Source organism: Sander lucioperca, chromosome 16, assembly GCF_008315115.2.
Source record: "Sander lucioperca isolate FBNREF2018 chromosome 16, SLUC_FBN_1.2, whole genome shotgun sequence".
NCBI classification, from domain to species: Eukaryota; Metazoa; Chordata; class Actinopteri; order Perciformes; family Percidae; genus Sander; species Sander lucioperca.
In genome coordinates, this window is record NC_050188.1 from 16,989,479 (window position 1) to 17,061,567 (window position 72,089).

Consider the following 72,089-nt stretch of genomic DNA (forward strand, 5'->3'; position numbering starts at 1 on the left):
CCCTAGGTTCATTTTGCGCCAGAATTGTCCTTTAAGAGAAAACATAAAATAACGGTTCTCTCTATCACACTATCACACATGTTGCGTGCCAATACAAATCTTCTTTTGTGTGATGAGCCTAAAATAAAATTCTACAAATAATATTGACCTAATAATAGAGAAAAACAACAAAAATATCTTTACCAAACACCCGCTGTGCTTTCTTATTCACAGTTTTCGTTAGTTTGAACACACACACACACACACACAAACACACACACACTCACACTCACCAGGCCTTGAGCTCCGAGCTTGGTTTGTAATGTTCCAAGTGTGAGATAGGGTTAAACTATTTCATTGCACTAATTGGCCAGTGTCATTTCTGACGTTTGGATAAACAGCGGAAAAGAGAGAAAGCTGAGACAAATGATGGCTAATTAAACGTGTGTGTGTGTGTGTGTGTGTGTGTGTGTGTGTGTGTGTGTGTGTCTGTGTGTGTGTGTGTGTGTGTGTGTGTGTGTGTGTGTGTGTGTGTGTGTGCGTGTGCGTGCACGCAGAAAGAGAGAGAGAGTTTTGACAGAAACCATCTGACAAAAAAAATGACAAAACGAAACACCCAGCTTGACAAAAGCAACAACTACTTCTTGCGATGGAAACTTAACATGAAGAGAAAACTACTTTCTGCTTTCTTTGAAATCCTCAACTTCTCTCTAATTGGGTTTCCTTCAGTGCTGACTGGGAGGGAAAGGGAAACAATGATTGGACACATTTAGCTTGGAGTATTTTGGCAGGAGCAAGCTATTTTAGACTTGAACTAGATATGTTTTATCCGGATAAGAAGTTTTCTTTCTTTTTTTCAATTTCCTATATTGAATGAGAATTTTCATTAAATAGCAGTCAAAGGTGTATATGTAAATCTTTCTCTAGTTTTCCCTGGCCCTCACGGCTTCTAGTGATCTGATAAAACAAAACTCTGATAAAAAAGCATCTTAAAGGAACAAGAAAAAGGAAGATAGAGAGAAAGTATGGGGAAGCGAACTCTTAAAATGAGCTGAGGCATGTCTGAACTCCGACCCACAGGGGACATTTGTTTTCAGAGGTAGCGTGTTGGCCCACCACATCATCCCCAGGGAGATATCTTCCTCACCATTTCTCTGCTACTTCACCTCGTGTTACAGCCTCTCTCCCTCTGTCTGACTGACTCACACATGTGGACGCACACACACAAACATACACACATGCTCACATACAATCCCTCAAACCCTCGCCCAACCCCCCAACTCGCCTTTCTCGCATTTGACCACTTGTCAAGGGATGTTTATGGGCCATTGTTTGCAGTGCTGATGATCATTGTCACTGGTTGATTCCATTACCCATAGTCCTCTGATGGATGGGGCCTACCCTGACGTCCACTGATATGGGTGTCCTTGACCACTGGGGCAGACGCAATGAATGGAGGGGGGGTGGAGAGTCGGATCTTCTTCTTTTTTTATTCAGTAGAAACAATGTATCATACTGTTAAAAATATTTTAAGGTGCTCGATTTGCAAGTGGAATGAGGCAGAACGGTGGTAGACAATAGATTCTAAAATAGTTCCATAAAATGTTTAAGCATGCTCAGCACATTTCTGAAATGTTGGCAAAATAAAATATGAATGTGTTTCCAACAACAATGTGACAAGATTACATATTGGATTGATGATTTTTTTTTTTTTTTTTTTTTTTACATTATTATCAAAAAAGGAGGTTGGTTTTCAGTGTGGGCATTAGCTGTAAATTAAATGACAAAATACATTGTTTGTAACTATTCTTTAGAAAGACATTGTGGTTACGTATTCCCGATACAACCAAAGTTCTATTTATTCTTTAGTCTCAGTAACACTAAAGCAACGTCAAAGTAGCCTAAAAACCTGACCTCCCATTCAAACCACGGACCAATCACAACCGTTTATCTCACATGGGGCGGGTTGGTCTGGCTAGCTCTGAAAGGTGTATTTCAGAAAAAACAAAATCATGTTCCAGCATGGGAACTTTTCCACCTCGGCTGAGCATAAAAAACGTTTTTGCAATATTTTGGCCTTTTTTTTTTAAATTCTTGCATTTCCACTCATTGTTTTTTATGTGCAAAATGAAACTAAACAGGTGGATGGAAACATACCTAATGAGAGTGTTATCTACTGATTTAAGAAATCAATACATTTGTTTATACACAAATAAACCAATTACTGTTAATAACCAGACTGAGGTCGTAGTTTGTTAAGGCATGTGCAAAGCCCGCTTATCTAATAACACAAGTTTGTTAGTTGTTTGATAGTTAATGTCCAGAATGATGTGAGGTACAAGAATAATAGGAAAAAGATATAAAAGAAAATGCAGGGACTTTGTTTGTGAATTTAAAGAACTCCCTAATGCAATGTATTAAATGCAATGTTAGTTCTTCCTTCAAACACGCCACTTCAGACAAACCACTCTGTTGATTAAGAGTTTAAATGACAAGAGTAATTTAAAAAAAAAGATGTTTAATCATGTTCTGTTTATCGAGTTTTACATACTCTGTTTACGACCTCAATTCATATAATAAGAGTTAACATTGATTGTTGTAGTAATTTGTGTATCTGTCCTCTGGTCTTAATCACATTATTACAGTGCATGTAAACACACCGAGGGGTTGCCCGTGGTCCGGCCTCCTGCAGTGCTCAAGTGTCACAACATTATTTGAAAATTTCTTCACCATCTCATTGAATTAGTGCTCCACACTCACTTAAAACAGATGAGCTTGGAGTGAGGGAATCGTTCACAAGTCACACATCACAAGCAGACAACTGCAATTACTGATGGGAGAAGATGGGTTTGGATTTAACCAGGCTGAGGCCACGATGTAGTGTCAGTGAAGGATTGGCCGTGGTGTTTGGTGACGGGGGATGAAGCAGTGTTGATAGCTAAAACATTTACCGCGGCTCCAGCTATCGTAATTTTTCACAGGGCCGGGGCGTCATTGATCAGGATGATATCTGGCGGAGGGGAACGTGTAGTTAAAGGCACATGTTTAACAAGCTTCTCCCAAAATTTGTCACATAAAGACTTTCCATTATTATTCTGAACAAAGACAGAGTCGTTTTCTATCCCTCAGATCTGTCTTTTGTCAACCCATCCTCGCTGGACAGATTACTTTTCTTTAGGAAATAGCTTTGCTGGATCAGACAAAATATTGTTCTCAGATAGAAACAAGGCCACATGCTGCACTTTGAGGTAGAAATTAGCCCCATTTTGTTAAAGTGTCTTAATGATGGTTGAGTTAAAGCATTTCTATAACTATCGAATGGACTGTCTTGTCCTTATTCCTTTAAGACAATTCCAATGTGGAAAAAAAGCAGGAAAACCCAAGCCTCCAATAAAACTAACATTAATGGCACTGCAATATGCAAAGCTATGCTAATTTTATGCATACTGTCAACCTACATAGTGGCTGTTCTTCGGTCATTTCAAAAGATATGACTGCAATTAGACGACAGTTGATTGAAATCATTTGCTTTTTATGATTCTGGTACTTTTGAGAGCTGACAGGGTGTTGTACAATTCGCTGACAGTATATTTTCTCTGCATGCTGAGATTAACTGCTATTATTGACCCTGATGCAAACCAACGGGTAATACATTTCAAACAAACTGCTCACTATCTCAGTGATTTGCATGTGGTGTGTCATTTACCATATTCCCTGATTACCTAATGATTTATGCTTTAATATAATCCACATAAGGCCTTTCAAAGCAATATGTGTACCATACCTTTACAGTGACTTAACATGTTGGAGACAGAGAAAAATTGAAATGATAGTTTAAGGGCTGCGGGGAAAAGAGAAGTCTTATCAGTTAAGACTTTCTTTGTATGTAGGATTTTTTTCCCTTCTTTCCTTGGAAGGCAGGGGTGCAGCTGATGAATTCTTAAGCAGATCTGGCTGATAATTGTATTTCATAACTGTCATGCGGAGAGGGACTGTCCGCTGAGAAGCTATTTGTGTCACTGCATCTCTCTCCCTCTCTGTCTCTCCCTCCCTCTCTGCAGCCTCTTCAATAAAACTCAAATCACGACAGAGATTGTTAAGTCTACCTCCAAGATTATTAAATCCAAATGGAGAATTTACGGGTGACACTTCATAACAATTAATCTGAAATGCTTGATTAATAAAGTTGGCTCACCCCCCTTCCCCTCTTTCTCTCTCTCATTCTTTTCTGTCTTCACCCTCCCCATCACTAAAGTTAAAGAGGAGGAGGGGAACAGACGTACGGTTGGCAGGATGGTTGTCAGGGACGACATGAGTGTCATTCTTTTTGATTAATGGAGCATTGTGACCCCGCCCCTAACCCTCCTTCTTTCCCAGCATGCCCACTCTCACCTCTGCAAAGCCCCCCCCCAATAACAGGTAAAAATAGATGTGGGCCAAGTTATACTCTCCCACTTAAATTCAAGCTAGACATTACCTGATAGGGAAAAGTAAGAAGGGAAGAAATAAAGGACTAAAATTTAAAGAAATATAGAAAAAGTAAAGGGAGAAGTGGAAGAAAAATAGAAAGAAAGAATATTAAAAAAATTAGAGAAATGGAAAGACGTGAAAAGAACAAACCAAAGAAAGGAACAAGGAAGGCTAGAAAGGGAAAAAGAAAGAAAGAAGGGAAGCATAAAGACAGATTTTTGGAGAATGTCACCTACCTAACCTTGTCACCATGTTGAGTCAGCTGTGATTAATTAGTTGAGTGAGAGTGAGCAATTAGGTCAGGAGTTTGGTGTGTATGAGTACAAATGTGTGTATGCATATGTCAGTGTGTGTTCATGTACAACTTTATTTTTTATCAAGATCCTTTCATGACCAAAGTATGTAAGCAGTATGTACAACATATGATACAGTTTCTTTTTTTGCTTCCCCTTCCCTCTCCATGAGGACAAGAACAAGAAAAATCCAGTCTGACAAGAGTACAAACAACATTAAATAAATATTTCATAATTATAAATAATTAAGTTAGGTGATGGGTAAAACATGAAGAAGGAAGACAAAATGGCAAAATATAAATGCATAAATTAAATTAAAAGGCATGTTACAAGTACAGTTTATCGGCTTCCTTGTTTTCAAAAAAGCATTTTAGGATTGATTCCTTAATGGAATACTGAATCTTTTCTAACTAAATGTAATTCACGACATCCTTAACCCAATGCGTATGGTTGCAGTGGCTCTCTCCACTTCAGAGTGGATGTCCTACAGTAGCAAGCGGCAAACAGAACCATCACAATGGCATAAGGGCCACACCTGTGAACATACCATGGGGCGACCTCAAACAGTGCAGAGTGCTGATTGTTTTGATTGTTTTTGTAAAAGTGTTAAAGATGGATTTCCAAATGGCTGTTTTCCATCGGCCCCATGACAGTCCGCTGTCATCTCACACAATCCTGCTTTGCAGCAATGAAGCCGATGTACAATTTTGAACAGTTTGATATGCGAGTTGCATTTGAATTCCGTGTCAAATCTGAATTTACAACAAAATGCAAATGTGTAAAATGGTCATATATTCAGTTTTTGCTTCGTTTGCAATAAAGAAAACCGGGGTAAAAATAAGTGTTTTTATTAAAGGGCCCTGTGGTGTATCATCGCAGAAATGTGGCTCTAGATTCCTTTAAAAGAGTTTGAGGATAAGAAACCCTTAAACAAATCCTTGAACCAGTAAAGGCTTACAAAAGATCATATTTAACAATGATGGCTATATATTTTCCTTTTTGCAATTAAAGAGTCCCTCTGTGTAATTTAATGCTTCTTTTCAAGTGTCGGGTCCCCTGAGACTTGGCCTGTAGCTATGCCATCGCTCTTGGTGATTATCATTAATGAATGTCGGCTAGGACCATCCCTCAATGTGACTAGGGAGGAAACACAAGCCCTAATTAAAGGTTCCTATTCATAAATATATGCCTCAAACTGCACGGATCGACAGGCGCTGTGCACACAAGTCATTTTAATGTCGGAAAAAGCACCTTTTTAAGAGCGTTTTCTTCCTTAATGTACAGCACACCAGCAGCAATGACAGATTTCTGCAGCCAAAGCCCACAGCAAGAGATCTGTGCAATTTGAGATTCACATATTTAAATTTAGGAGTAAAGATGAAGATTAGGATGCACTAATTTGACATGTAAGAAGACTGAAAGCAAAATAGCTTGACTCCTTACTGTAGTCTTTACTGTATATTGGAACATTATGATACAGTTTTTGCATATAATCCTCAAGAGACTCTGGTGTGTTTTATCACAAAACGTTATAGGGAGCTCCTTGTGTTAAGAAGTTATGCACGAAAACGTATTCCTCTATCTAAGAAGTGGAAATATTTACATAATTAAAATGTTTAGCTGATTACAGGATGTCACTGAAAAAGAAAATAATCCTCATTGCTTGTGTTCTCTCATAAAAAGCTATTTAAATCATTTTATTTGCTCCAAATGCAGACTGACAACTGCTCTCATAAACGCTAGTGGTTGCATCGTCACATCAGTTTCTCAGACAAAGCTATTGGTAATTGTTACGTGAAGAAGATCATGTTAACATTGAGGATAATATTGAGTCTGTCTAAATGTATTTTTTTCATGGGGGCTCAAAGAGTCTTGTCGGAAAAAGGAGCCTGGTGAGATAAACATTTGGCTGCTTCTCTTTCCTCCTTAATGGCAGAAAAATGCTAATTGGAGTGCATGCGTCAAGGAAAACAAAAGGGAAAGGCAGAAGAGAGGGAAAGTGTGTGTGTGTGTGTGTGTGTGTGTGTGTGTAAGGCTGGTATTTTGAAACGTGAAATGTGTCACTTTATATGGCCGAGATAGGAAGGATTTTTTAGCAAGGTTGTTTCCAGGAAGCAGGAAATCTCAGATAAAGTTCTGCCTGTGGTGGTATGTAGCTCATGTTTAAAAGAAGAACCAAAACTGGGCTCTCTGACGCTCAGTATATATTCTGCTGAACAATTATTTCATAGTTCATGTAAACAATCTGAAGTTGCGTCTACTCCTTTCAGCTTTCTTGTTGCTATAAAATAACACCTTGAATCCCTGCGAGACTCGGATCCTTTAATAAACTTGCATCTGTCTTTTGTCTTCCAAACTGACAAAATCAGAAAAAAAAGCTCAGGTGGGGATTACAAACCTTTAATTGCATTGTCAAAACTACAGCAACATATCATTTTTTTAAGTCTACACATTAAACAAGTCATGGAAAAGTAAATCTCAATAAAATATCAAAACCTTTCTCTCTCTCTCTCTCTCTCTCTCTCTCTCTCTCTCTCTCCATACTCAAACTTGGCATTTTAATTATGCAGTCTTATCTGATAGATGTGGAGATATAGCTCATGTCAAAGTTAGAGCCTCTTCTTTATTAATTTTTTATTATATATTCTTATATTCAGCCTGTCAATGAGTGTCTGGAATCTGATAGGGCCCATCATTGATTGAAGATTACTCAAGATTATGAAGAGAGGCATTATCATAAACTGTAAGCCTTCGTCATTCCAAATGTTAACTTATTTGAATGACGCTAAGGGAAAAGATTACACTCTATTTCAGTCCACCAAGAATAAGTTTAGATGTCGGGCACTGTTGCAGATCTTGAGGCAACTAACATTAAAATATAAGAGAAGAGGTTCGTCAGAAAGCATTTCACAGAGAAGTTAAACACCACGTTAGACCCCTGACAGCAAATTTGTGGTGCATTACTCATAATCGCATGCCAGAATAGCCCAAACCTTTTGACATGAGAGGTTTATGGCTGCAAAATAGTCCGGGTGGTTAGCCACAGGCCAAAATCTGCAATACAACATTAATTATTTATGAATATTAAGAGGTAGGCATTACATTCTTGGTTTATATCATGATGATTTTTGTTGATATTTGCTAAATATATCCTTATGTTTTAACTGAAATGCATCAATTTTACCAAATTAAGCAAAGATTTAAAGGATAGCATATTTGTATAGTGATCTGTATACTTTCAGTACAAAAACGTTTCTATACTGCAAAGCAACCATTTCCACTAAAACTGGTTGCCAGCTTGTTTACTGGTGTCAAACAAGAATGCTAAATGAATTAAATCATGCTACAGTGTGTGGCTCTGACACACGTTTTATATCATTTTAGTGTGGAATTTCTCTGTGACAGTGATGATGATGATAAAACTATAGGAAGAAGGATAGAGATAGAATGTGAATATGATGAAGAATAGAGAAGACAAAGAGGAAGAAACAAGGAGAGAAGGTCATATTTACTGTGATTGTGTTTCCAGACATTTTTAAAGTTGCATATTTCTTTGTGTTGCATGATTTCAGCAAAATGTGAACACAAACCTCAAAGCATGGTTTTATTTTTTTTATTTTTTTTTATTTTAAACCTCTCATTAGATTTTACAAATAATTTGCAGAATTGATAGGTGGCATACAGAAAATGGTCCAAAGGAAAATAGCTAAGTTGGAATTGTAACCCTGGGAGTTCATGTGAAAAATGTGCATTACAGTTGACATTTATATTTGACACATACATATTAATGATGATGTTTCTCACTCACTATAAAACTTATTTGATCACATTTATATGAGTAAATGTATATTGATGGCATATCATTTAGAATAGTTTTGTTTTATTCCTATATGGGAACCACACAATGTTATTCAGTTAAAGAATTTACATGAAAAAAAGTATTTTTGTCAAGATTTGGTCATATGAGTTTAAACAAGGTCCCTCACCTCATTTGACAACCTGCAGATCTCTTTTGCAATATGATCATCCAGTAGATCTTATAAAGAGCTTCTCTTTGTTCATGATCACGTCAGACCTAGGAGAAAAAAAGACGAGACAAAAGAAAGTAGAGAATAATACATGTAAAATATGTGACAACTATATGGATGTTGTCACCCGCTCTGAGGGACTATCACCACACAGAAGAGAAGGAAACAGGATGATGTGTCATCACGCTGTCACTGTGCCACAGTATATTGAAGAGGAGCTTCATGTATACAAGTTGTGGGTGGTGGGGAAACAACCGTTTGTGCGCTTAGCTTTTGTCATACATGCACATGGACATGTGTGGTTGCATCACGGGTGGTGTGTAACTACTGTAGCAAGCAATTTGGATCATGATGTCCTGATTGTGTGTGGCTTTCTCTTTCGAAAAATACGTACATAATAAAAGTCACTGTATATTGAACACATTGGTCATAGGTTATAAAGAGAGTAGTGCAAATTCCCAAACAGTATATATATTTTATTTATCTGCTGTGAAGTTTAAATTTCTGTGACTTTCAGGGATGAGTATTTAGTAAATTCTTTTAAAATAAAACCCCAACTGATACACACAAATACACATCAAATGACATTTGTGGAAATAAAAATGTTGGGCTTTCACAGTAGTTGTATATGTGCCGTCTAAAGAGACGAGGGACAAAGAAGAAAAGAAAGAAACAAGCAAGATACTATGAAAGGAAGAGAAAGACACTGTGAAACAAATGTATACTACTACAGACAGAAAATTTGTTCGTAATAACATAAAACTTTGTCATTTTAACATGAAACATGAAAATGTTTAACTTGAACGTGCTCTCGTTCTGAATAAGTCCTGCTCATGCAGATATTTCAATGCACAGATGGTTACTACCCCTGCCTCTTGAACCACATGTCCCCCCCTGCTGGCCCAGGATCAGATCCTGCACAAGCTTCTCTGCTGTGATTCCTCTACTGTGACACTGCTCCCTAATGCAACCTTTAAAACAAGAAAGGATGCCCTACTCACTAAATTAACACCAACAAAGTAAAAATAACTACATTAATATGGTCTATAGTTTATATTGTATATTCTGACAGAAGCTTCATGTTGTTCTCAGTGTTTAGTCACTGACCTCAACATTTCCCAATACCTTTCTGAACATAGTCCTGCACTGCATAGTCACACTGCATGAGTTTGCCTCACAGAAAAGCAAAGCATTTTACTTTATATCCAACAACAGTATTTACAATTATTTTAAGGAAGCCAGCATAGGCTGCAAAATAAGGCATTAAAATGAAACCTTGCATGGGTTTCGTGTTTATATACGATCAGGTTTTCAATGTGATCAGTCTGAAAAAGTACATTTTAAATTAGTGTAAAGCATCTCCAGTACAATTACAATAATGTATTATCTGCAGCTCGTCTGTCTGTCTGTCTGTCGACCGGAATGGAAATAATAGTGACGTAAGTCGGCTCCATCAATCAGCGGGCAGCCCGCGTTGACAGACAGGGATAGACAGATGTTGGGGCGGTACTTGGTATTTCTTTTACCACATAATAGACGACCTCAGACATCCTCTCTGCGCAGTTGATCAGTTTTTGCAACCAGGCAGTGGCTCAAAAAGCGTAAAGACGCAGAAATGTTCACAAAACGGCTTCACTGCTGAGGAGACACCCGGCTGTTTGTTGCATGTATACTGAGAAAACGTGAGGGACGTTGGATGGGTGAAATTCAGAAACTCACCAGAATCAGTTAAACCAGAACGTGTTGCAGAAAGTTGTAATCCAGTTTTTTTGAAAATGATCCTGTCCAAACCTTCGGTCGTAGCCCGGACTGGAGCCGGTGTAACTGGGTGGATGATGTCCTATAAAGTCGTATGGCTGGCCGCAAACGGAAGAAGAGCGCATCCAGTCTAAACTGAGCCAGCTCTTATGCCATCCGAGTTATGCTGTGATTCTATCATTCAGTAATAAAAACAAACTTTAGACTTGTTTCTTTTCTATCTTCTTCACTATCCTCTCCAGTAGTAAACGGATAAATCATGCTGTCTCATTTGAGATAACATTAGCCAACTTGTGTGCCCTTTATAAACACTTTATGGTGGATAATAGTTAGGATGGAGTGTAGGCTATTAATGGAGCCTCTTGTGGATTCAGAGCCCCTCCCCTTAACCACAAGCCTCGCTAAAAAGGTGTAACGAATCGATCTGCAGCCTCCTTTGTCCCGCTAAAGAGGTCACCGAAAAGCTCCACATTTTAGCAAACTTTGAAGCACAGCTAAGAGCTGATCTGCACTGCACACTTAAACTGTCTGAGTGAAACTACGGATTTTCTTACTTTATGTGCCTGAGTGAATTGTGTTTTCACAGTTTAAACAGTTTTACATGAATTATTAGTGATTGGTGTTTCAGGGTATAATCCCAATAATCAGTCAGGCCTAATTTCGCTGTGCTTAGTTGTAGCAAAGATTATCCTCGTGTCCATCAACATAGTCTAAAAGGTTTATTGATGATTTTAGCGATTATATGTGGACATTTTATTTGTTTATTTGTATATATTTTTTGCAAATTAAAACGGCAGGATTTGTATTGCCGATGAAAAATATGATGCAGTCCTCACCTGATAGGCCTACTATATCTTAACTGACTGTGAAATAGCAGCAGTGACTAAACCAAATCTGATTTTGATTGTAGAAATTATTCTCTCTCACACACACAGGCTGCACGTCAACTTTTTGAGGCACCTCTCATTCATTTGTTTGAGTGCAAGTTTACAAATCGGCCACTTGCACGTTCACGAACAGGACGCGCTTCTCCTGTAGTAGCCTATATGTGCGGAAAGGCGTTGAAATGAAAGCCATCCCAGTGAACAATTAGAGCAGCAGATTGACAGGTGGGCTCTGACTGTCAGGGTGACGCTTGTGGAGGGGTGGAGTAAAGGAGAGGCCGGAAAGGCAGCTGGATGTGTCTGTCTATCAGTGGGAGCTGTCTGAACGCACCGCGCATCACCAATGTGCGCACATTGCACTGCGGAGAATATCCAGGGACGCTCGTTAGAATAAATAAAAACAAATAAAAAGCAGGAAACAATAACAACAGTATCTCACAGTCTGCGGCTCAGAGGGCGGGCCTGCTCGTTGTGTTTTGGGATGACTTTCTGAGAAATTCGTGAAGTGTCCGTGTTGACAATCGGACGGACAGCGTAGCCTATATGTGAGTATTTCCTTATCCAAGGGGTGTTTTCAGGGAGACGGGGTGTGAGCTGATTGCTGCGGGCTTTCTCCGCGCGCACACTTGACTGATTGACACACACCCAGCCCGGCTAACGTGTTACTCTTTCCTCTCTTTTTCCTGATTTCATCCCAAAGACTGTAGCGGAGATTGGAGCCCGGAGCTGGCACTTGGTCTGACGGAGGGAGCGAAACACTACAGCGCAGTTTGGACCCGTCTCTACCGCCGAGTGAGTTAAAACGCAAGACGAGGAGCTCCGTTTTCTTCACTTTTGCTCTGAATAGAGGTATGAAATATTCCATTGAGGGGTGTTGATGGAAACGCGGCGAAGAGCTCCCGTATATATCCCCACTCGATAGACTGAGATCCGCACGGAGCTTTCCGCCAGTTTTTCGCCGAGCCAGCCTGCGATGACTTTCTGTGATCGGCAGAAGTTAACGGACGAGCCCCCTTTTTGCTTTACATGATTTGTAATCTTCGTTTTCTCGCCGGACATATCGATTATAAAATGATCAGTAGAGATTAAACCTCCACTTCGGTAAAAAAAGAAAGAAAGAAAAAAAAAGAGACTGCTTCACCCTGCGAGGGATCTACACTTTAATTCTAACATCCCGCTGAAGAAGTGAGGAAACGCTTCTGGCTTTGATTTCCACCCTTGGTTTCCTCTCCAGCCTGTCAGCTATTTTGATCTCTGCATGAAAAGTCAAGCGGAAAGTCTTGCAGCAGCATGCCGAGGAGAAAGCAGCAAGCACCGCGGCGGTCAGCAGGTAAGCCCCGGCTCTTCAAACAAACACCCCCTGATCACAAGCACACGCACTTTATTCTTCCCACAGTTACGATAGCCAGCCAGGAATTAGACTCGGTGTGCAGACAAGTTTAAACAGCAGCGTATAGGCCATATGCAGGACACAGTACAAGGACAGCAGGACCTCTTATAGTAGTAGCCTATAGTCAGTAGGCTATGTGCATTCATTGTTGGGCAAAGCAGAATGTCATTATGCATAGTTTACCAACATCTAAACAGTATATAAGGCGTGTTTGACTGGCAACAGTATTGATTCATTTAGGCAGCCACGCTTCGATGCCAATTCTGCCTCTTGAGAAATGAATGCGCTCAGCTGCACTTCAGTTTCAACGCTTTAAAGCTGATCGTCCACTAGGTTGCCAGCATCCAAGTTCTCCAAACAAAGCTCGTCTTATCTCATTTTTACAGGCTAACGTGTTTGATGTGTTGATGCCAGTAAAAAAAGAAAGAAAGAAAAGAAAGCAAGCGAGAAAAAAAAAGAGAGAGAAAGAAAAGTGTATTTTCAGCGTTCCGCTCTGGGATTGCCATCCTTGATTTGATGCTTGATTGATCGCCTGTCATGCGACTGCCTTTGATCTATTCAGTCCTGATAAACATCAGTAAATCATTCACCATAGAGACACGCATGCGCCCCGGCAACTGGACTCCCTCAAAGGATAACTTTTTGCCCCCGCCGAGGAGCAAAGAAAAGACAAATTGAAAGAAAAGTTCTCAACCGGGATAAATGCTTTGCGATTAATACCCAAGGGGGAGGGAACAAGGGAGGACGGGTGCTGGGGCGTTGCGAGATCACAGAGAAGCATCTCATACAGAAATAGCCCCAAAACTGCAGCGTGAAGTGGGGAGGTTACCTCTAATGGTCACTTCACGCTCTTGACCTGACCTCTGTGTTCAAATCTTAGAAATAGGAAGTGTTGTAAATCTCTCATAAATGTTTATGAGGCAGGCTGCAACAACAACATTATATACATCTGTATATGCAATCACTATTTGGTACCAAAAACTTGCTTAAAATAAATGTAAATTTAAGTATTTAGGTGTGTTTTAGATGAGCATCTGCCATATTAAGTACCTAAAGAGGTAAAAGGTAAGCACACATTTTAATTTAACAGGCATTATTTTGTTATGTTTTCTTAGAAAAAGGGCGTAAGCTAAAGCAAATAATTACTAATTTTCATAGAAATGCTATGCCACTGTTTGGGCACCTACGTATTGCCGTTTGACAGTCATGCCTACATGTTGTCGTTAAGTTGACCAGACATGAACTGTTCTGAGAGAGAATCGCATGTTTGCCTGAATCCATTTGATGTCCCTGGGCGATGTGTGTGATTGACATGCATTTTCAAATGACGGGGAGAAAAGAGGAGCCTTTGAAGTAGTGCAGTAATGACCAAAGCCGAATAAAACAGCTGTAGAATGTTAAGCAGGCGGTGGAAATGTGAGGTTAAGCAGACTTAATCAAGGTTGTGACAGAAAGACTTTGAACTCAGTGGGGCTGTAATTTCTAATTGACGCCAGGCTTTAGTGATGGATAGAGAGAAATGTGTTTGAAGAACAAGCCTGAAAGTGAATAGTGTCGGTTTATACCTCCGCCACAAATAGTAGTGAAATCCCCAAAAGAGAGCATACAAAAAAGAAAGTGTTTCCTGTGTTCCAGCCTCTTCTGGTCACTCAGCCGAGCTCTGAAGTGGCCCCATTCTGGCTCAGCTTTTGAATATTGATTTAATTGTCTGTTTTGTGACAGACACATACATCACAGGCAGTAATGGTCAATCCCAGCTTGGCAGGCTTTGTCTCTGTTATTTCCAGTGCATGACATATGGTCAATCCAAAAACTTTAACACCTCTACTGAAGTGTGTGTGTGTGTGTGTGTGTGTGTGTGTGTGTGTGACTGCTTCTTCAGTGAATTGGTGTACACATCTTTAAACACAGGCTATTTTTTACGATACATTACCAGATATTTCCACAACCTGGATTTGTCACTTTGGCGTTGCACTAAGACAAAACAAAATGTTGCATATGCTCCTCAGAGAGAGGGAGAGAAAGAGGGAGGGAGGGAGGGAGGGAGAGAGAGAGAGGTTTGTAATGGCTCTTTGTATGCCATTTCAAATAGGCTCTGTTTCATCAGTCACAGTGAGGATTTCAAACCCTGTAATGGTGCTGTACCCTATCTAGTTTATGACCAGTGACAATACATCAGTGTTCTTTCATTTGGAACGACATTACTGCATCTGTTAGTTTTGGCAGTTGAGTTCAGTGCAGTGCAATTTGAGCAGCAGAGACTTTTGCTGCAGTCATTTGTCGTCATTTTCAGTTTTTTTTCTGTCTCCTCTCACTGAAGTGCTGTTGTGTTGTGAGTTCTCATAGGACCTTTAGGTAAACAATGTAGTGATATCATGTAAATATGATGAGAATTAAAATGTAGTAGTAGTGAAATTTAGAAAGACAAACAGTATTGGGGCTGCGAATCAGAGCGAGTTTTGTTTCTCTGTCTTGGATGAATTCTCATGTTGACCATTCCAGGATAAGACAGCAACAACAAAGTGTAAAGCTAAGGCTATTGTGCCAGTATTGCCTTTGATTATGTGCAATCAAAGTTAGCGCTGAAACGATAAATCGATCCACAGAAAATGAATCGGCAACCATTTTGTTTTTGATTGTTTACATCAATGATCACGTAAACAAAAAGCCAAACATTCTTTGCTTCTAGCTCCTCAGATGGGAGTTTTTGCTGCGTTTAATATCATCGTAAAATGTATATAATTGTTTTTTGGAATGTTGGTCGGACAAAACAAACCAGTTGAATACATTACCTTGGGATGTGGGAACTTTTAAGTGTAATTTGTCAGTATTTTCTAACGTTTTAGAGACTAATCGATCAATAACAAACAATCGTAACTGCAGTAATCAGCACCTATTTTTATTGCTGTTTAAAGAAAACCGTGCATGATATCTGACTGTTTGCATCAGTAGCATTAGCATATTTAAATATAACAACATAATGTACATATTACAGCTAGATAAGCAGTAATTAGTTTAGTTTGTATTGGATACAAGATATACAAAGAAGCCATAATTCTGTATATGCCATGATACTGAGGTCACAGTTTTGATTGCTGTTGGGAAATGAATGGTATTGCTGCACGTCTGCTCTCGCTTTAAGTTTGCCAGCCACAATATCTTATATCAAACACTGTCACTCTAAGTAATGAATCTGTCAACTAATCATTCAACACGTCAGTGTGATTACAGTGCGACACTGTGTTGAATTTATTCCTCAGAAGCTAAAAAGGTCTACCTGGAAGAAAATATCATTTTTTATTACCGATCCTGCACAACATTTAGTTTAACGGAGACACAGGAAGAGGCGGGGCAAACTGTTAGTGTCCAATCCACAGTGGGATGGACTGGGATACAGGTCCATAAATGTATGGGATTGATGTCTTTATACTCACTGTTCTTTGGTTGAATTAGGAAGGGAATCTGAAATCCACTCAGTTTCCTTTCACTCTTAGACGTGTCAGTTTGGAAATATTTGATCCTGTGCTGGATTCTTATCTCCACTGAGAGCAGAGAGAGCAGCTTTTACACTGACAGAATTAGTACGGGTCATGAAGGGAGAGAAAGTGACATGCTGTGATACTGTCAAACATGACCGTGTGAAAATGTGTTCCTTTATAGCCGAGGACCGTAATTAGTTTGCCTTTGTCTCCTCTTGATAGAAATGTTAGGCAACTGGCTAGGTTTCGGCCACTCACACACTGATGTCATTAATTAAAAAGTTTAGCACTCTAAACATAAATCATATATGATTCAGTGTCTCCAATAAACGGACTTCAGTGCTGCATTTTAATGATCTGTCTGTATAGCTTAGCTCAGCATGTGTTTAATTAAAGCGCTCTGCAACATTTGTCCATATTGTAGACACAATGACATACACACTGAACAGGATGCACAGACAGTAACTTGCCTTGTGAGCTTCTCCACTGATATCAGCGACTGCTTAAACAGATCCCCCCCTTTACTGCCACTATCACTACCTCAATGCAAAAGGAGTCTCTTAATTATGACTCGTGGGTGGGGGAGAAGTTGAGCTTCCCTTCTTCCCGACGGCATCGTTAGCCGCGGTCCCTAATTATCCAGGTAGCTGACGGTTCAGTGACAGGGGCCCGCCGATTAATGCTTACAAATTCGGCAAGGTGTCAAGTCTGCAAGCTGCCTTGATATAATCCACTGGGTGTTAGCCACTTCTCATACACACACCCCCAGTTGTTCCAGTGTACACTCAACAGCAGAGGTTGCTTGCAGTGTGACGTGACAAACCGAAATTTGTGACTTGTAAAGCCAAAACCGTGCTGGACACAAACCGCCCTATAACGAGTTTATAAATGGTTGTAGTCTCAAGTCTGGATGTACACTTATGCTTAGTACACTGTAAATAGTCAGTACAGTTTATGCAGTGCAGGTAGTTTAAAAAAGTTAAAAGAATAGCTGAACATATGTGGCTCCCATTGAATGTGAAAGATTTTCTTAATACTTTGCCTTTCCCTCTGATCTTTCTAGTAACAGCTTTTTGGTTTGTTTGACAGAACAGGAACAAAGTTCTAAGCCGAGCAGCATTAATATATTTTGTTGTTGTTGTTATTTTGCATTGTATTTCCTCTGCAGAAATTTTGCTCACGGCACCTGTCAACTAAGAAGCCATCGCCTTGGAACCTCGTGTTGGTTTTATCAGGATGTTTAGGATAAAGTATTTAATGACATTTGTCAGGAGTTGAAGCTGCACTGTGAAAACAACTTTTTTGAAGTGAAAAGTCTGTAGATGAGAACCGAGCACGTCGGTGTGTTTGTGTGTGTACGAGTCACTGAGCAAGACGAGCAGTTTGCACAAGCCTGCGTGTGTGTGTGTGTATGAATGTAGAAATATTCTGATCCTGTGATAAGGCAGTGTATGTAAAGTGTCATTATCAAGTGACATTGACTGAAGGAGTCAGTGGATATATTTGCTATCCCACACGCCGCTACACCCGCAGTTTCATTTGCATGTGGTGTCAGAGCCAGTAGGCCTTCAGGAAATCAAAGACGCACACTAATATGCACACTAGCACAACTACACTCTCTGTCCTCATCTTCGTAGAGGTTAAGTGACAAATGAAGATCGATGACTGCTCTTATGGAAAAGAGAGGGTCGGATTGAAAATATGTGGGAATTAGGCTCGCCAGCAGGGTGACGATGTAAAGGCATTCAGGGCTGCAGCCGCAATGGTAAAACTATCCCAGAGCTTAATGAGGTTCAGAGGAAGCAGGAAAACCTGGATTTTCACTCAAGCATGACACAAGGAGCTTTGACAAAGAAGTCAAGAAAACAAGGTCATTTTTTACAGGAATAAAACTCACTAGCATCCTCACTCTTAAACACATCCTGCATGTATTTATTGTCTGTGATTTTTAGTGCATCTGTTTTCCATTCGCAAAGATATCTTGGCTCTGAGTCAAAACAGCTGCACAACAAAAGCCACAATGTACAGTGGGGATGTAAAATAATAAGAACAGGAATAATAACAAGAATGAACTTATTCACATGACTTATCCTTGAGGGCTTTAGAGCTCCGGTTACTGGTTATTGTGAAGCACACACACACAAAGTTTTGCTACTGATTAAGTAAAATTGTCAGTTGGGTGAAAGGAGAAGAGGGTGAAATCACAGGCACAGTTTATAAAAATAAATTCTATTGATTGCTTCATACGTTTACATTAGCAGCAATCTTATTCACCCTTGTATCCAACACAAACATATGGATTTCACAAATCATATGCAACTGTGGGCCTTCATCCTGGCCATCATGATTCATGGATAGGGCTGCAACTAACAATTTATTGCATTATCAATTAATCTGCCAATTATTTTCTCGATTAATTGAATATCATTTTGTCCATAGAATGTCAGAAGGTAGTTAAATGCCTGTTAAAAATTTCACGAAGCCAGAGGTCTTGTTTTGTATATATATATTCAGTTTACCGTTATGTATGACAAAAAAAGGCATCACATCACATTTAAGAGACTGAAAACAACAAATATTTGGCATCTTTGCTTAAAAAAAATTACAAACGATTATGCGATCATCAAAATATTGACTAATCGCTGCAGCTCTATTTTGAACAGTTCTTTATGTTACACATGTGAAACAAGTAAGAGTTCAAGTTTTTAGACTCAACTTTAGGCAACTCAAAATATGCTTGAAGCTGCACACTTTGGAATAGTCTCACTATTTCTGTAAACTTTGGCAAAGCAGCAAAGGATTGTGGGCAATCAGACACCAAAAGTGGGCCAGCTGCGATTGCTTCTTCACTCAAACATTTATCTGACAGTTTCTCTGATAATTCAAGCTGTTTTAGAATCACACAAAAGAAACGTGTGGGAAAAGGAAAGAAATATGCAGAAAAGAAAGAGAAAAATGGGAAGTGATGATTTAAGGCAAGAAGACGGGAGGTCCAGGGTACACTTAGAGGTCAGTGTGTACTCAGGGGAGTCTCAAGTCTAGTGTGTGCGCTTTCTGTGTGTGTTCTGTTGTTTTCCCATATTTCCTTTGCAATACAGCAGTCTTGTATGTCTGTCATCTAAGTACTGTAATGTTACACCAGAGTATCTGTATGTATTGTGTGTCCTTGCATGATTGATGCTCTGTCGGACAGACAGATGCCGCTATTGGAGAGACAAAGTTAGCCAGTGTTGTCTGCTGTAATCTAATTTGTCCAAAGCCAAAAAGACTCAGCCCTGATTCGGATATTTGTTTTCAGCATTTTACTCGGGTGAGCTCAGAAATTACTCTGCATCCTTTTTTCTTTTCCTTTTTTTGTGCTACACTTGATGTATTATAAATTGCCACTGAAGCGGCGCCTGTTGCAGTAATCATGGTGATCATGCTAGAGATAAGACTGGAGATACATGGCCACCATAGCAGGTGCGGTGAAGTTTAAATTACTCTTGGTACTCGTTTTTGTTGAATCTTTTGCTCCCCCGTATTGCTGATACTTGAGTCAAAAGCTGAGACTGGAAAAGTGCCTTTGATTCACAAAGTAAACATTAAAAAACCATGTGTTAAGGTTAGTGAGTTGCCACCGGAGGCCCTGTGCGACCCAGCCCTGAAGTTATGCTGCTTCTGTTAACCAACCTTGAACATCTAGGTTGAAGCAGGGTGGGTAAGAGAGGGTGTGGGTGAGGGGAAGAAGACAACAGAGAGAAAGAAGGTCTCTGAAGAAAAGGTATTAAAAGTGACAGATGAACAGGACTTGGTTAGACGTTCTCCTGCAGCAGCTGTGACTGCTGCCATTGCTTTGACAGGTGTCAATTAAGAATTACTGTCGAGGCACTGTAGTCATTTTTTTCCTGCCCAGCTGTCTGTCTGTGTGACTTTTTGAGAAATAACACTTTACCCTTGTCACTGCTTTAGCGCTTAGCCACGGTCGCCCCAGAAAATGAGAGCATGGCGGGCACGCTAATCGATAACCATTGTATTAGCAATTATTTTGCCCATTGATTTACAGTGGGGCAGCAACTCCCACTTTGTTATTACGCGCTGATTATACACCTGTGCTATACTGCAGACATGCACGCGATACATACACTTGCTTTGCTGTTGCCAGGTAAATATATATTGTATCCTTAGAGCTAAGTACACAACAAAAAGAATCATACATTTCCTTCTTGATTGTCAAAGTTTAGTCCTTGAACTTTTATCTTTTAAGGACAGTTAAATTATGTTTTAAATTTACCAAGTCTGGTTACAGAAACCACTTTCACCACTAAATTGTCATATGACTGCTACAGTAATACACAATTTGTATTCAGTCGAGACCACCTAATTGTCACCTTGTGGGTTAAGGAGCCCCGGTGCCGCTGCAAAATATCCTCAGGACAGAACTTGTTTTTGTGGAACGTTGTGTGGAATGTTCAAAAGTTGTTTTAGCAGAAAACTCAGATTCGAAAGATAGTCTAGCTAGCTGTCTCAATTTTTAGGAGCAGTTAACTATAGTCCTCAGAAATCGACCGGAGTTTAAAATTCCAACACAAAGAAAACTTAAGGTAACGGACAACCAGCCGAAAAGAAGAACATACGGCAAAATTTCCGGCAGCAACGGAGCAATCCCTGAAGTGGAAGGTCATGGACATGGACTAATGCCCTTGAATAAAACAGCATGATGTTTAAGTTACGAATGCACCAATCTGTTCCATATTGGGGCCTATACTGACCTAAATAAGCAGATCAGTTATTTGCCAGGTGTGACAAATCCACATTAAAATACAGTTTCCTCATCAATAGTATCAAGAGAGAAGAAGTTGGACCCCTAGTAAACCTAGCATCCCTAGTTTCATCTCAACTTTTGATTTATTTACTTCAATTCTTTAACTTAAAGCTAATTAATTCTTACTGATTTCAAAAGGGGATGCTAACATGCTAACAATATCTACAATTTGCAGGGAGGCTTGAAACAATTGTAGAAACTGTATAGCGAACAGAAATATGAGTCATTTCAAGGCACTAACTACTGCAGTACTCTTTGGCTGAATATTGTATCTCAGCAGAAATTCCATTAAAGTTCACTTTTCAACAGGAAAGTGAAAACTTTGTAATAGAGTTGCATCAATTCTTCACGCCAAACTATAAAGAAACCCTAAAAAGGCTGGAGGCGTCCGAATAGAATTAGTGTATTTTCTTTTTGTTTTTCTGTGGTTGCCAATGCAAAGGCTGGATATGGGCTGGAATATTTATGCACATGATATCTGTGCACTGTTGGTGCTTTGAATATAACCCCCTGTAAACATCAGGAGAACATTAATCAAACATATGCAAACTAAGCAGCAGCTAGTGCTAAAGTTTCCCCTCATAGCTCTAAAGATGGTTGTACTACATGTATAGCGTGCTATCAAGAAGCAGTACTGTATATCATGAGAAAAAAAGGTACTTGTTTTTATCACATGGATAAAAGCTGGGTTCAGCATAATCCAAACAGCAGTCGGTGCAAGTGGAGGAAAGTCAGGGGGCGGAAATTTCTATTCCCAAATGGGTGTTTACTTAACTGATAAGGTGGGTTGAAAAGTAATGAATATCATTTTTTGGACACAAATTTACTGCAGATAAGCCATCTGGGAATGAATACAGTTAACAGTAGGGGTGTAACGGTACACAAAAATCATGGTTCGGTACGTCCCTCGGTTTTGAAGTCACGGTTTGGTTCATTTTTGGTACAGTAAGGGAAAAAAACAAATAAAGTAAAGAAGCAACACAATATGCTTGTTTTATGATTAACTTTTGTAAATAATCAGTTTACAGTTTTTTAAACTTACTTTTAAATGAATTGTAATAAATAAAATAGAGTAATAAATACAATACTGCTACAAACTACTACAAATAAGTTTTCCAATAAATAAAGATTTTAAACCTATATATATATATATATATATATATGTGTATGTGTATATTTATAAAGCAGTTTTTGCTTGTTCATAAAGAGCTGGTAAGACTTTAAGGCTGAAATGTGGGCGAGAAGGAATTTCATACCGGGCCTCAAACACCTTCACCGTGTCGTGTGTTTAAAACCTGTGTTTTCAACAACTCAATATGGTTGTAGATCTGCTGCTATAAAAACACCAATAGCATTTGTTAATGCTTTGGCCCGATCTGAATTACCAGCAAAAGTCTGTTTAAATGCTGAGGGGAGCTGCGTTTGCACTACAGTCATTTTTTTTCTTGTTGCAGCGATATTCACATTTGCAGGGTGCCGTTTCAAATGAGTTAGCAAGTTTGACGTGTTGCCAGCAACATTCCCGATCACTAATGAGCAATGTTGGCACATTACTTTCGTCTTATCCACTTGTTTTTGTCGTTTTTGTATTTCACCTGGAAACTGAAGTGTTCCCAAACAGGAGACCTCAATGACAACAGAGGGTCTTCAAGCTCTGGCTTCTCTACATTGGCCATGACGTTAGCTGGCTAGCGGGAGGCTTGGCCGGTATAAGCATACTGTGTGTAACATGGATGCATGGTGTGTAAGCACTCAAAGTGCAGGGCGGAGACTAAACAAACTTTTGGTCCGCCACTTAATATGTTTGTGTGGGAACTCGGAATTTAAGTATGTTCCACACACAAAACAAGCCTAATCATTTCTGTTAAAGATTGCATACTGTGTACCGTTCCGAAAATCCTGTACCGTTCCGAAAGTCCTGTACCGAAGCGGTCCGGTACAAGTACATGTACCATTACACTCCTAGTTAACAGATGACATTTTTCCTTGAGAGCAGACGCTGGGGAAGGTCTAGTGCCACTGCCATCCTCTCCTCACCTTTTTATCTAAATTATATCTCAGCCTGCTCCCTCCCTCCCTCCCTCCCTTCCTCTCTCTCTTTCTTTGTTTTTGGAATTACTGGCCCCCTCTTTCTCTCTCTCCCTGTAAGCCTTTTCTCATCTTCCTATCTGTCATCAATCTCTATCTTACTGACTCAATTCTCCTCTACACTGCTCATATTTTCTTTCATCTTCCTCCCTGTCTCTGGCCCTCATCTATCGCTCTCCCTTGCACCATGCTCAAGAGTCAGTGAACTGGTTACAAGAACCTGAACCCGACAGTGGAAAAGGAGAGCGTAATATACCCACTGGCCTTGTTCTCATATCTCAAGAACCTCTTTTTGCAATAGTCTGATTTCAGCGACATCCTGCAGTTGCACTTCTGAGTTGTAAAAATCTGAGAGGTCACAGGGCAGTTAAGTCTTGTCATCTTCTTTGAAGTCTAAACATATGACTGTCCCATATTTTACAAGAGACATTTCCATTCTCATAAGGCATGTTGCTCAGGAAAATAATCAAAGTGTATTTTGTTGCTATTCAGTTTTGTTTGACTTTTACATTTGAAAGAAAACCATTGACCACAATTTGCTCGGGGTTACACAAAGTAATCACTTAACAGTCGTCAGCTTGATGGACAGTTTAAAGGGAATATGTCTCTGGATCCCAGTCGATTCAATAACACCACATGCTACCCCCCAAAAAATTCCTCTCAAATCTTTCCTGAGCCGCCGTGTTGTCTCAGACAGTGACAATCACAGGGGGGGTGTAAGCTCAGCTCTGTCCCGCTAAGTCGTCTGTCTCAGAGAGAACAACAGGAGGCCTCTTGTACACCCAAACGTCTCCCCTGTTAGTGTGTCTCTCTCGTCCTTTAGTCCCTTGCACAGGAAACCAGCTCTGTCTGTCTAACTCGCTGTCCACTTGAGCATCTGTTTCTGATCACCTTTCTGACCCAACTGTCCTGTTTACTTGTCTGTCTCTGGTCCATCTGCCTCTCAATGGTACATAATGACAGGACTGCCCCTGCATCAAACTAACCACCCTGAAAACATTTAAATAATGTTTGTATGATAGTCTGTACAACATTGAACTTTGACGTTATTATAACAATGAATGATGTCTGGTGTAGTCAGTTGTGGAATTTAACTAAATACATTTACTCAAGTGCTTTATTTAAGTACAATTCGGATGTACATGAGTATTTTTACTTCATACTGTTACTTCACTACATTTTAGAATAAGGTATTGTAATTTTTACTCTACTACATTTATCTGACAGCTGGAGTTACAAGTTACTTAATTGGAGTCTTGTAGTCACTGTGAGGTTGCCAGGTAATCAGCCGAGACACTAGGAAGTTACTGTGCCAGGCCAAGAAATAGTTATAACATAACCCCCTATAAAACTACAAATTGTTGTTTTTACACGTCAGTTTTTATACGGATACAACAAACGAGATGTAACATGTTAATTATTGAGATTTAGAGGTGCTATTAGGTGGATTTTGTTACCATTGAACAGAGCCACCAGGCTAGCTGTTTCCAGACTTTATGCTAAGCTAAGCTAACCTGTTGCTGTCTCTCACTTCATATTTACTGTAGGCATTTTTGTACTTTTACTGAAGTTACTTTTTGAATGCAGTACTTTGACTACTGTATTGCAGTATTTTTTACAATATTGTATTACTACTTTTACTTAAGTAAATACTTGAAATTGTGAAGAATACACTGAACATTTTGTGCTTGTTTGTGTTTGCTCCCTACTGCAAAATATCGGCCATGAAAAGCATCTGGTTCCTGTCTAACTGGTCCATTTATGTCCATTATTTGCTTCTACCATACTTTATATTTTGGGTAACGCTTGATTGTTGTGAAGGTCTGTGTAATATATCTGTCATCTTCCAGAATACTTACAGTATATTTGGTATTTGTCTGGCCTCACATTCAAAGTCCAAGAATGGACACATTCCCAGTGTGTGTGCGTCATTTCTAGGTGTGAGTGTGACATACTTTTTGTTTTTTACATTTTCTCCATCTTCTCACAGTTTGTCACTTCATTCCTTCCCTGCCTTGCCTCATAGTTGGAGCCTCATACTTAAACTTCTCTGGTTTAACAATAACTGCTGTCAAATTTTAACAGAAAATGAGCCTAGATAAAGTTATGCCATACACATTGAACTGGAAGTTGGAAGTGATGACTCAGTAACAATATTTACATTTACGACATTGGACAGCAACCATCAGCTAGAAATATACTTTAAATTTACCAAAACTATACTGATAATGTACAATTTCATTTGACTTGATTGTGATTCAGTGTGCTACAATTTGATTTAAGGTTGTAATTTTAAGATTATTTTGATAATCAATTGATCTGCCAATTATTTTCTTAAATATTCAATTAATCGTTCGGTCTATAAAATTCTGAAAAAAAGTTGAAAAATTGCTATCACATCTTACTAAATCCCCAATGTGATGTCATCAAATTGCCTGTTTTGTCAGAATAACAGCCCAAAACCCAAATATAGTTTGCTCTCACAAAAGATTAAGAAAAGTTACAAATCCTCACAATGAAGAAGCAGGAACTTGGAAATGTTTGGCATTTTTTCTTCAAAACAATTAATATTACATTTGAGAGGCTTGATACATCATAATGCATTTTTTTATTCCATACATATGTAAAACATTAATTAAAACGGCATAAACATTAGTATCCATCAGGAAAACGTTCAGATGAATTCACTTTCACTATCATATATTAACACAGCAGAAGTATACAAATTCATAAGTTAAAGTTTAGGTTACATGTTAGTATGATTTCCATCCTCCTTCTACCCAACAAGAGAAAGAAACGTGTGCAACTTTGAACTTGCTTGAGGGGTCTCTGGCATCCTTCTGAAAAAAACCCAGCTCTGGACTTTGCTCTAATCTAAAAAACATAATAACGTATCAGTGTGAGAAGCAGGAGGTGCATTGTAGGCCTGGAAAGGTTGGATCGACTGTAAAATGACAACAACATAATTAACAACCACGTTGATTTATCAGGTTACTTTATTTCACAAGAAGAACTGGACAATATCCGTTACGTAAATACTTTTGTGTGCACAGGGTGAAGCTTTTGTCAGGAGGGAGAATGTGCATGTCAGGATTGGTTAATTAAACTTGGTCAAACTGAAAAAGATCAAGGAGCAGAATTGCTTGCGCTGATTAACATCAAGTTTATCAAGTTCAGTCAATTATCTCGTTACTCTCTCTCCTCCAGTAACTTCACCACGGTATATAACAGCCAGAGAGAGGCGAACATTAATTAGTTTTCAAACAGACTTTGTGCATTGATGCTGAATTGTATGATTGATAAAAAAGATAAAATCACTACATATCTAAGAATTGCTTTTTTTCTCACCCATTTTATAGCAATCTGCATTTAATATAAAAAGGATTGTGTTCGCTGTGAGTGACAAAGTATTCTGTAAGACTGCATTATTGTTCATCCAGGACACTTGCATCTAAAGTTATTTTAGAAAGATGTCTACTTTTGGAGCATCCCTGGTTGTTGGAGAAATCTCAAAACTTATCATCCTATTTCCAAAAAGACAACATATGACATTGTGCCGTGAGGTTCAATTATAAAAGTTCAGAACACCTAAGAGCTTAAAAAGTTGTGCTAAGCCATTAAAAGTGCTCTCCTTGGGACAGGAAATTAACACACACGACTGGACAGGCCTGTCGGAATAGAAGTTGGTTGAAAAAAGACGTTTTCACATATTCATAGGAAGCCTTAAAACTATTTTAAAACTACAGTCAGACATTTTTAGCCTTGCAGTGCCAGACAGTGGAGCTACTGTGGAAGCAGTGCTGATGGCACAATCCTGAGCGGGTGAAAATGTGTACCCCTCCTTTTGATATTTGGGATCTATTATGTATAGAGGAGCTGAGTGTCTACATGACCGGGGCCAGAGAGCTAGAAAGGACTGAGTGAGGCACTATTGTGTGTGTGTGTGTGTGTGTGTGTGTGTGTGTGTGTGTAAGTGTAAGGAGGGACATAAAGGGGTGAAAAAAAGGAGAGAAAAGAGTGACAGCAGACAAAAAAGAACCAGGGAAGAAAGAGGGGGGCAAGGGAGAGAGGGAGGTAGGGATGAGGGAGTGGAAAAAGAGGAGGCAAAGCAACAGAGGAGTGAAAGAGAAATGACTTGAGGGGTTGAGGGATGGAGAGAGAGGTGAATAAAGCGAGAGAGAAAAGTATCAAGGCAATGGAGAAGAAAAAAAGAGAGCGAGATAGTGAAAGCAGTTGGATAGTGGAGGAGAGAGAACGAGAGGGGGAGGATGTCACCCATGGCTGCCACTCATCACTCACAGCTTAATGATGCTGTTTTTTTTTTCTTTCTCCCGCTTCTTTTCTGTGGGAGAGGAGGGGGGAGGAAGCTCTGCCCAATCAAACAGGTTCATACAGAGTTCATAACCTCCAGGTGGGACTGTCCTCCACCAGGGAAATGTGTAGCTTTAAGGATCGTCTAAACCCATGGAGATAGTTTAGTGACGTCGTTTTGAGAAATTCTTACCAACAAATCTGGTGAGGTTTGGAATAGTTTTAGGATTAAGGGTAATCAAGTTGTGGCGAAGGTTTTTTTTTTTAATGTCTAACACTTCTGTAAACATGGTTAAGGTTTAGTTTTCTCTGCCTGTCAGCCTCTTTATGTTGGTTAAGGTGCAAACGCCTTGTCCAAAATTTGTGTTCATGTGTTTACATATGTGTATGTTGAAGCATGTGTGTTTACGTGTGTGTGTACGCACATTTGTTTTCAAGAAAACCACTCCGGCTGTCTGTTGCTTCCTTCTGGGATTGGCTTGATTCCTATTTGTGTGTGTGTGTGTGTGTGTGTGTGTGTGTTGTGTGTGTGTGTGTTGTGTGTGTTGTGTGTGCGCGCTCAGCTCCTCTTGTCCTCCTTACGGATTCTGGGAAGCATCAGCCGTTTAAAACTCAAACGGCAGGATTTTATCCCTTGCTCTCCTCCTCGCACCAAATTTGGGGAACAGCTGGGGCGGCCACGGCAATGATTTGTCTCCCTCTGCCCGTCTGCCTGACAGGTTGAGAGAGACACACATACACACACAGAGACACAGGCACATGTACACAGACACTCACTAATAGGCACATACACACAATTAAACATGCACTGTGTATCACAGACAGACAGGCACAAACACACAGACACATACCCCTTATAAGAGGCCATGTTCTCAGGGTGCTGCCAAAACACTCTGATTTCCTTTAGCCTGGGCGGCCATACATCAGCTCGGGGCCTCCCAGTCCGGATGGCAGGGGCTGACAGAATGACATGTGTCATTTATCAAACGAGGGGCGCCAGGCCTCAGGAAAAGAACAGACCGCCGCGTGACAAAGCCCCCCGAGAGCTCTCCTCCACTCGCAACGAGGGGAGTGTGTCATGGGATAGACACTGACAAATCTGCGGAGATAGAACACACATGGATACATGCTGACACCAACACACAAGCAGAGGAAACACACACTGAGAGGCATTTCCAGCACAGATACAAACCCAGTGATCACACTTTATATCCAAGCTACATTGTGGCTTTAAAAGCAGTTTTTTTTGCTTTTGTTTAAAGAAAGAAAAGTGTTGTTAAACACTCAACTAAAGCAAAAAAAAATATTTTCTGGATTTTAACGTGCTGGCACTGGACCTACAAACACACATACCCACACATACACCCACATATATGTTTCCCTTGCAGGCAGAGAAGCTGCATGCCAAAGCTTCTCCTGTTGCCAGCAGCAGGCCTGTCTGTGTGCCCGTCCTTCTTAATGAACGGTCACTGGCTGCCGAAAGGAACGCTCCATCTCTTTCCTTTTATATCCATGCCACCACATACTCACAATATCCCTCTTTTCTTCTTCATTATGTCTCCCTCCTCTTTATTCCTTCCCTTCCCTCTACCCTCTCTCTGTCGTGATCCCCCTCCACCCTCGTTTACTCTTTCCATAGCCTGTTCATTTGTCTTCATAAGCCTAATTTATTTTCTCTGTCAAATGCAAGCTGACAGCCATCAGTCTCTCACCCACATACACTGACGCACACACACCTGACCCCTTGACATGCAGACAAATACACTACCGTACGCACAAATGCACATAGCTGTTTTCTCGCTTTTTTATTCATTTACGCTGTCTCTATTACACACACACACAACCAATATTACCTCACACTGCTCTGAGGTCAGCTCTGCAGTCATATACCCTCTGTTTTACCCCTGTCCTCCACCCCCTCCAACCCCCAAAACCCTCCCATTAACATTACTGAAGATGGATGTGTCTTCATAGCCGAGATTGATTGCGGATATAGTGTGTGTGTGTGTGTGTGTGTGTGTGTGTGTGCGCATGCGTGCGTGCGTGTTAGAGGGCACTTTGGGAGGCAGCTTGGAGCTGAAATGTGAAGGAGGCAGGCTTTTCTCTCGTTTCCAGAACCTTCCAGCCGTTCGTTGTCTGTCCACAGTCTGATATTGTGCTCTGTTGAAGGATTGCTTCCTCTCTTCCTGCCTCTTTCTCTGACTGTGAAGCTGTTCGTAGCCATTGTACGCACACACACACACACACACAGGCATGCATAGTCGCACACAGACACAGGCTAAAATGGCTACTGATAGTAGTCCACTTTGAAAGCCCAGTACATAATTTACTGACTTTCTCCAGGGACCGTTTTTCAGCCCCTAATCCCTCCTCCCTCCTATCATTTCTTCTTTTGTCACTTTATTGCCATGGTCATCAGCAAAGGGAGAAAAAAAGCTCCACACATACACACTCCAAGCTGCTGTGTGGTACAGCGTATGCTTTTGTTATATCGTTTTGTTACGCCCCTATGCTATTCATCACGCTTTAAATCCTAAACTAGTGTTGAAATGAAATGGTAGAACTTTGTTTAATGGAGCGCCAGACTTCAGCACTAACTCGTCACTTGAGCAGGCAGAATGAAAAAAGAAAATGTGGCGATGCATAAAGGATAGCGTTTTTGATGGCGCACAATTACTGGAATTTCCCTGGTGACACATGCAGTTAAAAGCACTAAAATGTTTGGGGACATTTGGTTGTCCTGACCAGCCTCCTGCCCTGAGGGTTTGTGGTTCTTATTAATTTCCCTGAAGTGACTTTATAGTTTTTAAAGTTATGATTTCTTTGTCTCTCTGAGGTCATGTTCTCACAAAGTCCTCTGCATTCTTGTGTTAACGCTTGTGATGCATATCTGCTGTTTGTTTTGTTTTTGAATTTCTTACCTTGAAGTAGATATGGGTAGAGACGAGCTGAAGCAATATATTGATCCAGAAGGAGGGGGGGACCTGCTGAATAGTTTAAGTTCTGGCCACACTAGCTTTTAAAACTGCATACTTTTGTAAATTTATTGTGTCAACTTCAACTTGTGAACTTTGACATGTGAATTTGCACTGTTGACAAATATGAAATCGTACTGACCTTTGGGAGTCCAAAATGGAGGAAGATAACGTAGCTTATGTTGTTGTACTATCCACTTATAATTACCCTCCTGTTTCAGAATAAAAACTCCTCCACAAAAGAGGAATGGTTTATAGACAGTTGTGAGACATGAGGCAATGGTACAAACCCTTTTTGTTTTGAATGATCTGTGTGAACTTATTGTCTTGTTGGCGACGGAGCTAACAAGCTTGCTAGCAGAAAGTTAGTGACTGAGCTAATGAGCTTGCTAGCTGATAGTTAGCATGCTGCTCGCTATCTCAGTGAGCTTTTTGACTAGGCTACTCTTTTTTGAATGAAATTATGTTAAATCTTGAAAACTAAATGTCAGGGGGAGCAAACAACCTATTGTAAAGAGTAGAAAGAAGCCCTGAGAGCTCACGAAGAGTAGGAAGAGGAATGTCCAAAAAAGTCATAAAAAAACATATCCAGGCACTCAAGGTTGGTTACAAAAAATAAAAGGCCTTTAATTTATTTGGCAAGACATTGAAAAGTACAGCAACGCGAATTGGCTTGAGCCTTCCTCAGGGTGTGAGCTGAGAGCTATTGTGACCGACTAGCGCTAGTGTGTTTCCATCTACCTAGCTTGTAAGTTGTTAGCTCTCCAGCTACAGTCACCAACTAACTCTTCAAGTGTTTAGCTAGTCACCAGCCAAATATTTTGCAAAGACACATGGATGAGTTTCACTGTGCCATTTTCTGGTGTGAGTGGGTCTTTAGAGTAAAGGATCAGACTCGGGGAACTGTGTATGTATTTTTTTTCTCTCCCTCTGTCTCTTTTGCTTCTCTATGCTTTGTTCCTCAGCAGTGTACAAAGTGGATGGCCTCTGTGAATTGAGGGGAGGTCTGACAGCGTAGAGAAGGTTGATTGATGGCTTATTGTACAACTGGACTCGGCTAGACTGAACTGGTTAGGTTGTGACCCTATTTTGGTCCTGTGCCCTCTCATTTTCCACTTTTTTTACTCTCTCCTTTTCCCTGTATCTCACTGTCTATCTCTGTCACTATCTGACACTCAACCACACATACAGTGCATAAATATGCACCTATGTTCAAACAGTAAACACACTTCCTCTTTGTGCTTCTTCTCCTCCCCCCCCCACCACCACCACTTCTTTCGTGCACTAAACTCATCATTGTTGCCATCATTCATTCTTCGCTGTTTCCTTTCTTCCTTCCTCTGCCCACTTTGTTTTCTTTGTCCCTGCTCCTTCAGGACAGGTTTTGTCCCATGAGTCATTTTATCAGGCTTCATTTTACAGCCCCTATTCAGTCTAAAACACTGGCCTCTCTCAAGAAAAGCTCATAACGACCCTAATAGTCAAATCCAATTGCCAGCATAAGAATCTACCAACAACAACTGCAAGTCAACAAATTCATGAGAGACAAAGTTAACCTAACACCAGACACACTAGTTTAAATTGTGGTTCGGCCTGTTTTTCTCTTTTTTCCTACAATGATTTTCTGCTTCTATTCTCCACACAACCATAGTGATTTATGGTAATTATCCATCTTTGGGGTCATCCATCAACTGGTTGTTGCTAGGCGATGGGAGCAGCTGTTGTTTAGTCGGGGGAAGCTCCACTGTCAGGGGGAATGCAGGTGAATTCAAAAGACGGCATCTATGAAGAAATTATGAAACTGTGTTATTTTGTTAGCTTGTTAGTTTGTGATTCATTCTCTTCTGATTTAAACAGAACACCTTTCTGTCATGTAACGGCCACCCCTGATTGAACCAAAATAGAACAACTTAAATAACCTAAATGGTTAAAGATGTGTGTAGTCCCCCAAAGTGCAAAACTATAACATTACAACAATACAGATATTTAAATCTGAATTTTGATGAGGCTTACTTCTTATGGATGGTAAAGAAAGTGACAATATTTTCTTTAAAAATATCAAACAAATGGCATCTGTCTAATGCAGCCTACATTGAATCAGTGCTTGGCATTGGTTGTGTAATTCTCACTCACATCATCTTTAATTAGCATTAGTAATGCTTTATCTGTATTTTGCCTGAAAACAAACCAGATGGTTTGAAATATGTGTGCAGCACCAGAGCAATGTTCAATTGTTGGGTGTGGGGGGTTTTGGCTGAGAAAGCAGAGAGGGCAGGAATCTGCCGTGCCGATGATCTAATGGCTGTTGTTTCATCTCAGAGCAAGCAGGCACTGACAGTTCAGGGAAAAAGGTGATTTATAGACCACAGTCACTGTCATGGCGTGTCAAAACTGGCTCACTGGAGATCTGAACAAACAAGGGCAGAAAGAAAGAAAGAGAAAAAAGAAGAAGTGGAGAAATGTGCAAAGCAATTAAAGAAACTGGAAATCCTTTTCTTCAGAAGAAAATGGCTGCAGTTCTCCAGATTTGTTGATTTCTTTCATCACTGATCTATTCTTTGAGCAGCCATCATTTGGTCTTTCTCAGTCACACATATCCTACTAGTAGTGGCCATAATGAAGTTGAGCCAGAGGTAAAATGCATGCATGTCTATGTGACCCATTTAAAAAGGCTATTAGTATAATATGAGTTCAAGTAATTGCAAATTACTTGGAAAGATATGTGAAAGCCCTCAGAACTCTGTAGTAACAGAGAAGAAGAAAAGTCCAATTTAAAATGTTGTTTGCACATGTAGCTACCAGCATGAAGAGCAGACTGCGCTGGCTGTTTTGTTTTCCCCAACTGGAAGAGTCATAGAAGCTGAGAAGGTGGATTTGTATGACACACAAGCTATTAGAACCCCCAGAGCTATTGTGCCATATGGTGGAGTATTTTATGTGGGTTAGGAGAGGAGGGCAGTTAGGTAGGTTTTTACATGTCTGGTCAAGCAAGCTGCGGGTTAAATTATTGCTAATACATGGTATCCGTGGCAACCCTTATCTATATACTGTAGCTTTGTACTGAGTTGGGAGAGGGTGGCGATATTAAACACTCACTTGAATTTAGCCCTGCAAAGTTGCTTTCCTCAAATTGAGCAACAAACTGAATTCCAGTTACTAGAAAGACAAAAAGAAAATTTAACTAACTTTTCCAATAATTTGGATGACATGAAAATTATCAAATTATTGATTATTTATTGATATATGCTGGCAGAAATCTGATGTCTCTGATGAGCAGAATTGTATGAAAAGCTCTATTAGTTTGGTAGTTGACTGTTGGGTCTGTGCCAGTTTGCTTTAGTGTGTGTCGTCCACAGAGTAGTCCAAAGAGAGTGTCAGGTTCTATGAAACCACAGCCACGACTATCCCAGAGAGAGAAAAAAGAGCAAGAATGAATAGGACGGGGGAGAGCAGAGAGAGAGAGACAGAGATTGCCTGACATACTAAGCATTACCATAATTGGCTTTTCTACATGATAGGACAGAGGAAATAATAATGTCATTTTATTTACAGCCTTCTCTCTGCTGAAACACACACACACTCATGCACGCCGTACAGGTCAATGACACACACTGATCAGGCCTGTCCAAAGCCATCAGAGGTGAGTGGCAGGGAATGGAGGGGCCGGTGACAAAGCGAAACAGGAGAGAGAAATAAGACTGCTTCGCCAGAGCTCCCATTTTGAAGGGCCACTAAACGGTATGAGGGAGGCTCGCCTGCTGCCCCGCTCCGAATGCAGCGCTCAGCCACGCAGGGTAAATCAGCAGGGTGAAAGCTGGCGGAATTGGACATTAGCACTGCAAATGAGAGCCAGGATTGCCCTCTTCTCCGAGACAACATGAATAAATGAAGAAGGTTTAGAGCTGTGTGTGTGTGTGTGTGGGTGTGTGTGTGTGTGGGTGTGGGTGTGGGTGGGTGTCAGAAAGAGATAGGGGGTAAAAAACAAAATGTGATTGTGCCAGTGCCATGTCATACTCAAGTTATCTCACCTGGCCTGGTGTTTTCTCTTCTCTCAGTATGTCTGACATGGATTTGTATCTATAATAAAAACATATTTTAATATGTTGTGCTATTGGGCATTCAAAGTCATAATTAATGTAACTTTAAATTGAAAATGAATTTACAATTGTCTGTTATAATATTTCTTCCCACTGTTTGGCACAGTTGTAATGATTGTGTGTCCAGGCTAAGTTAGGGCTGGGCTTTGTTTGACATTTTAGATACTAGTCGTGATGAAATACCTGAATTTCTTTCAACAAACTTGACTTGCTAAATATCTTAACAAAAACAGCCATACACATACTTTACTTAAATACAGTTCGGTTTTAAATTGGCAAAATTATGATTTAAATCAGTAAATATCCAATTCGAGAATAAAAAAAAACAAGATTATGAATCTGCCCAGACATCCAATGCCAACATTTGGTACTTGGTGTTTGGTATTTGGTGCTATGGACACATTTCAGTTGGTAAGAACAAGTATTGAGGTTTGATATCAAGGCCTACATGTGTACATGTTTGCATGATCATTGCATGTGTGGTACATGAGTTTTGGTAGCAAGGAAATTGTTTTCTTAACTGTGTTCTCCGCTCAGTCAAATTTGCTCTTTCAAATGTTGATAAAAACGCAAGGTGTTTTGTGTGTGTGTGTGTGTGTGTGTGTGTGTGTGTGTGTGTGTGTGTGTGTGTGTGTGTGTGTGTGTGTGTGTGTGTGTGTGTGTGTGTGTGTGTGTGTGTACCTCGCACAGCTTCCTGCCTTGGGGGAGGGATGTAGTTTAGTGTGTGTTTGTGTGAGAGAGAGAGAGAGACCGGGGGGATGTCCTACTGTGGTGTCACCTGTCTCCAGCAGGAAATCCTGGACTCTGGGCACAACAATAGTGACAGGCTCCTCTCCAGACGCAGATGGCTTCGCTTTCCCCCCACCAGCCACATTGCATCCCCGCATGCACCTGACACACCGTGACACTTGACACACACAAGTGATCAGCCACACCTATCCTACACACACTTACAAGCGTGCACACACAGCAGAAATTTCACTACTTTCTCTCTCCTGATATTTCGTACATAGTTTGTTGGATGTTGTTTAACTTGTTTCCCTGTCACGTGAAATATGTGCACACACCACATACATAACACACACCTCTTGTTCGCTGGCCTAAACAGCGAACACATCTTTTCTTCTCTCTTTTGAAAACTTCCCCTCTTTTCCCTATCCTCTCTGACAGCACAAAGTGGGCTTACGTTTTTGACTGACAACCACAACAGACACCTTCCCCTACCCCCCGTTTTAATCCTATTCCTCTCTCCCTCCCTCCCTCCCTCTCCTCTTCCTCTTTTGTTCTGTGTGACGCTCGAAAGCCGCCATGTCAGCATCTTTTCCATCTCTGATTGCCTTATTAGCCGGCGGTGGCACCCGCAGCTTTTCTGACACAGATGGTGAAGAAGAAGCTTGAGCAGGGGGGTGAAAAAAAATGGCTGACTTGTGTTTGTTGTTGTTACTTTCCCCTCCCACCTCTTCTTGAGCTTGTTTGCGTGGACACTGACACCTTGGGCTGACACTGACACACTCCTGACACTGATGCCTGTCAAGGCAACATACGGAGGATGGCAGGGAAAGACTAAAATTTAGTGTCAGTGTTTCTGTATGTGAATGTGTGTTTGTACTGCTGTCAGGCTTCTCTCACTTTGTCAGCCAAGCTGCTTTGTCTTTAACTACTTTCACCACATTGACTTTGAATAGGTTCAGGTTGGCATTTATTTCAATACAGTGGGCTGCATCTTGATAGGGAGGACTAGACAGGTTGAAAGAAAGCTGTGCAGCTGCATTATAGCAACAGATTAAAATCTTCTAATTTAGTGACTAACTCAAGTAAATGATTTCTGTGTAGCCTGTGTATAATTACAAGCTTACAGTTAAGAGCAAAACTGGCACAGGAGTAGTTTAATTAAGAAGAGGAAGGTTGTACATTTGAGCATGTACATTCTCTCTCTCACACACACACACACACACACAAACACACACACACACACACACACACACACACACACACACACACACACACATACATACGAGGCTGAGAGTTGCAGCTGTTGGACCTCAAGCTTTTCCCAGGCAGCAGTAACTGGCACCTCACAAACATCAGGTATTACGTCCATTCCGATTATGGGATAGAGAGCTACGTGCTGTTTGAAGCTGACAGCACATCTGCCTCCTCACTGGAGACTGATTCTGGCACCTCAGACAAGCATCTTACGAGGAATGGATTGGGGGAGCTGCCTTAGCATATTTAACCCTCTATTTGTCCCTCTCCCTGCCTCTCTGTAATATTTCTCTCTTAATCTGGTTCATCTATTGTAGAGAATTATTCCTTTTAATTTATAATTTTTTTGATCTTGGTCATCTTGAGTTTAAAATGAATTGTAATGCAGATTTTTATCATTTTCTAAACAAGTTATTTGTAAAAATCATCAACAGTTACAGAGAGTGGGCAGCCATTTTCCATTGATACTCTAAATCTCTCTCTTTTTTCTTTTAAAATGGCACACTTGAAGCTGTGGGTACTCTGGGAGCATAGGCAGTAACAACACGGCTTGTCATGTCCACTGGCCGTTTCCTAGCATCACGCTGTGAGGACTTCCACAGCCGATGCCAAGTTGACTCCAGCCAACCATGGCTTGGCAAGGCTGATGCAGCTGGCATTTTCCTCCACTATCTCTTACTTGTGAATCCATAGTATGTGTGGCATGTTGGAAGAATAGAGCAAATCAATGTCAGGAAAAGATCTATGTTGGTTATACAGCAGCAAAATAGACAATGAAATACTCTCTGAGTGTATGGCTGTATGTAGACTGCTCTGGCATTTCAATTTGCTGATAAGGGAAAATGTTTTGTATTTGATGAATATACTGAAATGTTTGCACCTATGCAGTAAATTCATCTTATTAATACATTTTTAACACTCGGTATATGTTGTGAACGAAACATCAAAGTGAGTCTTTAACAGCGCAAAGTGAGGCATGTTTTCCTCTTTCCTGTTATTTTCTTTTTCAATGGTGAAGAGACAAAAATATCTTCATTTCTATTGGGATCTAACAGATCTCACCACATGATTAATAAGTATCATCTGCACTGAGGATTTGTTCTCTATATAATTTGAAATGTTGCTTGTTTTTAGTTTTTAAACTAAGTGGAAACATTTCTGTGTCTCATCTCTGCTCTCTACCCTTGCTGAGCTGTAGTGTTCAATAGCTTCATTAGGCAGCGCAGTGAAGAAGACTATCCATCATTGTCAAGATATGGATCTTTGCCACTTTATTATTGTAAACCTGTGTCCTCTGCTGGGACAATTGACAAAAATCTCTTTAGGATTATTACACATACCACCTTCATACAGTATGAGGGATAGATGCATAATTAATGTAATTCTAATGTATAAAACATATATTTATAAACAATATCTAATGTCAATTTCCTGCTCTTTTGTGTTTTCCAGCTTATGGACCTGAAGACGAATTTAAAGCGGATAAGATTGATGAAGAGGAACATCTGCAAGATGATGGCCTTTCCCTGGATGGTCAAGATGCAGACTATCTTTTCAATGATGACGAGGATGCAGGAGATCGTTACAGTTGCCAAAACTCTCCACTCAGCAATGGCACCAACCCAGACGCTGGGTACGCCTCTCCACTCAGCACCACCAGTGATCATCTGGCTGACCTTAAGACCATGTCCTCCTTTAATGATCAGGACAAGGTAGAGAAGAAGCTAGGGGAGAGCATGGAGTCCATCAATGGCCTCTCACTACAGGACAGTCTGGCAAAAATGAAATCTGTCTATGCAAACCTGATCTCGGATGCCTCCTGGTCCAGTATTGCTCTGGACATGCTTAAAAGTAAACAAAGTAAAAATTACGCAGCTAGCAACGACAATGGGAGCAATCACAAAGAGAGCAATGGGTTCCTTAACAGTCACAGCCCAGGCAACATCCATCTGAAGAGCAGATGTAGTACTAGCAATGCCTCAGCCACTACTAATATTACCATCAGCAGTACCACTACCAGAGCAGTGTCAAGCAACAGCAACAGTGGCACCAGTGTAAGCTCTGGAAGCACAGGAGGATTATCTTATGATTGGCACCAGGCAGCATTGGCCAAAACCCTACAGCATACCCCATACCAGCTCCTTCCTGAACCAAGCCTTTTCAGCACTGTGCAGCTTTACAGGCAAAACAATAAGCTCTATGGCCCTGTGTTTACTGGTGCCAGCAAGTTCAGGTGCAAGGACTGTAGTGGTGCATATGACACTTTGGTTGGCCTGACGGTGCACATGAACGAGACGGGCCACTACCGTGATGACAATAAAGATACTGAGGATGATCGAAGCAAGAGGTGGTCCAAGCCACGTAAGCGTTCTCTGCTTGAGATGGAAGGCAAAGAAGATGCCCAGAAAGTTCTTAAATGCATGTACTGTGGCCACTCTTTTGAATCCTTGCAAGACCTTAGTGTTCACATGATCAAAACTAAACACTATCAGAAAGTGCCTCTAAAAGAACCAATGCCAGCCCTTACCTCAAAGCTGGTACCCCCAACCAAAAAAAGAGCATTTCAAGACTTGATGTCCCCGAGCTCGCCAGAGTCCGTCTCATCTGGCATACTCCTGGGAGAGTCTCCCAAAGACCAAAAAGTGGCTAATCCTTATGTCACTCCAAACAATCGATACGGTTACCAAAATGGTGCCAGTTATACTTGGCAGTTTGAGGCACGCAAGGCGCAAATTCTCAAATGCATGGAATGTGGCAGTTCACATGACACCTTGCAACAACTGACAGCCCATATGATGGTCACAGGGCACTTTCTTAAAGTAACCAATTCAGCCTCTAAAAAGGGTAAGCAGTTAGTTTTTGATCCTGTCATTGAGGAGAAGTTTCAGTCAATTCCTCTGCCACCGACTACAACAAGACTACCAGTACCCAATGGGAAGTCACAGCCTGACTCCCCATTGCCGCCAACTAGCCCTGAGGAGAAAACCGAAGAAACAAATGATGAAGAGGCAGAAGAGGAAAAAATGGACGTGATGGAACCAGAGAAAAAAATAAAAGAGGAGAAAGAAGATCCTCCTGAAAAAGCTGATAAACCTAGAAAGGCCAGATCTTACCAATATCTAAGAGAAGAAGACTTGGAAGAGGCGCCTAAAGGTGGCTTGGACATCCTAAAATCTTTAGAGAATACAGTTTCAAGTGCAATCAGCAAGGCCCAAACAGGCACACCAACCTGGGGTGGATACCCCAGTATTCATGCCGCCTATCAGCTCCATGGATCCTTGAAGTCTACTTTACCGTCATGTGCACAAGTTCAACCTTTGTTCAGCAGCAACAGTTTAAAGTTACTGTCCTCTGATTTAGGCACTCTGATCCATTCACCAAATAGCCCCTCTCCACCTCCCAGTCACAAGAGCAATGTGCTGGCCATGGAGGAGCTAGTTGAGAAAGTGACAGGGAAAACTTCTGTAAAGAGTGAAAAAGAGGAAAAACCTGTACAGAGTAAGTGCAGGTCTGCAAAGTCTCCATTGCCAAATCCTAAGGACAAACATGCTTCACCCAATCCAGAAAACCGCTCAAAAGCAGTGACAAATACTGCAGTAAAGGACCAGAGTCGAGGCAAAGAAGGAGAGCAGACAGAGAGTAAAGGAGAGACACCAATAAAGAGTGAAGTTGATTCACCAAAAAAGCCTGTAAGCAACAGCTGCAATAACCTGAGCATCATCACTGATCACTCACCTGAACAACCACTTGTCAACCCTCTCAGTGCTTTGCAGTCTATCATGAACAACCACTTGGGGAAAGCTACAAAAGTGGCCACCCCCTTCGTAGACCCCTTTGCAATGCTTTATAAGATCAACAGCAACTCTGCTCAGACTAAGTCAGCAGAGCCTGTGAGTCAGTACTACGATGATGATGATCAGCCCATGGACTTGACAAAATCCAAAAACACCAATGGAAGTACACCTAAGGGTACTTCTATGCCAAACAACAATGGCAGCATAAACAACAGCAAACCAGCCTTCAAAGATTTCTCACAGTCTTCATCTCCGCCACTACGGGAGAATGCTTTGATGGATATTTCAGACATGGTAAAAAATCTGACGGGCCGTTTAACACCAAAGTCTACGACCCCTTCTTCCGTCTCTGAGAAATCAGACCTCGATGGCTGTACTTTTGAGGACAGCTCGGAGGAGCTGTCTCCCATCCAAAGACGGAAGGGCCGACAGTCGAACTGGAATCCACAGCACCTCCTAATTCTCCAGGCCCAGTTTGTCTCTAGTCTTAGGGAGACTCCTGAGGGAAAGTTTGTGATGAGTGACTTGGGACCCCAAGAACGAGTCCACATCTGTAAATTCACTGGTCTGTCCATGACTACTATCTCACATTGGCTGGCCAATGTTAAATACCAGTTAAAGCGGACAGGTGGCACAAAGTTCCTAAAAAATATTGACTCTGGCCAACCTCTGTTTTTGTGCAATGACTGTGCTTCCCAGTTCAGGACTCCTTCCTCGTACATTCACCATTTGGAGTCCCACCTTGGGTTTACCCTGAAGGACCTCTCAAAGCTTTCCATAGATTTAATAGAGCAGCAAGCAGTCAACAGAATAGAGGACAAGACTTTCAGTTCCTCTGGACTTACAGACGAAGACACTGGCTCGATATATCAGTGCAAACTGTGCAATCGGACATTTGTGAGCAAACATGCAGTCAAATTGCACCTTTGCAAAACACATGGAAAGTCGCCAGAGGACCATCTTATCTTTGTGAAAAAGTTGGAAAGGTTTGACAAACAATGAAGCTAAAGCTGAAAGCATGACAGATTACTGTTGCACTATAACTCTAAGCTACATTCATAGCTACAGTCATAACAGATAGTGCCACAACTGTATTGAGCATTGTTACGACAGATATTGTAATGAAAACATGGTAGCTTTAATACCACATTCTGTAATTATTCAGTTATCCATAAATGGCAGGACCTTGCACTGCAGAGGCTCAAAGCTACATTGTATTGAGTTGAATGTTTGGTGACAAAAACGTACCAAATTGGTGCAGCAGCCATGGCACTATATAGTCACTGACTGATTCTTGCTTTCCTAATGCACTGCATCTTATCTGAGCCTTTGGAAAAAGTCCATCTGTTGTTTTAAAACTGGACCACGCTCTTATTTTAATCACTCATTTTGAATGATTTTTTCAAGATGAATATATTTCAACACAACTTGCATATTATTTATGAGACAGTTTGTGCATGTTTTTTTATGTAAAACTGAGCATATTATGTCTAATGAAATTTCAACCAGGAAGATAAAACTGATATCCCTGTTTAACAAATTGCAGGTATAGCCATTTATATGAAGGTATATGGTTGTAAAAGTAGCCATGTGAAAGAAAATATTAAGATCAGCACTTTAAGGAAGTGTAAACTGATGAAGAAATGTGTGGGTAAAAATGACAACACATCACCCTTTTGAGTTTTAATTCCCTTGATTAATATGGCAATTTGGGGGAATAACTATAATGTTTTGTATTTGCCATAAAATCACAAAAAGTCTTACAAAATGTTTAGAATATTTGTTTCTCTAGTAAAATATAATTTCCTGGTTGTTTCAACATGTACAGTATTTGCGTTAGTAGGCTACCAATTTTATTATTGTGAAGACAGTTGTAAAATAATGAAGTTTAAAAGTTATTGTATGAATAATCAGCAAGTATGTATACATGTATGTCAGCATATCTTGCTCTTTACAGTTCAACATTATTTGTACTGTGTGCATTTTTATAATGTTATTTTCTAGACAAATATGTATAAAACTACAGAATATTGTTGGACCACAATGTCATTTTTCAGTGAAAAGTAGGTCCTTCAATGTGGTTTACATAAAATGACACAATTTTACTGGCATCTGCTGTGATGCATGGTCCTGTACATACATAACATTGAAAAAATAAATTCTCACCGAATGATAGATTTCCAGGTTTTATCATCAATCCAATTATTCAGAATGGCATTCTGCTATCCTCAGTTGTAAAATAAACTCCATGTCCTGGATTAAATTGTCGTGTTGTTTGAGTGATTTTGAGATATTGTGAAATCCAGACAGACCTAAAACACAATATCATACTGCAAACTCTTGCCAATATTTTTTTCGAATAATGTTTGTTCTTATTTGCTTATTTTTAGGTGCTATGAATGGTTTTCTAAAGAAGACTTTTTTAGAAGACTTAACAGACAGTATATCTCTGCTGCATTTATATATTTTTGGACAAACTATATGACAATATCTAAAGTAAATTCTATGAAACAAGTTTATTAGTTAGTTTATTAGTTATAAGTTGTGAATTGTTGCTTTATGCTCCACATCAAAAACATCATCTACTTGTATTTTATATAGGAACAGGGGCTTAACCCACCTGGCAGTCAACAAATTGCATCCTGACCCAGGTATAACAGTTATAGAGGTTGGCACAACACAAAATTGGGGAAATACCCTTCAGTTCAATAAAATATGGATGTGTGGAGCTTCTTAGATTTGTGAAACTGACTAAGCTCTGATATGATTTGATGCCAGCTGCTGAGTAGTCAGACTCAGAAGGAAATTAATCCCGCTGCAAGCATCCCATTTAAGTGTTCACCATACTACAAGGTAGAGTGTGATCTTATTCCAGATTGCACTGAAATGTCCATCCAACCATCTACTGTCCAGTGTGACAGCCTGGGTTTTGACAGCGCTCTGACAGCCGTTGGACTCCGGCTTTAAAGCGTAACTCTCGCCAAAATGCAACCTAGGGTCTTTTTGTGAATGTACCCGAGTCACTTTCGTTGAAAAGCATATTTAGGACGGAAGCGTCACTTTTAAGATGTACCGTATTTTCATTTTTCGGTCAAATGGCTTTTTGAATGGGAGTAATAGGGGCACTTTTATGCTAGCCTCAAAATAGCTATTTTTAAAACACTAAGAAGGCTCGACACAACATGAAACTTGTATGACCAGGGTCTCTACACATGAACTCGAGCATTGAGAACATTGTTTGTGTACCCAGAGTTTACTAAAAAGAGAGGTTTTGAACAACTCACCGTAGCTCTTGTTGTTTCCGGCTGCTACCACCTCGGCAGTCAAAACGAGTCGATATCAAAACAAGTAGCCACAGATTTAGTATATCCCTTGTGCACCGGTGTAGTTAAGGTGTAGAGACCCTGGTGATACTTGGAGCAAAGTTTCATGTTGTGTTGAGCATTCTTAGTGCTTTAAATATAGCTATTTTGAGGCTAGCATAAAAGTGTCCCTATTACTCCCATTCAAAAGGCCATTTGACCGAAAAAAAAAAAAATACGGTACATCTTAAAAGTGGCGCTTCCGTCCTAAATATGCTTTTAAACGAAAGTTTGACTTGGGTACATTCACAAAAAGACCCTAGGTTGCATTTTGGCGAGAGTTACGCTTTAAGCAGATAAACAGACTTTTTCTGGATGGATGTGTGTATAATGGAACTCTTCATGGGGGAATGTAAGGCTCAAAAGGGGTGAACAACTCGGGGCATTTTTGGAGACGAACACTAGGTTCATATCTTCACCCCTCCCATTTTCAGGTAGGATTTAATTGCGATGCACCAACAGAGCTGGGACTAAGCAACAGCCACATCAAATCTCCTACATTTTTGTCCTCAAAGGGGGCTTGCTGCCGCACACTGGACCATCTCCAGGTCCCACTGAGGGTGCTGCAGCTTTTCCGCTGTAAACCACAGCTCTTCTTAATCTGAGCAACTTCCATAAGAACTGAAGTGTATTTGAAACCATGTCTCCTGCAACAGTTTTCAAAGATCACCCTGCAGGCTTGTGATCTTGGACTCTGACATGGCTACAAGCTCAGTCTCCTCAGGTGCCAGACAGAGCTTGAGTCCCTTGGGTGAGGATGATAGCAGCTTCTTCCAGACTGCACACCCTCATTACTTTTTAAGTGGAAGCAGACTGCAGGGTTTAAGTCCACTGCTGTGTCACTGAATCAAAGCTGAGGAGGGAGGTGAGCCAGCTCAGAGCTCCAAAGAATGATCCACGTCCTTTTAACATTACCTAACTAACAGAGGCCATATGCATGAATATGGACGGTTTAAACTCATCACCAAAATTTGACAGGAATCCATTTATTTCAGGGCTGTCGATTTTTGACGAATCTTATAAAAGTATCTTTCAGTTAACTTTCAGAGTAATTTAAAAAACTAACAACTTTATAATATACAGTATATGTATACTGGGTAATTAAATTGTTTTACATTTTTGATTATTTAGCTTATTTAGCTACTTTAAATATGCATGTCTTGCGCCTTAAAATAAAGCGTAAAGATGCAGTTTTACGGGAGGTTATGTGCTGGACTATTTCTTGTCAAGACGCAGTGACTTCCTGGAGACTTCCTGGTTACCAGGCTGGCGAATAAGATCGGTCACATAACACCTCGTAAAACCACAACTTGTTTTCTTTATACCTCAGTTTGTGTACAGATTAAACAAACAAGATACAACGTGTTAATTATTAAGCTTTGGAGGTGCCGGTATGTGGATTTTGAGCCAGGCTAGCTGCCCCAGCCCCCCCTCCCCCCATTACATGAGAGTGGTATCCATCTTCTCATCTAACTCTCGGAAAGAAAGCTAATAAGCATATTTCCCAAACTATGCTATGAGAGAAAAGGCAATTTTGCAAAGTATATGAAGCAGACATCGCTTGCTGCATTAATAAGTAACCAAAATTATTACATTTTTGCTTTTATAGGGTAGAGCAAAAGGTCTAGTTTAACGGGCTGGTAGGATGATGGCCAAAAATACACTGTAGCATATACAGTATATGCTTAGCACAAATGTTCTAATGCAGCCTGGTAGCTTGTGAGCACGAACATCTTTTGCATATTTCTTTTACTATATGTTTTACTACACATTTCCATATAGTGGTAAATGAATGTGAGTTTTTTTAAAGTGGCCATATTATGCTCATTTTCAGGTTCATAATTGTATTTTGAGGCTGTACCAGAATAGGTTTACATGGTTTAATTTTCAAAAAACACCATATTTTTGTTCTACTGTACATTACTGCAGCTCCTCCTTTCACATGCTGTCAGGTTTCTGCTTTAGCTACAGAGTGAGACCTCTTAACTTCGGTAACATCTCTGTTGTCAGTCACACATGCGCAGTAGCTAGGTAAGGATTACATGAGCTAGCTCCAACTTCGGCCTGTACAAGGCAGGATTAGCTGGGAGACTTCTTCTAAACTAGGGCGCACTTCCAACTTTGCGTGGAATACCTGCAGAACAGGGACATGTAAGTAGTTCTATACAATTTATTTTGTAGATGAGGGTGAATTTGTGTGTGTTGTAGCCAGGGGCGCAACTACCCAGTGTCAGAGGGGTATTTCTTTTTAAATAATAAAGGTTTATTTTAAAGTATATCAGTCCCTGTAGGCCTAGCATAATTACAAATAATTATATGGTATCTATAAATGTACTTTATTTTCATTACAATAAATAAATCATCATTGATGGCACATTTATTATGCATGCTACCTTATATTGACCAGTTGTTATTTTACATTAATACAATTAAGATATGCCATGCATGGGATTGGTACCATAGGGTTTAACCAAAATCTAAATGTAGCTATCAGCAGCATTGGTTTGCATTAAGCTAGCCGTAAACCCCACTTTAGCTGCTAGTGTTAGCAAACCCTAGCTAGTCTGACAACAGTCTGTTAACATGAATATTTGCAAGCCTCCAAGTTTGGTAGCAAATATATGCATGATTTCATGGTAAACCCCCATTTGGCTGCTACATTCCCAGTGTTAGCAAACGCTAGCTAGTCTGTTAACATGAATATTTGCAAGCCTCCAAGTACAGACGTCACACTTTGAATCCTACCTATTGCCTTTCACCATCCACTTATTTAACTGCTGTCACATCCCTTGACATGCCATCTCCTTTTCCCTCTTTCTTTTTCTGTTTTTAGCCCCCAACAACTCACTACTCGTACGGTCGTACCTGCTTGCTCTGCACTCACGGCACCCACCCTCTCCCCTCCCTCTTCTATGTTAACATTCTATGATGAACTCTTATGAGACAGGGCGCCTACTCTAGCCTGTTAGTCCTCTAAAATGTTATATAACATTGAGGAAATGCAGAAATGACCCAAAAAATAATTTAAATATTTTTTTTTTTTACCATCGCTTTGACGCCCCCATATAGCGCATACCCACTTTTTGCGCCACTGGTTGTAGCAGTGTTTTGCCATTGAGAACAACCTAGCATGCTAGCGCTAGCATGCTAACGGTTAGCCCCCTAGGCCCCTCGTCTCGGCTAGTGACGTAGAAAGCCGTGCAGATTTTGAACAGCTTGCCCGGAGACTGAAGGGAGGCCTCATTCAGAAACCGTATCTCACTCAAAACAGCATGGATGGTTTTTTTTCAAAGTTTGTATGCGCGTGGAAGTACCAGAGACACAAAATAACACCCCAAATCCCAGAAAAAGTGTTTTTTTCATAATATGGGCATTTTAAGTTCAGACACTAAGATGAGCCCCAATTTAATGAATGTGAATGAGCAATTTCAAATAGAGACATAATCATTTTTAGGGAAAAAAGTGAATAAAACATTGTCATAAAAACAGGATTTGACTTTATGGTTTAACATATAGCTAAGCTTTATAGTTCAGCTAGTGAGACACCTGATAAGAGAGGCCATGGCATGTCTCTACTGAAGGTATTTAAGTCGACATGCTCCCACCCCACGCAGCTCTTGAACACTAGCCTAAGGCATTTTCCCCAAGAAACAATAGAGTTCCAGTGCCTCGCAGCATGCTCTGTGTGGCAGGGAAACATAAGAAGCAGCAGTGAGAAATACAGAGAAGAGTCACATACAATAGAAGTCACATATGATAGACGGCAGCGTGCAGGAGCTAATGTACAGAAAGTTAACAGATGTGTGGAACAAGGAAGGCTGATTACCAGAAACATGATAAAAAGGATATTAAACGATTTGGGAGGACCTTCAACTTCTTTTTCATTAATTCTTGTCTCTATAAAGAAATGCTTGAAGTTTAGAAAGAAAAGAGCATAATCCACTTTTAACTTTGAGGATTTTTCTAGTTTACTTTTTGCGCATGACTTTCCTTTCTTCATTTTCTTTTTTAAATGTGCTGTTGGGCTGCATTTTGCAGTGAAGATTGTCAATGTGACAAATAGTATACATTTAAACATTGGAATTTGTCAGAACAAAACATGTTTCATTTTACTAACCAAGTGGTTGAGCTTTGTAAGTTAAAAACACAGATACAGTAGGTTTGTTTCAACATTATAAATTAATACTTAAAGTCAGTTTGGGTTGTTGTAAACAATACCTAAGAAAGAAAGTACAAAAAGTAAGTAAACAATTTACATATAAATGAAAATCATTGATTAATTGATCACTTTTAAATAAAAGAATAATTAGTTGCAACCTTGACCTTCAATGACACCTCTCTTTTGCCTTTATAATCAGGCAAAAAAGTAACTTAAAGGCTTATAAATTCAAAGACATATAGTGCACATACTACACCATTACATAGGATTACACAGAATCTACTTTATAGCTGCTTTTGTAGAGTAACTACATTGAGGTGTCCGATTCAGGATTGTTCAGTCAATACATTTATTATGATGTCTCATACATGGTCTCTAAAACAAGTCATCTTTGTCTTGTCACAACAGATACAAAAGCTCCATGTACGACTTTGTCAGGCAATCAACGTTTTGTTTGTTTTCTCTCGTGACTCTCGTTCGCTTTAAGAGCAAACACAAAATAAATTGGCTCCATGTCATCACCATTACCAGGTGAGCAGAGGCTCACGAGACAGCAGCACAAATCTAAACTTAAACAAAAGGGTGTTTATGACAAGAGGTGTCGTGATGCAGGATGTTATCCATGTATAATATCCATAATGGAAAGCTTAGAGTCGCAGTAAGCTGCTCTGCTACTGAGTGGTAACATCTGTACATCCATGAAGTATTACTTGTCAGCGAGATGCACACGATGGTGCTGGGCAGTGTTTGAATCCTTGTGACATGCATATTGTGTGTAATCATGCCGACAGCAGGGATTTGGTGAATTAGCCTCATGCTCTCTTGTGCCCCCTCACTGCTTTCTGGACAACCTTGTGTTGATCACAGCTCTTTACAACAAGACCTCACTTTCAAAACATGTGTGCTCTCTAGAGGGAAGGATATCTAGAGACATTTCTCTCCTAATGTGGAGAACATGCGGCTCAACAAAATGCTTTCATGTAAGCTGTTGAATGAGAAAAGATTCTGGAGCCACATTTCTGTGTTTCTAATTCTTTTTAGAGCTAGGCTATAAGCTATTTATTAATGAATCAAGTACTCGTCAGCACTAGTTCATTCTAAATAAGCATTTATCTATTATTTTATTGTCAGTGTTCGTTGTTCTTACTCTTGCTGGTTGCCACGCTCAGTCTGTAGTCAATAGTCTGGTGGTCAAGCTAAATGTTAAAGAATATTCAGGTGTTGTTGATCGTTCATTCTTTGATTAGTATGAATCACTTCATCCCAGGTGACGACTCTGATGGTGTCTGAAGTCGTAAGGCGTCAATCAGAAGTGAACTTACTTGTTTCTCACATAAAAAATAATTATTCCTGAAGTGGCAGACTCATTTCTTTTTGCTGCAGACATTCTGACAGCAAAACAATATAGCACCTTAAATTTTCGGAAAAACATTAAGCCTCAATGCAGGATTTGAAGAGAAGCTGAAGGTTTCAAATCACCCGAGACATCTCATCATGGACAGAGAGTTCAATCCGATTGCTTGTTGACACGTTTGTCCCCGCTGAGATCTGCAGGCAGTCAAAACCATCTTGTAAAGTGTTATGTACCTGTCAGGAATGAGCCTTGTTTTGGAAGATACAGACGACGTAATTCATCAGGCCGAGGGAGAGGCTCTTGAAGAATGGAGAAGTGACAAAGTCGATTCTTTCGAGAATAATGACGGCTGCCAGCGTGCTGAATGGATGGAGTGTCTTTTAGGATCTATCAAAGCCTTTTACCATTGCTGTAAAGCCCACAGGTGTGATGTGAAGCGCCTTCACTGTTGTGTCAAAGTATCTGAAATATATAGACATTATATATAAATGCATTGTTTTTGTGGATGCCGTAATTTCACCATTATATTATTTCATTTAATCATGCGATGGAGTGGACCTACCGCAAAAAAGTGGGCACACAATAAAAGAGCACTTGAGAAAAGAGCTGTGATGGAATAAGTAGTTAAATCACACTATAAAAATACTCCATTACAAGTAAAAATACAGAATTTAGCAACAAAATGTATCTGAAGTGTCAAAGTAAAAATACCTATTATGCTGATTGCCCCTATCAGTGTTATATATGCATATCCATATTATGCGCCATTATTATGAATAAATGTGTAAGAGGTACTTTAATGTCATAACTTAGTAAGTTAATAATGTTAACTACCTCATGTACCTCAGATTGTATAAACTAGTCATATCATTGTTATGCAAACTGTACATTTTGAAAAGTAACTATAGTTGAAAAATAAATATAGTGAAGTAAAAAGTACAATATTTCTCTCTGAAATGTAGTGAAGTAGAAGTATAAAGTACCATAAAATGGATTTACGTAACTACCTCAAATTTGTACTGAAGTACAGTACTTGAGTAAATGTACTGCTTTCACTGCAAAAGAGACATTTCTTTAGTATGGTTTCCACTACAGGGTTAAACAGATATACTTCCTATTTTCAATTTGTAAGACTTCTTCATGACCATAAAATAGGTTTGATTCCATCTTCTTGCCTGTATTTATTTTTTATATGAGCTAAAGCTATAAAAATGCTTTCTATTTTATGTAATTTACAATTTCTGAATCAGCTTTTCTGAATAAAGGGTAACTCTCTAACGGGGCAGCAGGGTGCATGTGCTTCTATGTGTTTAGTAATGGACTCTGCATGTTCCTATTGGAGTTCGGCTATGTGCTATTTAGGACCTAAGAAAAAGTAAATAGGTTACACTTGTGGTGCTGTGGTTCGTCTCGCAAATTCCTCATTATTTTGAACTATTCTTGGTATTGGTTGCCAGGTTTGAATGTCAAATGTCGTATTTATTTCATCTTGAGCTGTGGGAGAACCCACTGTCATGTGGTTGGGTTTAGACCCGCGGACAGTGTGACGAGTCTCATTCACATTCTGTCCAAACCTGACATCATTTGCATGAGAATAAGCCCAAACTCTGCAAACGTGACACTTCCCAGACAAGGGATCACAACTTGGCTGTCATATTAGGCCGGTAAATTCAGGTGACATGGATCCTGTGTCCTCATCTGGGCCAACCTGACAGTGGTTCATGTTCCCTGCTGTCTTTTTCTGAGGGGCTTTGTGAGGAGGGGGTTGCTTTTAATCAGCATGACGAACCCTGCCACCCCGCGCGCGCGCACACACACACACACACACACACACACACACACACACACACACACACACACACACACACACACACACACACACACACACACACACACACACACACACACACTCACTTACATTCACACACATATGTGAGGGTGGGCATATGCTGAGGGGCAGTGGGCTGGCCGTTGTGCCATCATTAGTCCAAGCCTACACGGCAAGCTTCTGACACATGTCGAAGGAGCTTCATTCGACCTACAGAAGGTGCATCCGCATTATGCAAAGGTAGCAGTGTCTTTATGTGCAGCACTACTGTCAGAGGCTTGAAGGAAGAACTGAGGAAGGAAGTACAGGGACCTAAGGAGGGGGTGAGAGTGAGAGAGAGCGAGAGAGCGAGAGAGAGAGAGGGAAGGAACAGACATGGAGAGAGAGAAGTTGAAATCAATGAGAGAAGTGGAGCGATCTTAGTGATAATTATGTGCTGCAAAGTCATATTTTCTAAATATATGAAAAGAAATGGCTGATTTCACTTGTTTCTGATTCAAATAGGTTAAACAATATTCTTGAATCCAGTGAAACACAAATGATACCTTATTTGAAGGTGTTATTTTAACAGAACATGAAATGATCTATCCTCATTGTCTCAATTTCTTTAGAGAAAACAAGACTTTTGACTCGAGATTGGACTGAGGTTTCTTTTTTTTTAATGATGTAGCAGTGAGGGGCGTTTGTAGTGGCGAAGTGGCATTTTTATTAAGACAGTAGGTTGTTTTTTTGTCACCTGTGCCCTCTGGCATTTTGATGACTCACTCTGAATTGGACTGTGTTCAAGTTAAAGGCATAGTAGGACACGTGTCAGTGATGATCAAATGCTGCAGTGCAGCAACATTAGTGTCATGGACTGCATGACGCCTACTCACGCCAGGGAAAAGTGCACACGGCTGTGTTTATTAAGTATTTTTGTGGCTTTAGTGTGTAATTCATGCATGAAGCAATCTTATTGGACTGCTTCCAGACTATTTGTGATCACACTTGTATCTCTTCAGCAGAAAAATATGACCTTTCTTATTGTAATTGTATACATACAGTATGTGGCTGTGACCCAGCAGTATATAAAGCAATTAACATTTGCTTCACCTTTACCAGCTGCAAGATTAAAGTGATGTACACTTTAAAGCATAAATAATTATAAACCAGTTATATAATGTGTACGATTCTGAAATGGGTCATTCTGCATAATTAGTGTACCTTTGGTACTTTTACTTGAGTACGATTTTGAATGCAAGACTTTTACTTATAACAGACTATTTTTTCACTGTAGTATTTTTACTTTTAATTAAGTAAAATATCTGAATACTTCTTCCACCACTGCCTACAACCAACTATTGCAACACGTTCTCATACCTAAACGACAGAATCGTAGAATATTTACTTTAACTTAAGGTGCTTTTCACTTCTCATCCTGCATGGCCCAGTGCACCTTGAGTGTCTTGAACTATGGACTAAACTTCACACTTTTTCCTACATATGTACATATATATATATATATATATATATATATATATAATCTTTTGTAGTTTGTCACTGCACAATTTGCAAACACTGTCCCTTTAAACTCCATTCTAATTTAATGAACAGATTAAAAGCAGCTACTTTATTTGGTTATTTTTCTACTGTTCTATTTACTTTGTACAAATAAATTATTGGCTCACAAAGAAAATTTCTTACTGAAATATCATCTTACCAATGAGTGCATTTGTAAAAGAACATAAATAAGTGCTGAGTGTCACAGATGTGAGGCTGCCTTTGTCGCAGTAGACGCTGATAATTACAAAGTCTCTTTAATTTTGATGCTTTTTTAAATTATTGGCTGACTGGAGGTCAACTGCCATCCCATCTGATGCATGCATGCTCTGCTCTCAGGACAAAATGCTCTCATCTGTACAGACAGACAGGTAAAAGTTTGAAAGAGACATGAAGCAAAAGGAGTCATAAATTATCACGTCATCTGTGTTCCTCTTTCGCCTGGCTTCAAACAGACGCTCAACGACTTACACATCTTTAAGAGATGTGTTAATAGCAGAACCAACAATCCACTTAATGCCCAAAGTGAAGGGTAGAGTCATTTTTACAAGTACAGAGATGAGATTCTGCTTTCATTGCCCACGTCAGTATAATGATTTAGTACCAGGCCCTGCCAGTCCTTTGTCACTTGGGCACTGCAATCTTTCTCTGTCAGTTGCCAGGGGGAAGGACTGAGATTCAGTTTTTCCAATAACACTAAATGCATCGCCAACAGTGCATGGTCCAATAGCTCATGAATATGAATATACATATAAATAGACAAGTTGAGGAGGCGGATGGATGTTGGCCTGTCACTTTTGCCTTGCCTAACATCTCCACTGAGGGTAAGTTGTGTCCTGGATTCACAGCACAACCAACTTCCTGCAAAGTCACACCAAGGCTTACCTCCTCTCTTGTGCTGTGTTAAAGGCATTGCATATAGCACTGTTTTATTTTCTCGCCCCAAATTAAGTCACAATCATTATCAGTGAGTTAGTCATCTCTTATTAGCAGTTATCCAACAATCATGATCACAGTCGGAAGAGTGATAGAGAAATGACAGGAGGAGGGCGGTGGAGGAGTGGCACATGCTGACAAGTGTGGACTTCTAAACTGTATTAATATGATGAGTTAGTTTGATGAGCTACACACTCAAACAGCTGTTTTCATACAGAGGGGCCGCCTGCATCTGGGTGGATCTAATCTGAGACCATTACAACTCAGATAAGAGATTGAATATGAGATGTTTATATTGTGACTTAAGGGGAACTCTGCTTTATTACAGAATGAGAACTGACAACTAGTGTGTGTGTGTGTGTGTGTGTGTGTGTGTGTGTGTGTGTGTTTACTAGATTAATTACTGTGTTGTACTTTCTCTGGAAAAATTATGTTCATCTTTCACTGGTTTCTTTCTTCCTCACATGAGAGACTATATTACTAATTTGACAGCTAGTCGATACTTTTGAGAATCCAGTTTCCTCTTTTGTGTATTAATTCATTATACAACACCAAATGGCATCTCATCTTTTTCTGATATGTAATCAATATCAGGAGAATCACATTATTTTCCAGTGAAGACTTCAAAGAACGACTCCTGTCTTCACTCTGTTATTGGAAGTGTGTTTAGTTACTGCATAGCTGTGCACTTAAGATAAGCAGCAATAACTTAATTTCCATCCACCTGTTTTTTTTTGCATATTCTTATTCTCAATTTACGCATAAACAACCTGAGTGTTAATGCAGAAAATGCAGAAAAAACTGAAAATATCACAAAAACATATTAACGCTTGGCTGAGGTGGAGAAGTTGGGGTATCAATAAAAAAATCAGAAACAGACTTAGACGAATAAATGACATATGTCTATTTAAGTTTAGGCTTAACTGGAGAGAGAAAAATGGCAGCAATCGAAAACATCAGATCTGTGTGGACACAAACATAAATGCCATATTTTCATCCTGTTTTCCATTGTTTAAGGTTTACTTGCTTTTACAGTAATTATATATTCTAGTTGTACCCCCTCTTCTGCAATGGATTAATGGCACCTGATTGAAAAAAACTTTATCTCAATGTGCTCAACTCCTAATATTCTCTTAAAGCTATAGTGCGTAGTTTCTGTCACCCCCACAAGTAATGACGACAACACTGTCGGCACGTCCACTTGATACAAGCCTTCTGTGATCGTGCACCACCCCCACCCCTCCTCCACGCGGTTGCTAGTAGCCAAGGAGGACACGGAGCATTAAAGAAATATGATGGACTCTTCAGAAGAGGTAATTATCTTCACTTGAGTTTCTGAGCGCGAAAGTTGCCGGACAACACAATCGTCTGAACATCAGCCATACTGAGAAATACAGAGAGAGTTGTGTGGAGCTGATAGTCTTAATTAGCTTTGTAGCACTCATTTGGCAATGGCTTGAATGTAACGGACGTTCATTAATATAAAAAAGTTACGCACTAAAACTTTAACAGCAGCAGATGGAAACGCACATTAATTAGCCTTTTCTTTTGCAGACCTTCTGAAAAATGTATTAAAATGTGCGCTTCATTTGGATGAAAACCTGGCTATTAGAACTTAGGTCGATGAAGTTCAGTTAGTTTCTTAAATCATGACACCTATCTATGTATCCCCCGAAATAGCAACTCTATGTCATTTGATGAATGAAAGGAAGTCTTCTGAAGGTCCTATAAAGAGATATTGCAGTCATCTCTGTTAGATGGCCCAAAAAGGCTTCGTTTGATGCTCTTCAAACAACTTTGTTCAATGCAATGTAGTACACTCCAAATGTATCTTCTCAAAAACTGATGAATTCCTGTCTGTTGACCTTTGTCAGGATGCTCGTTGAAAAATGTGTACATTGATGACATACTTTGTTCAAAAACTATGCTGGAGGAGAGTATAGTAGTTGACTAATTCAGAAAACTTAAGTACTAAAATTGCAGAACAAATACATAGCTTCTCTAAAGTTCACCTGTTAGCTCCGTTAAACTCATTTATCGAATTGGAGGGCATCGAATATTCGTAAAACCACTCAATCCTCTGAATAAAAGACAAACTTTATTGTGAAATGTATCTGTTGGTGCACTGGTGGAGCTTTTGGCTTGAGCCTCCTTCCAGTGAAACTACACATATTGCTCTTGTCATACCTGTCCAGCACACAATGCAAGGAGAGCTTTGTTTGTCAAGACACTCACCAAACTTGGCTCTCCAACTACTGGTTTTACTCCCACACTGTCACTATCTGGCTTGCTTCTCCACCGCCGTGGGAGTATTAACGCGTGACATTTACAATGGCCTTAACACAACACGCTGAGATTGAGTTCCTCATTCTGCCTATACGCGTCTACTCTTACCTTCACTCTGAGTTAGGCCAACCCCACTGCTGGGAAAGAGATGTGACAAAACCAGGGGGAAGGGAAGTGGAAAATAAGGAAACGCCAAAGCCTAGCTGCCACTCAGCGACAGGCGTTTTGACAATCATAGGCTGTCGTCACTTTCTGATCAGACCTGTCAGCAAGAAATGCGGCAACAAGACAGCGCTGCAGAAAGAACATCCGCATGTCTCCCTCCTTGCTGTACACACACACACACACACACACACACACAGATGTTCAGAGTTGTGTTATTTATGTACACACACATCACACCGAGACGTGCAAACACATCAAACATTTCAGAAAGTGCTACGTACCAACCCTAAGAATAAAACAGGTTTGGTTACACAGTGAATTGGCTGCGCTTCCTGCCAGTGCTGCAGGGATATCCCCCCCAAAAAAACAGAAAGGCAGCATACAGTGGCTTTGCAAACTGACGGCTGATGAAAGAAAATTATTTTTGATACAATTGGAAGAATAATTTCAGTATTGAGCTTGATTAATGTGACACTATGGTCAGCAATCAACTCCATGAATCCTTTAGGTGCAGCTTTCTTACTTAAAGGACAATTCCGGCGCAAAACGAACCTAGGGGTTAATAACAGATGTGTACCCACTCGATCGCTCTCTGAGACATGTTTTCATGCTAATCGAATGTGTTTGTAGCTTGAAACAAGCTAGTGCGGACCGCTGATTAGCTTACAACACTAGTATTCGGAGCACAGGGAAAGTAAAAACAAATCGCTATTTATACCACTAAAAAGGCTCAAAATATCACCAAACTTCAACGGTAGCATAATGAGGGTCCCCAAATGTTAACCGAAGCATTGAGAACATTGTAAGTGTACAGACAGTTTATTGAACGAAGAGCTGCGGGAAAGGGCTACGAGAGAGAGACAGCTACCGGTAGTCAATGCTGCAACACAGCCTCGTACTTCGGGAAACTGGTGGTGTACCTGCGGACATTGTGAAGCTATGGCCACCGAACAGGAGTGTCTTTGTTGCACGGAGTGGGACCTTTTGCGTCGCGACATCCAAGAGACGCAGTGTTTTGTACAGTCTGAAGATTTCCCCTCTCTGATAAACAGGGCTGTACTTAAAACTTTTTTCCATGTCCCGAAAATAAATTGGAGATGGCGACCCAGACCGGAGGGACCAGATGGACAGTTATCCACTGAGTCAGTACACTAGACAAGTTATGCAGAGTGCGATTATTTCAGATATATTGAGCAAATTGCTAGTTTGCATCGCCAGCTGTAAGTCACGACTGGTTTTCAAGACGGCGGCCGCATGTAAACATGAATGTGAGTGTCTTTATAATCTATCTTTTCAATAAACTGTCTGTACACTTACAAAGTTCTTAATGCTTCGGTTAACATTTAGGGACCCTCATTATGCTACCATTGAAGGTTGGTGATATTTTGAGCCTTTTTAGTGGTACAAAATAGCGATTTGTTTTTACTTTCCCTGTGCCCCGAATATTAGCGTTGTAAGTTAATCAGTGGTCCATGCTAGATTCTTTCAAGCTACAAACACATTTGATTAGCATAAAAACATGTCCCAGAGAATGATTGAGTGGGTACACATCTGTTATCAACCCCTAGGTTCATTTTGCGCCGGAATTGTCCTTTAAGACATATTTAATTGAGTGAATCCAGTGGTGGAATGTAACTAAGTACATTTACTTAAGTTCAAGTTCAAGTTTAAGTTTAAATGCCATTTCAACAGTGCAGTTAATAGGTGTCCCCACATATACCACCTAATTGACAACAGTGTACCAACATAACAACACATTGCACACATATACCTCACATATTGACATCAAATGCACAGATACAACACATATTGCACTTTAAAGTGTGTAAACGGGTTGTGGACCAGTCCATAAAGTGCTTGGTGCAGGAGGCACAAGCCAGAGCTCATAGTGCAACGGCGAGTACTGTACTTAAGTACAAATTTGAAGTGCTTGTACTGTACTTGAATTTTTTTCTTTTCATGCCACTTTCTACTTGTACTCCACTACATTTCAGAGAGAAATATTGTACTTTTTACTCCACTACATTTATCTGACAGCTTTAGTTACACGTTTCTTTACAAATAAGATTTTTGCACACAAAACACATGTATTTATTTTATAAAATATGATGTTTTAGTACAAATTATGCTACCAAACAATATAACAGCCTACAAATCCAGCTGAAAATATAGACCATTAAACACAGAACAGTTTGGATGGTTTCCAGTTTCTAAAATGAGTATTTTTCTGCATTGAATACTTTTACTTTTAACACTTAAAGTACATTTTCCTGATGATACTTACACATATTTAGTTAAGTAACATTTTCAATGCAGGACTTTTACTTGTAATGGAGTATTTTTACAGTATGATATTAGTGCTTTTACTAAAAAAGTAAAGGATCTGAGTACTTCTTCCACCACTGAGTGAATCACATAGAATCACTCTCTTGTGCTTGTTGTTCTCTGTGTTAGCCACAGTGTTAAATCCTGAAATTTAAAGAGTAACCAAAAAGGTGCGGCAGTTTGAAAACAAAATAGAGCTAAAACAGACTTATGAGGCAAACTGAGAGAGTCGTACGAAATTCCATCCAATAGATCCCATTATCATTCTCCGTCCAAACAGAGAAAAACAAGAAACAGAGAAATGAAATAACATCTGTCATGTCATCTGAGTCTAACTGCCAGTCAGAGGAGCCAAGCTGCCATCTGCGTGAATAATGGAAATGAAAGGAGATGTCTAAAGCATTATTTATTTGAATTTTTTTAAAGGCACAAAGTAGTGGGAGGACATTGTCCACTTGCTTCATCATTTTTTAAGAAATATCAAATTGGATATTTGAGTAATATTGTTTTTGATCAGCTTTTAAGCTTTAATCTGAATTTGTTTTATCTAATATTACCTAGATGCTGCATGTAGAGTGACCTAAATTTCCTGTTTCAAGCTGACAGATTTACTTTGTAAAATATTTTTTTTTGTAAATTAGGCAAGGACCCAAAACAAGGCTCACCTGGTTAAATTGGTATTTATTAGAAACTCACCCAATGCAGGGTTAAAAAAAAACATTAAATCTAAACTTAAATGGCACATATATCCATTATATACACATAAAAACAACTACAACATGGGACCAACATGTTTTATTATTTTTTAGAACTTTAAATACATTGAATGACTGTGACTTACAAATTTCCCCACAGGTAAATGTAAATACATAACAGGAAGCCACAGTCAGCTGTATCAGTGTATCTAGCTTTATATAGTTTGCTGTCTTTGTCTGTTTAGTTGTGGGTATAAACATGTGAAGAGTCCATCATTACACTGCAGCTATGGCTTTTTTGAAACCAATGATGACATCAAAAGAGACTCCAGCTTCATGATGTATATTTATTTATATGCTCCTGCTGTTCATTAGCTGCACATATGTCACTGCTGATGATAATTATAACACTAACAGCCACTAGAGCTGGAAAATTATGCTGGAGCTACGAAAGACATCAGAGAGGCCTGAGTGGCAGCTGTCAACCCAAAACGACATCTGAAATGAAACAGTCTTAACACACAAGTCATGTCAGTGTAAAGTGGTTTAGTCAATGAATAAAACACTAGAAGTGTCTAATGTTTGGATCCAAAGTGTGCTTTCAACCTTAATCAGCTTTCCCTTTTTTATGGTTGAAATGACAATTCAGTGGCTGGGTTAGCTCAGTTGGTAGAGCAGGTGCACATGTAGAGGTTTACTCCTCGAAGCAGCGGCCGCGGGTTCGACTCCGACCTGCAGCCCTTTGCTGTATGTCATCCACTCTCTCTCTCCCCTTTCATGTCTTCATCTGTCCTGTGGAATAAAGGCCCAAAAAATAATCTTAAAAAAAAATGACAATTCAATTGAACTTGAATGAATTTAAGCAATCATTAAAATGTAATATAAAATGCATGTAAAATCTGTGTAATAAAATTATATGCAGAGATTCAAACTTTTATTAAATCTAATTTACATAAAACCTTGAACAAAAGTTTACCTAAAAATTAAACCAGCAAGTTTGTCTGGCTTCTTTCTTATTTGTATGGAACATTTGTTGTAAGTCAACACCAGTATGTCAAGCTGCCATTTCTTCAACAAAATTCTTTGAATAAAAAATCTAAACAAATACCATGTACTGTAAATAATATTTTCTGAGTTCTTGGCACGACTCATTAGATTTTTTTTAACCCATCCTTTATTTATCTTACTTTCTTTATTTTGCACACCATATTAGATATTTTTATGAAACCCTGAGAGGCATATATTAAATTCAAACAGAAATGGTGCTGAATCCCAAACACATATAGAAACAGTATTTACAACATGTGACCAGATGGTTGTTAATATTAATATATTTCTTATAATATTATACCTTTTTCATTCAGCCCTTCTTGCACAATTTTCACTGTCACCTTTTTCTTTTGTTTCCAATGTTATATTATTTCCCTGCTGGTTTCGTCATTTGCACAACCTCGACCTGGTTCAGAATCTAATGTGGTCCTTTCATAAACTCGTTACGTCTTTACCATGTAAATTATGGAATAGCTATTGGAGATTGAATAGAGACTGAATTTCACACTAGAGGTTTACAGAGAGAAAATAAGCCAAATAGCGCTGATGAGTTTGAATTAGACTACTTCAAATTTTAAAACAGCACTGTACAGGACTAAGGGGGTTGAGCTTAGAAGCCAAAGTGTATTACACTTTGTGTAGATAGATCGTAAAGAACAGGTGCAGATTAGGGAAGTGTTTTGTGTGTTAATTGTATGGTCCCATACAAGGAGTAGGATATACAAGTCGGGACATTTTTACCAGCTCCTGAGAGGAAAGGTTGTATCCTTGTCAGAACTCTCATGTTTCTGTAAGTAGTTTACTGCAGATTGTGTCATCAGTGTTGTTGCAAGCTCAGGTGTACATCTTTTCTTTAAAAAAAAAAAAATAAATAAGATTCCTAATACATTCATATTACATTATAAATGTAAACAGTATTTACTCTTACACACATATACATATGTTTTCTAATTTGTTGTCCTCTTCAAGCTGCTGCAGCTACATTGTGGAAAAAATGACTTTTCACTTGAAATCAAGGTGGTTCTTCCTGCCAACTTCACATAATTAGAAACATCTTTTCCCGGGCGCCGCGAGCCTGCCTCGGCCCGAAGCTCCATGCAGCACTGTCCTGGATCACATTTTTCACACACCCCCATCCCACGAGGTACCATTGTGCTCCAGGATGATTATGACAAGAGAAACAAGGAAACAAGAGGAGATGGTCCGGTGCTGTGGCAGGCGAGGACCAATAGTCTTTCCTGTCACCCTCTGAAGCCACCATCTAGCAGGAAATAAACAACAAACAAGACAACACTGGGATGATCTAAATCAGGGCTACTGCAACAGCTTCCTGTTCTTGTTTTTGTTCCTTGCACTAACAACTAAACAAACACAGCTCCCACAACCTTGTGAGTGACTGTTAGCCTTCATCGTGTTTCTCTTTTTTCTTCTTCAGCTCTGTTCCTCCCACTCAGACATCACTCCGACACACATCAGTGTTGTGTAACTTCCCTGCTGCTTGATGAACCCATGTTAAGTGTGCAGCATCTGAGGACGTGTTTGTGGCAGCTCTCGGTGTCAAGGTGTTTGCAGATATTAAGTGATTGTTACACTAGACTAATTAAAAAGGTGCATTTCAAAAGCAGTACATGAATATGCAAATGGTCTGTGTCTGCGCCTCGTTTTCTGAAGCAGTGATAACAATGTGGCTCTAAGCTCTTCTCTTAACTGTAATTTCTTGATCCACCGTGACAAACAAACAGAAACGATAATCCTATTATATTTTTAATGGTACAGTTTTGTTTTCTCGAGGCAGTCTGTGAGAGATGTTGTGTTTTTGTGTGCAGTTGTGTTCTTCACCGTCACTGACAGAACTTGAAATCAATTTTCAGCCACTTCTGTTTGAGTCTGCACAGTTTTGTTCAGCTTATTCCTGCTTCTTTATGTCTTCATTGTTGTGATGTGTTTACGTCCTTGTACCGGTCAACTAAAGAAAGCACAGTTTTCTTTCTCCAGGGCAGAATTTACATTAAGTAGCTTAGCATCACTCTGGGTTTATTATATGCTGCCATATTTCATTATTGTGGGAAAGATATGTCCATTTGTTTTGGAAGGTTTTACAAAAATTGACATTTGGAATATTCTGTTCTTTCTTATTAAACCATTTGAATTAATGTCTCTTCAGTGAAAAGTTGTTTTATCCACATGATGCACTCTGCTTTATTAACCTCAAACATAACAGGCTGTGTTGTGTACTTGTGGCTGACAAGAAAGTCAAACCAAATATAATTCAACTGCCTCCCATTTCTATACAATAGAGGCAGGAATAAGCCATCTATAATAGTGGTGGAGTAATAATTTACATTTTTAACCTGCATGGACTATAAATTATCTGCTTATTAGAGGTATGTGTAAAGTATTTAAATGTAGTAAAATGTATATATATATATGCATACTGTAGATATCAGACGAAAAGAAATGAGCCAGTCAAAAAAGTAGTCAAAGCATCCCAATGTGCACCGCATCAGTTCCATAGCAACAATGTAGTCAGAGGACAATTGTTCAATAAGAACAGACAACAAGGTAAGTGTTGTTTTTTAATATTCCTGATAAAGTACGCTTTAAGCGTTATCTACTGTAAATCAGAAATGATTTATCTTGAGAATAACATTAAAAAAGAACCACTCCATTTAAACCCAAATAAATGTTGATTCCTTATGCATTCATAATTGAAAACGTTATTCTTTATAAAAAATAAAAATATCACAATTAGCTGACCTGCTGTGCACTGCCTTCTAAGACTCTCTAGCTTACATTAGCAATGAATTTGGATTATTATTGATGGAGTACTTATTGGACACTGTCTCTATTTTTGCCCATAATTAGTACCCAGTTACATTATTCTTTCAAGGAAATTACTGATTATTGGGATTTTTTTTAGGAAAAAACAGACCCCTAAAATAAAGTGTTAACTTGACTTTTATGTGGTATTGGCATCTCTTAATAAACGACTGATAATATTTATAACATTTACACATTCAATCTGTGGTTCTGTACAAAAATACCAGCCCAGTATAAGAATTGCATATCACTATTTATGTCCAATGTCAATTTTTAGTGATAGTGCAGGAAGTAGTAATTTGTGCTAATTGACAGAACAATCTCAGGGTCCACTTACTGGCTAGTTCTGGAGCTTTTAACCGCATTGCACGGTCTTCATCAGCAGATGGAGTTTGCTCAGACTGTGTGATATGGCTGAAGTGGACCTTGGGTTGAGATTGTTTCGTCAGACTGCTGTTTTAAAAGTCAAGATAATGTCAAAACACTATGAAATGCCATCGTTATTTGTCAGTATTTTTCCCTGAAGAACTTTTCTACACCGTATGTGCATCTCTCTCTCCTCAAACCAGGTTTTGACAGTCACCTCTCAGCCTGCCAAGTTCATACAAATGGCCACTCATGTTTGCATTCAGCAGCACCGGTCACAGCTGCTTGGACGTCTGACAGGCCGTCTGGAGTTCAGCCACCCTGTCTGTGTTGACAGCTTCTGCTATTAAGGACACCAGCAGTCCACGGCTTCCCACTGAGCTACTGACTGGTTAAGAGAACACCGTGTGTGAGTGTTTTCCTTCTAAACTCCCCAGCTTTAAAGTCTTCAACGTGAAACTTGAGTGCAGTAATATTATAATATTTGTCTATCTGCAGCGAGGTCAGAGGTCATAGCTGGATGAAGGATTTTGTTTGCTTAAAGACACAACGGACATAAAAAGAAAGAGAAACCCCAGGTTCAGATATGGTACTGTATAAGTAACTTTCAGTGTGTGCATTAAGACCGAGAAGAGCTAAAAACGGCAAATTAAGCACACAATGTCAACGCTATAAGCAGGATAGCTTCAAGAAACAACTTTGACAACCAATGGCACATTCATTTCCCAACTAATACCTGAACTAAATACCCTATTCCTCTTAAACTCCAAAGGAGTATTATGTTTTTTATGCCATGTGTCCTAATCAGTGAATAATAGTAAAAAAAAAAAAAATCATCTTGAATAAACAGCACAGGGTACTTATGTTGACAATGTAGGAGTTTTATTTGAAAATGTGTTACCTTCTCCTCTAGCAATCAAGAAAAGTCAACTTGTAATTATTGTGGAAGTGTTTGTTTGAATCTTAGTCGACAGAGGTATTTAAGAGTCTGAGCCAAATCCTCATGCAGTCTCCCTTGAACCCGACAGAAGACACCGAGACCCCTTTAATCTTGGCGGTAATGCACTGACAAGCTCTTCTGACGCACCTTTCATTTGAAATGTTTTAATGTCTCTTCACATTCTGCTCCTGTCGTCTTCCTCTCCTTTTCTTCTTCATTCTCCTCATCCCTCTTTCTGGAGGTAGGCGTTGTCAAACATATGAAAAAAAAGGAAGTTTGAACTAACTTCTGAGGAACATCAGTCCAGCTTTAATCAGAATTTAGTGCAGCTTTTTTGGAGAAGTTCATTTATTAAAGTGATGGCATTGTAACATCCTGCTCTGCACCTGTTTTTGCATTCCCAAGAGAGGACAACCCCAATCATTCCCAGTTCTCCTCCGTTAGAAGCTGGCATGTACAGTATTGTATCCATTGCACGGCCCCACCATCTTCCCGACACAGACTTTGTGATGCTTTTGCCTTTCTTTTCTTGTTGTTTTGCTTTGTAGTCGTTGTGTATTTGTGGTTTTGCATCTCTTTACAGTAATTTTATGTTTCATGTGCTCATTTTGTGTCTCTTTGTGGGTACTTTGCCCCTTTTTGTAATTATTCATTTTGCATGTAAAGCCCAGGGGGCACCCTTGGTTCTCTTCAAGTGACATTTTGCAGGTAAAGCCCCATTTTTGGGGCTGAGGGTCAGGATAATGGATGTTTTTGTGATGCACAACCTAATTTCTAGATGTAGTCCTGCCTGGCATTGCTTTAATGCAAGGCAGCCAAAGATCACAATTTCCATTTCCACCATGTATCTATCCAAGAGGCTTATTGTGTAGGGGTGTAATAATGGCTTTTGTTTGGCCATTCCAATCTTCTGTCTGTTTCCAGTTATACTTTTATGAAAGCCTTTAGTACAGTACGAAGCTTTGATGATGATTAGATTGTTCTATGATGAAACTATAAGCAAAAGAGAAAAAGGTAAGTTTCAAGGTTTCATTATCTCTTGTACTAATAAAGCTATGAAATTGACCTATAACACTAATTACAGTCTCTGTTTCCTCCCTGAGGCTACGTAATGGACTTATTAAACAGTGATCCTTAATCTCATGCACTTTGTTAATTGGAGCTTCTTAATTGTCTGTTTCTTTTCAGACATCCGACTTGTGTAAGAGGATTGAAATGCTTCACGTACTGTACTTTTGAAACTGATTTGTCTTAATACCAAACTAGACAGCTGAAAGAGTTTGAAGACTGTGTAGCTGAAGGTATGAGGGGTTATGGGGTCTAAACTGTCAGCGTCCCACTGTGTCCACCACAGGGGTGCACAACTTGCCATATGGAGAGGAATTCAGATGTTTTAACATGAGACATTTGGATACTGCTTTAATCCAAAGCACATCACAGTATTATAGTGATATATGGAGTATATCAAGAGTATGCATAGCTGCCAGGAGAACCTTGGTTCATTCAACTTTTGCTCTTGACTGTATGAGGATTTTGATGTTCTTTTGGGCCCTCAATTTTCTCAATACTTTCTTAGTATTTTCCAAGACGTTTCCTGTAAAGAAATACATTTGAATTAATGACATTTTACTTGAGTGTAAGTGGAGCTTAAGGTATTATTTGTACCATATCATATAGTTCTTTTCAGGAAACTACCCAGGAAATTATGCAACCTTTCCAAATTACCTTGTGGTGAAAAACATAATCTCTGCCTGTATATTCCGAGGCAACATTTTCTTTTGAGTGTTTCGGCAACACAAGTACTTTGGTTAAGGTTGGGGAAAGATTGTGGTTTCAGTTAGATGTTAATAAACACATTGTACTTTTTCTGCATTAAATATTAAACAAGACCATGATCTTCCCGTATCTTACCTATCCCTAACCCCAAGTGTTGCCTAAACAAACATAAACATACCATATAAAAGTTTAATAATTCTGTAGTCACTACAAGCAGATATTGTATTGCAAGATCGGATAATTGGGCAGAAAACCAATTAAATAAAACGTTCAGATATGGTAATTAACAGCATTTCCTCATTATGTTGATAAAAACGTAATACGGCGGGAATTACCTTACCTTCATTATTATAGTATTTCAAGTTGTTTTAGTTGGTTTAGTTGGTTGTTTAGTTCTTCTTTAATCAATACAAATATTATGTTGGAGTCAGATCAGCTACAGCCAGAGTCAACACTGCTCTTTATCCTGAGTCTTACACAGAGCAATGACATTACTAGAAGTGTATTGTGCTTGTAATTTTTGCAGTTAGAGAGAGTCAACCATTAGAATTTGTGCCTCATCCGCTCTGACCTAAGCAGCACCTTGTACTACAAATATAGATGGTTTTACTCAGTTTGTAAAAGTAAGGATAAATCCAATAGTTCAAACACGTTACACTGCATTCCACAGCTTTAATTGTCTTTGATATATACCGCAAATCCTGCCTATTAAGAATCTGAAGAAACTTAAGAAAGTTAGATCTCTGAGCATTTTGTTGCATAATAGTTTATCTTTTAGTGCTTCAGTACACAACTGATTTGAGGCCCTCAATGCTGCCCAATAAAACTAGTTTGAACAACATTTTTACAACACAAGTTCAGAAATATAAAATGTTATATCCTAAAGACAATGATTGTAGTGCTGATATAATTTAGTGGCAATTAAAGGCCATAGCATCTTGACCTCGTCTGCAAACATACACAAATGCACAGATGCACACACACCCACACACTCACACACTCACACAAGCATCATTAATGTATTTCACTTCAAAGTCTTGGCAATTTTCTGATGACATTCACACTCCTCCAGGGTCAAACAACATCTCACTGACTCTGTATCAATTATTAAATATTTTAAGCAGCATCCCGCCTCCACCTCCGTCACCCCCTTGAGACAGATGCCGTTATCATTTTTGTCAGAGTCACTTTCCATCTGCATTTGTCATCCCCGCACACATTTACGAGTTATCAATCGCGGTGTCAGGATGCAAAATAACTGATGTTCTTTGGGGCGGGACTGGATGGGACTATCTGGGGCTTTCAATCAATGCATATTCTCTCTCTCTCTCTCTCTCTCTCTCTCTCTCTCTCTCTCTCTCTCTCTCTCTCTCTCTCTCTCTCTCTCTCTCTTTCCTATGCCAATACTCCCTCATAAATCTCAAAGCATTGTGGGGCTGTAATGTATTTGTGTGGGGTGGAGGCTCGGCTGTGGGTGCAGATGGGGTGGGGGGTCCTGGTGACAGAAGCAGTAGTTATATTATCAAACATTACACCTTAGGGCGAACACGGTATCAAGGGCTTTCAGACTGTGTAAGCTCGGCACGGTGGCAAAGGAGGAGGCACGACTACAGCACGCAGGACAAGAAGGGATTACTTTCTGTCGTCCATAAATCAACTCTCCAGCTAAACTAATCTCTCTGGCTGGATGGCAGAGTAAATACTCAGGGTATAGGGATGTAATGTGTGCTTGATGCATCTGGTTATGGCTGCCTGGCTGCACACAGGAAGGGTGAGAAGCACTCCGCCAGCAGTTACAAGTTTGTTAATGTATACTTTCCTGACTGCTATATCCTTCTCTATCTTGTTTTAGATGATTGTGGTGGGTTGGCCAGCTGCACAGTGGTGATAGTGTGTGTGTGTGTGTGTGTGTGTGTGTGTGTGTGTGTGTGTGTGTGTGTGTGTGTGTGTGTGTGTGTCATCTCCCATTACTGAATATTGGTAATAGATAACAATAAAACATTTAAGCTGTCCAATGAGTTGATGATGATTTGACAGGGCAGGCAGATGACCGGATGATGATGAATGAAACCAGTTTTTGCAGGTATTTGTATTTAATTTAGTTATCACAACCTCAGTACCTCAGGCCTCAGTACTGTAATTCAGACAAAGTCTATTTCTTAGCTGAACAAGTTGTCCGCTGGTTGCTGGTTATCTCCCTATGAGAACAAGACTCCACTTGGCCCACTTTGCGTGGCCCATGTCTCCAGTCTTTATGCTATGCTATGCTATGCTATGCTAAACTAAACCATATCTTGGCTGTAGCTTCTTACTTGAAATATAATAATTTGCTCTGTTTAATTATGGCAAAAAAATGAGGTTCGGTTCATAACTAACAAGATTGTAAAACTGTAAGTTTTTGCAATAATAATATCAGTCTGTGCAGTGTAAAATGTCCTTCAAATGTAATGTCGGCATTTTTAGAAATATTCTAAAACTGGGCTTCTCAGCTTTTACTTCTCGTCTGCTTTATGATGACCTGGAACTTAAAACGTCCTCAGCAGTTTGACAGATGGTTGCATAGTGGTAAAGAATGAGGGCATTACTATTTGAGGATACAGTACAGCAGAGTACATGAGGCTCCTTAATGTTCGAGCAGTAGGAGGGACAACATAATGAGAAGCCAAGCCGAGTCTTCACAGTAGCAATTTAAGTTCAAATCAGACCACAGGGAAACAAAGAAAGCCCTGGTGACATGTAGCCCGCTCAGAGTAAATCACCTCTTACATTGTGTCTGGGCTCACCTGATAACTTGGTAGGTTTCTACATTTCCCTTTGAAAAGGATTTTGTCACTCAGGTTGAGGACACCACTGGGGCCTCAGAACCCTAAATGACTATTTGAAATTGTAGCACGGACAATTATGCATAATTTTGCACTCCCTGTGGAAAACAGTAATTCACCCAGAAGATGCATAAATGACTGAATGTTTTTTGTTAGAAATTATCTGAACAGATGTATTTCACTGTGTCTGGTTCAGTTTAAAATAAAATAAATAAACCAAATCAGAGTTACAGCTTGTGTTACATTGTAAGGAGCAGACTTTAAATAATTAGTTGATTAATGAATTAGGTCACCAAAAGAAGATTAACCGAATAACCATCATATTTCAAGCAAAAAACTAATGCCCAAAAAAAGCCAAATGTTTGATGGTATCAACCTCTCAATTATGGAGAATTGCTGCTTTTTCTTGTCATAAATTAAAGTAATCTGAATATTTTTGGGGTTTGGACTTTTGGTTGGATGTCACATTAGCCTCTGAAAAATTACCTTTTTCTTACAGTTTTCTGACATTTTATAGACAAAGTGATTAATCAAGATTAAATGGCAGATTCATTGATAATAAAAAAAAACATATGTTATGAAAACAGGATGGGCTATTTTTAAATGTCTAAATGTTGTTTATCTATTTAGAGTATGTGGAATTAGAGCAAACAAACATCCCACGAACATAGTTCACAGTTCACGGTGATGAGCTTTTGCTGATGGCATAGAGCAGACAAGGATGGTTTAGCATTAGTTTAACATGTTAACGTGAAAACATTTGCTAATTAGCACAACGTACAATTGAGGCTGATGGAAATGTAATTCATAAGTACCCGACAAATTAAAATTTGACCTGATAATTGCGCTAGAGGAAACACCAGGGGATCACCGAAGTCATTAGGAAGTTTTAGTTAACATTTGAAATATGTAGACAACATTATACTGGATGCTCTTGAATGCAGGCTGCAAGGATTTCGGGGAGCTGGGAACCTACACTTCCCCTCACCTTTCCCTTCTCTGCTGAACTTGTGCGAATACTAGTTAAACGCTGTCTGTACGTGTGATATTATGTGAGTGATAAAATAGACCAGGAAGTGAAGCATCAACATGGTCTCCTGAACACTGAGATGTGGCATATGCTGTAGTGAAACCCCAATAGCATCTCTTGACCTTCCTTGTGAATGCTAACACGCATTTACCTCCTTTTCATTCCAGCAAACAGAGCTGTTTGCTTGTATGTCGACTTATATATGTCTGAATGTCACTGCCCAGATCCAGCTGGCCAGTCGCAATATTGCATTATTCATAAAACATAAACACACAAAATAGATTCCACTGGTCCACTCCCTCCAAAGTCAGAAGATTAATGAGTCACTCTTTAGGTTATAATTTAAAGTTCATCCTCACATACATCATATTTTGAAGCACATAGATTATAAGAGAGAGAACATTTATCATATGACAGGGCATACACAAGCTCTTCTGCACACATAACACACACGCAGACATGCACACACAGGACTCCCGTCTCCCGCTACACACACACACACACACACACACACACTTTCACTCACACACTTAACACAAGGCCCCACCAGAGTGAACCTCCTCTTTCACATCCAGTTATTCTAATTTTATTCAGACACATCTCCTCTGAAGCATTAAAGTGCCGTTTGCAAAAACAGATGAGAGATAATAGTCTAAGAAACTGGTCATTCCTATACTCTGCTGCCCTGTGAGAGCAAGAAAGATGATAATCATTCATCACAATAATCAAACCATGAGACAAACGCAGAATTTGATGCAGCTTCCTGCAACACCTGAATAAATACACTGGCACTTTTAAGTTAAGAATGTATGAACAGAAAACTGCAATTTGCCTGTGGAATAATTTTAAATAAAATGCTATACAATGATATTTGTAAGCTTCTCTAGCCTTGTGTCTTTCATAGCATTTGCATGACATGCCTGTTAGCAGCCATTCACATACTGTATCTATCTTAATGTCAGTACAAACTGTTCCTTAAAGTTTTTTTGTGATTATATGTGTCTGTTATGCTGACTTGTTTTAGTAACTATCTGGTTAGTAACTATTTCCTTGCTGAATTTAAGTTTAGTTGTCATTGTTTTATTTTATTTTTTGTGAGATGTCTTTATAAACCAACATAAAGGCATATTTGTTAGAGGAATAGTTAGATAGCGGCTGTGGCTCAGGTGGTAGAGCGGCCGTCTACTGAAGGTTGGTGGTTTGATCCCTGTCCCCTGCAGTCTACATGTTGAAGTGTCCTTGGGCAAGACGCTGAACCCTGAATTGCCCCCGATGTTGCACCATTGGTGTATGAATGTTCATCTAATAAGTAGGTGGCACCTGGTATGGCAGCCTCTGCCACCAGTGTGTGTGTGTGTGTGTGTGTGTGTGTGTGTGTGTGTGTGTGTGTGTGTGTGTGTGTGTGTGTGTGTGTGTGTGTGTGTGTGAATGGTTCCTGTAGTGTGTAAAGCGCTTTGAGTAGTTGTTAAGAATAGAAAAGCACTATATAATGCAGTGCATTTACATTTCAGGAAATGTGCGTATTCTGCATAGACTGGAGGAGTTAATACCAGCCTGGCTCTGTCCAGTGTGCAGTGACTTCCTGGTTGTCTGGCAACTGCTCCCGGCCAAGTAATTGTGCGACACTTAACTGTCCGTAAAACCACAACTTGTCAGATTAATCAAACAAGATACATGTTCATGAGCTTTAGAGGTGCTGAAAGGCGGATCTTGTTACCATTGGACACAGCCAGGGTAGTCTATATCCTCGATGTTCCACTTCCGGGATTGCTCCGGTGCCGCAAGAAATTCTGCTGGATGCATGTATTTTTGCCGATGTCCGTTTCCTTCCGCTTTCTTTGTGTTGGAATTTTAAACTCCGGTGGATTTATGAGGACTATGGTAACTGCTCCTCAGATCTCTGCAGGGTAAATCCAGACAGCTGGCTAGACTATCTGTCCAATCTGAGTTTTCTCTCGCACGATTAAAACAACTTTTGAATGTGCAATGTACCATGTTGTTTGTGCCAATTTTTTTGGAACAAAACTTAATAGTAGCAGGCATTGAGAAAAAATGGCAAAGCCCTGACAGTGACAGTTACATTCATGGAGCGCATAAACATGCATGAAAATGACAAAAAAGGGATGACAGACTCATCAAAAATAATTCATCTCAGAATACAAATCGGGTACATTGGATTAACTGCTGGTCACAAATGAAACACAGACTTCATCAACTTTCTAGCAATTTGTACTGACAGCTGATAACCTCTCAAACATCCGAGCAAACATTAACCCTGCCTCTCAAAATGATAGACTGTA

The 72,089-nt window shown here is 39.7% G+C and overlaps 1 protein-coding gene across 1 annotated transcript; it reads left to right on the forward strand.

Annotated features, from left to right (window-relative positions):
• Window positions 1–11,702: 11,702 nt before the first annotated feature.
• On the forward strand, window positions 11,703–42,599 carry tshz1 (teashirt zinc finger homeobox 1). Its single transcript, XM_031296182.2, has 3 exons — window positions 11,703–11,957; window positions 12,113–12,742; window positions 37,995–42,599. Exons 2-3 carry the CDS (start codon window positions 12,703–12,705, stop codon window positions 41,336–41,338), a joined length of 3,384 nt encoding a protein of 1,127 aa, XP_031152042.1. The 5' UTR covers window positions 11,703–11,957; window positions 12,113–12,702; the 3' UTR covers window positions 41,339–42,599.
• Window positions 42,600–72,089: the final 29,490 nt, after the last annotated feature.

Coding starts and splice junctions, on each gene's coding strand:
- tshz1 (XM_031296182.2), top strand. CDS start 12,703: ATGCCGAGGAGAAAGCAGCAAGCACCGCGGCGGTCAGCAG. Junction 12,743..37,994: donor AGCACCGCGGCGGTCAGCAG/GTAAGCCCCGGC, acceptor TGTGTTTTCCAG/CTTATGGACCTGAAGACGAA.